The 72,089-nt window shown below is 44.9% G+C and overlaps 1 long non-coding RNA gene across 1 annotated transcript; it reads left to right on the plus strand.

Annotated features, from left to right (window-relative positions):
• The first annotated feature begins 26,387 nt into the window (after positions 1–26,387).
• On the plus strand, positions 26,388–26,979 carry LOC123057715 (uncharacterized). Its single transcript, XR_006426931.1, has 2 exons — positions 26,388–26,536; positions 26,647–26,979. It is a non-coding gene; the product is annotated as an uncharacterized lncRNA (long non-coding RNA).
• The last annotated feature ends 45,110 nt before the right edge of the window (positions 26,980–72,089 follow it).

Below are 72,089 nucleotides of genomic sequence, written 5' to 3' on the forward strand. Positions count from 1 at the left end.
TGTGATATTTATCTTTTATGCATCTTATCTTACTTTGATTGATGGTAGCATTATAAGATGATCTCCCTGAGTATGCACTGTTGCCAAAGTTTGTCGTGCCCAGACACCACGTGATGATCGGGTGTGATAAGCTCTACGTCCATCTACAACGGGTGCAAGCCAGTTTTTGCACACGCAGAATACTCAGGTTAAACTTGACGAGCCTAGCATAAGCAGATATGGCCTCGGAACACTGAGACCGAGAGGTTGAGCGTGCATCAAATAGTAGATATGATCAACATAGTGATGTTCACCATTGAAAACTACTCCATTTTCACGTGATGATCGGTCATGGTTTAGTTGATTTGGATGACGTGATCACTTAGAGGATTAGAGGGATGTCTTTCTAAGTGGGAGTTCTTAAGTAATATGATTAATTGAACTTAAATTTATCATGAACTCAGTACCTGATAGTATCTTGCTTGTTTATGTTTGATTGTAGATAGATGGCCCGTGCTGTTGTTTTGTTGAATTTTAATGCGTTCCTTGAGAAAGCAAAGTTGAAAGATGATGGTAGCAATTACACGGACTGGGTCCGGAACTTGAGGATTATCCTCATTGCTGCACAGAAGAATTACGTCCTGGAAGCACCGCTGGGTGCCAGGCCTGCTGCTGATGCAACTGATGGCGTTAAGAACGTGTGGCAGAGCAAAGCTGATGACTACTCGATAGTTCAATGTGCCATGCTTTACGGCTTAGAACTGGGACTTCAACGACGTTTTGAACGTCATGGAGCATATGAGATGTTCCAGGAGTTGAAGTTAATATTTCAAGCAAATGCCCGGATTGAGAGATATGAAGTCTCCAATAAGTTCTATAGCTGCAAGATGGAGGAGAACAGTTCTGTTAGTGAGCATATACACAAAATGTCTGGGTATAATAATCACTTGATTCAACTGGGAGTTAATCTTCCGGATGATTGCGTCATTGACAGAATTCTCCAATCACTTCCACCTAGCTACAAGAGCTTCGTGATGAACTATAATATGCAAGGGATGGATAAAACAATTCCCGAGCTCTTCGCATTGCTAAAAGCTGCGGAGGTAGAAATCAAAAAGGAGTATCAAGTGTTGATGGTCAACAAGACCACTAATTTCAAGAAAAGGGGCAAGGGGAAGAAGTAGGGGAATTTCAAGAAGAACAACAAGCAAGTTGCTGCTCAGGAGAAGAAACCCAAGTGTGGACCTAAGCCTGAAACTGAGTGCTTCTACTGCAAGCAGCCTGGTCACTGGAAGCGGAACTGCCCCAAGTATTTGGCGGATAAGAAGGATGTCAAGGTGAACAAAGGTATATGTGATATACATGTTATTGATGTGTACCTTAATAGAGCTCGCAGTAGCACCTGGGTATTTGATACTGGTTCTGTTGCTAATATTTGCAACTCGAAACAGGGACTACGGATTAAGAGAACACTAGCGAAGGACGAGGTGACGATGCGCGTGGGAAATGGTTCCAAAGTCGATGTGATCGCGGTCGGCACGCTACCTCTACATCTACCATCGGGATTAGTATTAGACCTAAATAATTGTTATTTGGTGCCAGCGTTAAGCATGAACATTATATCTAGATCTTGTTTGATGCGAGACGGTTATTCATTTAAATCAGAGAATAATGGTTGTTCTATTTATATGAGTAATATCTTTTATGGTCATGCACCCTTGAAGAGTGGTCTATTTTTTGATGAATCTCGATAGTAGTGATACACATATTCATAATGTTGAAGTCAAAAGATGCAAAGTTGATAATGATAATGCGCCTTATTGGTGGCACTGCCGTTTAGGTCATATCGGTTTAAAGCGCATGAAGAAACTCCATACTGATGGACTTTTGGAACCACTTGATTATGAATCACTTGGTACTTGCGAACCGTGCCTCATGGGCAAGATGACTAAAACACCTTTCTCCGGTACTATGGAGAGAGCAACAGATTTGTTGGAAATCATACATACAGATGTATGTGGTCCAATGAATGTTGAAGATCATGGCGGATATCGTTATTTCTTCACCTTCACAGATGATTTAAGAAGATATGGGTATATCTACTTAATGAAACATAAGTCTGAAACATTTGAAAAGTTCAACGAATTTCAGAGTGAAGTTGAAAATCATCGTAACAAGAAAATAAAGTTTCTACAATCTGATCATGGAGGAGAATATTTGAGTTACAAGTTTGGTCTACATTTGAAACAATGCGGAATAGTTTCGCAACTCACGCCACCCGGAACACCACAGCGTAATGGTGTGTCCGAACGCCGTAATCGTACTTTACTTGATATGGTGCGATCTATGATGTCTCTTACAGATTTACCGCTATCGTTTTGGGGTTATGCTTTAGATACGGCCGCATTCACGTTAAATAGGGCACCATCAAAATCCGTTGAGATGATGCCTTATGAACTATGGTTTGGCAAGAAATCAAAGTTGTCGTTTCAAAAAGTTTGGGGCTGCGATGCTTATGTGAAAAAACATCAACCTGATAAGCTCGAACCCAAATCAGAGAAATGTGCCTTCATAGGATACCCAAAGGAGACAGTTGGGTACACCTTCTATCACAGATCCGAAGGCAAGACATTTGTTGCTAAGTATGGATCCTTTCTAGAGAAGGAGTTTCTCTCGAAAGAAGTGAGTGGGAGGAAAGTAGAACTTGATGAGGTAACTGTACCTGCTCCCTTATTTGAAAGTAGTACATTACAGAAACCGGTTTCTGTGACACCTGCACCAATTAGTGAGGAAGCTAATGATGATGATCATGAAACTTCAGAACAAGTTACTACTGAACCTCGTAGATCAACCAGAGTAAGATCCGCACCAAAGTGGTACGGTAATCCTGTTCTGGAAGTCATGGTACTAGATCATGATGAACCTACGAACTATGAAGAAGCGATGGTGAGCCCAGATTCCGCAAAATGGCTTGAAGCCATGAAATCTGAGATGGGATCCATGTATGAGAACAAAGTGTGGACTTTGGTTGACTTGCCCAATGATCGGCAAGCAATTGAGAATAAATGGATCTTCAAGAAGAAGACTGACGCTGACGGTAATGTTACTGTCTACAAGCTCGACTTGTCGCAAAAGGTTTTCGACAAGTTCAAGGGATTGACTACGATGAGACCTTCTCACCCGTAGCGATGCTTAAGTCTGTCTGTATCATGTTAGCAATTGCCGCATTTTATGATAATGAAATTTGGTAGATGGATGTCAAAACTGCTTTCCTGAATGGGTTTCTGGAAGAAGAGTTGTATATGATGCAGCCGGAAGGTTTTGTCGATCCAAAGGGAGCTAACAAAGTGTGCAAGCTCCAGCGATCCATTTATGGACTGGTGCAAGCCTCTCGGAGTTGGAATAAACGCTTTGATAGTGTGATCAAAGCATTTGGTTTTGTACAGACTTTTGGAGAAGCCTGTATTTACAAGAAAGTGAGTGGGAGCTCTATAGCATTTCTGATATTATATGTGGATGACATATTGCTAATCGGAAATGATATAAAATTTCTGGATAGCATAAAGGGATACTTGAATAAGAGTTTTTCAATGAAAGACCTCGGTGAAGCTGCTTACATATTGGGCATTAAGATCTATAGATATAGATCAAAAAGCTTAATTGGACTTTCACAAAGCACATACCTTGACTAAGTTTTGAAGAAGTTCAAAATGGATCAAGCAAAGAAAGGATTCTTTCCTGTGTTACAAGGTGTGAAGTTGAGTAAGACTCAATGCCCGACCACTTCAGAAGATAGAGAGAAAATGAAGGATGTTCCCTATGCTTCAGCCATAGGCTCTATCATGTATGCAATGCTGTGTACCAGACCAGATGTGTGTCTTGCTATAAGTCTAGCAGGGAGGTACCAAAGTAATCCAGGGGTGGATCACTGGACGGCGGTCAAGAACATCCTGAAATACCTGAAAAGGACTAAGGATATGTTTCTCATATATGGAGGTGACAAAGAGCTCATCGTAAATGGTTACGTTGATGCAAGCTTTGACACTGATCCAGACGATTGTAAATCGCAAACCGGATACGTATTTACATTAAACGGTGGAGCTGTCAGTTGGTGCAGTTCTAAACAAAGCGTCGTGGCGGGATCTACATGTGAAGCGGAGTACATAGCTGCTTCGGAAGCAGCAAACGAAGGAGTCTGGATGAAGGAGTTCATATCCGATCTAGGTGTCATACCTAGTGTATCGGGTCCAATGAAAATCTTTTGTGACAATACTGGTGCAGTTGCCTTAGCAAAGGAATCCAGATTTCACAAGAGAACCAAGCACATCAAGAGACGCTTCAATTCCATCCGGGATCTAGTCCAGGTGGGAGACATAGAGATTTGCAAGTGCAAGTGGGAGACTGGAGGAAATATGCCCTAGAGGCAATAATAAAGTTATTATTTATTTCCTTATATCATGATAAATGTTTATTATTCATGCTAGAACTGTATTAAGCGGAAACATGATACTTGTGTGAATACATAGACAAACTAAACGTCACTAGTATGCCTCTACTTGACTAGCTCGTTAATCGAAGATGCTTATGTTTCCTAAACCATAGACGTGTCTTGTCATTTGATTAACAGGATCACATCATTAGGAGAATGATGTGATTGACATGACCCATTCCATTAGCTTAGCACCCGATCGTTTAGTATGTTGCTATTGCTTTCTTCATGACTTATACATGTTCCCGTGACTATGAGATTATGCAACTCCCGTTTACCGGAGGAACACTTTGTGTGCCACCAAATGTCACAACGTAACTGGGTGATTATAAAGGTGCTCTACAGGTGTCTCCAAAGGTACATGTTGGGTTGTTGGCGTATTTCGAGATTAGGATTTGTCACTCCGATTGTCGGAGAGGTATCTCTGGGCCCTCTCAGTAATGCACATCACTTAAGCCTTGCAAGCAATGCAACTAATGAGTTAGTTGCGACGTGATGTATTACGGAACGAGTAAAGAGACTTGCCGGTAATGAGATTGAACTAGGTATTGAGATACCGACGATCAAATCTCGGGCAAGTAACATACCGATGACAAAGGGAACAACGTATGTTGTTATGCGGTCTGACCGATAAAGATCTTCGTAGAATATGTAGGAGCCAATATGAGCATCCAGGTTCCACTATTGGTTATTGACCGGAGACGTGTCTCGGCCATGTCTACATTGTTCTCGAACCCGTAGGGTCCGCACGCTTAACGTTATGATGACAGTTTCATTATAAGTTTATATATTTTGATGTACCGAAGGTTGTTTGGAGTCCCGGATGTGATCACGGACATGATGAGGAGTCTCGAAATGGTCGAGACATAAAGGTCGATATATTGGACGGCTATATTCGGACACTGGAAGTGTTTCGGGTGATTTCGGAGAAAATCGAAGTGCCGGAAGGGTTACTGGAACCCCCCGGGGAAGTATTGGGCCTTAGTGGGCCTGAGGGGAGAGAGAGGGCAGCAGCCCAGGAGATGGCGCGCCCCCTCCCATGAGGAGTCTGAATTGGACTAGGGGAGGGGGGCGCGGCCCCTCTTTCCCTCTCCCTCTCCCTCTCTTTCCTTCCCCCTTCTCTCTTCCTAGTTGGACTAGGAAAGGGGAGTCCTACTCCTACTAGGAGGAGGACTCCCCCCTCCTTGGCGCGCCGCAAGGGCCGGCCGGCCTCCCCCTTGCTCCTTTATATACGGGGGCAGGGGGGCACCTCTAGACACACAAGTTGATCTTCATGATGGTTCTCTTTGCCGCGTGCGGTGCCCCCCTCCACCATAATCCTCGATAATATTGTAGCGGTGCTTAGGCGAAGCCCTGCGACGGTAGAACATCAAGATCGTCACCACGCCGTCGTGATGACGGAACTCTTCCCCGACACTTTGCTGGATCGGAGTCCGGGGATTGTTATCGAGCTGAATGTGTGCTACAACTCAGAGATGTCGTAGTTTCGGTGCTTGATCGGTCTGGCCGTGAAGACATACGACTACATCAACCGCGTTGTCATAACGCTTCCGCTTTCGGTCTATGAGGGTACGTGGACAACACTCTCCCCTCTCGTTGCTATGCATCACCTTGATCTTGCGTGTGCGTAGGAATTTTTTTGAAATTACTACATTCCCCAACACCTAGCTGCCACCACACAAAACAGAAACACAATTATACAGCAGGCCAAACAAAACCAAGTCTGCTAAAAATGCAGAGAGCCATGGGTTCCTGGCCATAGGCAAGTGTGCAAAATGAGCCAGAAAGCTCAAGTACAAGCACTGCAGGCAACAAAAGAGGAAAATACAGAAATTATTTATGTCACAAACTATGAGGATCCTGATTTAGGGCAAATGGTACCTCATTATGACAATGTTGTGTTACTAGTTTCTATGCATGTTGCCATGGGCATTGGGGCAATGAAGGACACTTTTATCTTAACTGTTAATGTGGGAAAAACAGTAGCTAAAGCACTTGTGGACAGTGGGAGCACTTCCACATTTGTATCCCCTGATGTGGCTGCAAAACTACCTGTTGCCCCAACCCCAAATCCCAAGATTAAAGTTCTAGTAGTAAGTGGAGGAGAACTGTGGAGTGAGTTCACTTCCAGGAACTGCTCCTATGAAATACAGGGCACAAAACTGCAGGACACCTTCAGAGTTCTGAAACTGAAGGGATATGATATGATCTTGGGAGTAGATTGGCTAAAGAAATATAGCCCTGTTCTGATGGAATTCATTAAAATGGAAATGAGGATTAATGTTACACCTCAGACTCAAGTGACATTTGTGGATGAAAGTGTACCCCTGTCCTCACCAATGGAAGCCACTGATAATGCAGAAAAGTTAATGGACCAGGCTTTATGTGGATTTTTTCTCTTATCTACCTGTCATACTATGACTTATGCTACTGCTCAGGAGATTCCAGAGGAACTCCAAGAGATAATTCAACAGTATGACAAGTTGTTCAACACCCCTAGTGAACTACCTCCAAGCAGACCCTGTGATCATAGAATTCCACTTATAGAAGGAGCAAAAGTAGTAAATCAGAGACCATACAGAGTACCACATCACCAGAAAGAAGCACTAGAAAAGATCATCTCTGAACTCCTGAAAGCTGGTATCATTAGACCTAGCGCTAGTCCTTTCTCTTCTCCTGTGCTTCTAGTAAAAAAGAAGGATGGAACTTGGAGACTCTGCATTGTACAGAAAACTTAATGCTATCACAAAATAAGTACCCCATTCCTGTGATAGAAGATCTCATAGACCAGTTGAAAGGAGCAACAGTCTTCTCTAAAATAGATTTCAGAAGTGGATATCACCAGATAAGGATGGCCGATGAGGATATACACAAAACAACATTTTCCACACTACAGGGCCACTTTGAATTTCTAGTTATGTCATTTGGGCTGACGAATGGCCCTCCCTCATTTCAATCTCTCATGAATTTCCTGTTTGGCCATTTTGAGTTTGTGGTAGTGTTCTTTGATGATATTCTGGTTTTTAGTTTGACCATGGAAGAGCACAAGGTACATCTCAGGAAAGTATTCGAAGTCCTACAAGACAATAAACTATATGCCAAGTTGGACAAGTGCTCTTTTGGTCAGTCTGAAATAGAATACTTGGGCCATGTGATTAACAAGGAAGGTGTGGGAATTGATCCAACTAAGATTGCTACTATAACGGAGTGGCCAAACCCCACAACAGTAACTGAACTTAGAAGTTTTCTGGGCTTGAGTGGTTACTACAGAAGGTTTATACAGGGATATGGAGTTATCTGCATGCCCCTCTTTGACTGTCTGAAAATGAACTCCTTCTCTTGGCAATCAGAACAGCAAGCAACATTTACAACTATTAAAGAAAAACTTACACAAGCCCCTGTCCTGGCCCTGCCAGACTTCTCTAAACCATTTGTGTTAGAAGCTAATGCTAGTGGTTGTCGCCTAGGTGCTGTTCTGATGCAGGATGGGAAACCATTGTCCTATTTCAGCAAGTCCATTAGGCCCAAAGCAGTAGCATGGTCTACCTATGACAAAGAACCTCTAGCAATAATAGAAGCTGTCAAAAAGTGGAAACACTACTTCCTAGCCACTTCCCTGATTATCAGAACTGATCAGGAGAGCTTGAAGTACATTGAGGAACAAAAATGACTGAAGGAATACAACACAAGTTATTACTTAAACTATTAGGCTACAATTTTACAGTTGAGTATAAAAAGGGCAAAGAAAACAAGGCTGTTGATGCTTTATCCAGGGTAAAGCACATGATATCTTTCCTATCTACCAGTTTCTCCACACCTAAATGGGTTTCTGAAGTGGTTAAAAGCTACAATTCAGATCAGAAAGTCAAAGATCTTATAGCTCAATGCGCAACTAACAAAGACAATGACACTGGATATACATTCAAAAATGGCATCTTGAGATTTAAAAACAAAATTGTCATTGGAACTGCCACCTCCTTGAGACAGGATATATTGCAAACATTCCATGCTTCAGAACTGGGAGGTCATTCTGGACAGAGAGCAACATACCACATAGTTCACTTGGTTTTCCACTGGCATGGCCTCAAACAGGATGTCATTGATTTTCTCAAGCAATGCCATGTCTGCCAGGTCAACAAAGTTGAACATACACCCTACCCTGGCTTGTTAGAGCCCCTGCCAGTCCCAGACTTTGCATGGGCACACATCAGCATGGACTTTGTGGAGGGGCTACCCACTTCTGGAAACAAGGATCTGATTCTGGTGGTGGTAGACAGATTTACCGAGTATTCCCATTTCATTGCCATGAAACACCCCATAACTGTTCAGTCTGTAGCAAGGGCATTTTCTGACATAGTGTTTAAACTCCATGGAATGCCATTGGTTATAGTAACTGACAGGGACAGAATATTTACAAGCAACTTGTGGCAGCAGCTGTTCATGTCACTAAAGATCAAGTTACACATGAGCACAAGCTATCATCCTCAAACTGATGGACAGACAGAAAGGGTGAACCAGTGTTTGGAGAACTACTTAAGATGCATGTGTTTTCAACAACCTAGGAAGTGGCATGCATAGTTAGCACTAGCTGAGTGGTGGTACAACACAAGTTTCCACACTTCCTTGCAAATGACTCCCTTCCAGGCCCTATATGGTTTTGCCCCTCCTATGATAGCCGAGTCTGCATTGCCTGACTCTATTTCGGAGGACAGTGACAACTTGTTGCAGAACAAGGAACTGGCCCTGGAAGTGATCAAACTGAATCTCTCTAAGGCACAACAACGTATGAAGCACTTTGCTGACAGAAACAGGCAGGAACGATCGTTTGATGAAGGAGACATGGTTTACTTGAAACTGCAGCCCTACATGCACACTTCCCTCAGTCTACATCGGCACCTCAAGTTGCATTCCAAGTTCTATGGCCCATTCAGGATTATACAACAAGTTGGCCGAGCCGCTTATCAACTCCTCCTCCCTGAAGGCTACCAGCTGCACAACACCTTCCATGTGAGTCAACTCAAGAAGCACATTGGCCTCCGAGTGGTTCCTTCAATGAATTTGCCCCTCATTGGTGCTGATGGAATCATTAAAATGGAGCCAGAAGCAATCTTAGATAGGAAGTTAATCCCCAGACCCCAGGGAAACATCAATATTCCAGTAGTTCACTATTTGATCAAGTGGGTCAACATGCCCGAAGAAGCAGCCACCTAGGAGGATTCAGCCTTTATACAGAAAGTTTTCACTTCCTTTCAAGCTTGAGGGCAAGCTTGGTCTCAACGGGGAGGAATTGTCAGGCCAGCTAAATACATCTCTAAAGAATTGCTCTGTTCTAGCCTGTCGGAAGCAGCATGGACCATCGATTTGCCTCCAGTGGCTCCCGTAAGAAGATAACGGTTCTCTACTAGAATGTCATCTCCACCCTGGATCTCCCATCCAACGGTTGTCATCGCTCCGAAGGTTGCTATTGGTCATCCGACAACGCATGTGCTCTGCTTTTGCTTTCTGCTTTGCTTTTCACCTGTAATGGCTATATAGCCAACACTCCTTCTCCATTTTGGACACGATTATTGTAACTGGGTACAAACCCTAGCCGCCGGTGGCGTGCTTTCTACTTTCCCTTTTTGCTGCAATACAAACCCCAGCGCAAATTCTCTCAAATTCACCTCTGAATTCACATCGTTGAGTGTCTAGTTCGACCGATTCCCTGTCAGGTTCCTGACACCTAGGCACCTACGGGTAGAAGACAAGAGGCCGCACTTTGCATGACCTCCTCTTCACCATTCCACGGCCCCCAATCATGATGTTGCTCCAATGCTGCTAATTTGCCCATTGCAGGCGTACGAGGAGCAGCGCAGGGTGGAGAAGGTGACCACCTCGGTGACGGGAGCTTGAGGGACAGGGCGGATCGAACATGGATGAAAACGGCAGCGGCGGGCAAGTAGAAGCGATGTTGTCTTTGGAGATGACGCAAATGGATGCAAGTGAGTGGGTGACGGTGGCGCGCGGGAGAGGGAGGAGGTGGGCTTTGGTGGTGGGGAGGTGGGTACGCGGTGGAGTGAGAGCTGGAGTTCTGGCGAGAGCTTGTGGTCGTCGCGCTTGTCGGCGATGAGTTCTGTCCGTGGACGACGGGGACGAAAGAATTGGAAAAGCATATCGATAGTGATTTTTCCTTCTTTTTTTCTTTGGGAAGGAGTGCTCTTAAGGAATATTCCCTCCGGTGCGGGGCTCAAATGAGCCGGTGAACATTAAAATCACTAAAAATATAAAAAGTTCCAAATGTCCAAAAAAATTTGCAGGAAAAATGATCATGTGGGTGATGTTTGTGTAAAATTTGGTGAAGTTTGGACATTCGAGGAGCGCGCGACAAGAAAAAAATCGGCATGAACAAATGTTTCTCACATACCCGAAATTTGATTTTTTTTCTTTTTCGCCACGACCTTCTCGGATGGCCAAACTTCACCAAATCTTGCATGAACATCACACATTTGAGCTCCTCGAATGGCCAAACTTCACCAAATCTTTCTTGATTTTTTTCTCTCACCGACTAATATGTGGGCCATGCAAATTTGCCATGCCACGCAAGCTGGGTGGATGTAAAAAGCACCGTATTTGCACCAAACAATAAGTTAGATGACTATAAATCTATATTTTTGAAGTTTTAGTACTAAACTGAACATCTAGGGCAAGTTGTATGATTGCCGGTGATATTGCCTCAATAAGTAAATACACCAGCGATGTAGCTGATACCAACACTTGCAAAATACTGATTTCTGATCAGTGAACTTGCCCGGTTGTGCAAATATAGTGCATTCTGCCGGCGTATGCTCTGTCCGCATGGTGGTGGCCCACATTTCAGTGGCCGGAGGTAAGCGAGGCGTGAGTGAGCAACCAATGATGCTTTTTAAACTGAATTTCTTAATGTGCAAATATTGTCATGGCAAATTTGATATGTATAATATTTATTTTTGCCAATTAGTATTGTCACATCCCTGCTTTCCTGTTATGCATTAGGGTTGGTTGAACTTGTGCATCATGTTTAAATTTCTTTTAAACTTGAAATGGGGGCTAATCAACCCCAACACCCCCCTGAAAATGCTAAATTCCAACAATTGGAATTTCAATGAACCAAAATGCCCTTCATAAAAGCCCACCATTTTTGGTTCTGCTTTAAACCTCTACCAAAAATGGTTCTACAATTTATGGGGCCATTCTGGATTTTTGAACCAAGTCATAAGTATTTGAATTTGGGCATTTTAAATCTTATAAATATTTTAAAGTGCTCAAATAATCTTGGAAGCATTTTTAGGCAGTTGAGAATATTCTCAAATGTGCCTCTTAATATTTCTAGAGTTTTTGGAAATGAAATAGTATTTATTCTATTTCAATACACAGAACAGAGCAAATAAAAAAGAGAAAACAGAAAGGAACACATGACTTACCTGGAAGCCCACCTAGCAGGCCCACCTACTGGCCCAGCCCACCTCCTGTGCCAGCGAGCTGCTTGCACTCGCCAGCACAGGCAAGCCGCTGCTCGACGGCGAGCACAGCATGTGTGCCACGCAGCTGCCTGCCGCCTCGCCGCTCCCCTCGTCGAGCTGTCGCCCTGGGACGCACCCCCACCTCTCTCCCGAGCCGCGCCACCGTGTGTAGCAGCATCGCCGTCGTCGACTACGTCGACTAGCCAAGCCACACGACGCCGGAGCCCCTGCAACGTCACCGTCGCCGTCGTCTTCAACCTCGGGCCGCCCGAGATCGCCATCGCTGTTCCGACCGCACCGAGCCCTCCCCGAGCTCGCTAACCCTCTCTGCGGCTTCCCAGTGAGCTGCTGCTCCTCCTCCTTCTCTCCGTTTCGTCGCTAGAGCTCTGTAGCCGCCGCGCCTCTTTCGTCCGAACGCGCCGCCGCCTGACCTCGTCGCCGACGTAGCTCCGGCCGCTTAGCGGTCCCGCTGGCATGTCCAGCGTGCTCACCACATCGCGTAGATGATGTAGGTGCTAGCACCACGCCGCCTAGGCCACTGCAGCCACGCGCACGAGCTGACCCGAGCTTCGGCCTCTGCCAAGCTCGTCGCCGGCAATGGTCCGGCCACTTCCCGGCCACGCCATCACCACGGCTGGATGCGGGCGAGCACCAGCTGCCCGTAGCTGCTCTCCGCGCATCAAATGGTGCCCTGTGGGCGATTCCCGCAGCGCACCGCCACGTCTGGCCTCGCCGGCAGGCTTTGACCCGCTGACCGGCGAGGTTGACTCTGCTGACACGGGTTGACCTCCCCCTCTCTCTCACTGACATGCGGGCCCCACCCGACTAATTACTCTGTTAGTGCTAACTAACTAGGTTAGTTTAATTAGTATAGTCACTGACTAGTGGGCCCTGCCAAGTTAATTAGGCTAACTAAACGTAGTTAGTGCACAGAGTCACTGACCAGTGGGCCCCACTGGTCAGGTTTGACTAGCCCCTGGCGCCTTTGACTCGTTGACGTCACAGTGACGCAGTGCTGACGCAATTAATTAATTTCTGGATTTATTTTCATATAGGAAATTCCAGAAAATAGCCTAACCTTCTAAAAATCATAGAAAATCAATGATAGCTCCAAATCAAACAAATTATATATGAAAAATGATCAGAAAAATTCAATCTATCCATTTGTAATGGTTTCATGCATGAAAAAACAATTTAACCTTGCTGTCTAGGTGAAACAAGCTAATACACTTATTATGCATAAGAGCTTAAGCTTTCATTTGAATCTTTGATTCAAATGGAACCTTTTCAACTTGTTTCACATTGCATTAGACAGGACACATCTTTTTACCATATCATAGCATGCATCATATTGTTGCATATTGTCATGTGTTGATTATGTTCTGTGTGTCTCTCGAGGTAGGTTCTGCCTCCGAGGATATCTCCGAGTATCCAACTGAAGGGCGGTACCCTACACTACTCCATCAGGCAATCACCCCCATTGATCATATTGATACAATCCCATGTTCTCACCTCTGCTCTCATTTACTGCATTAAGACAACAACGTTTCAAACTGCTGTGTGTTGCGGTAGTTGAACCCTTATCCTCTACATGACCTGTCATTGCCACAGTAACTAGATGAAACCCACTAGCATCTGTAGGAGTTGATTGAGGCATGTATGTGTTTCCTACCTTGCTATGCCTGCTGTGCTTAGAGTTGTGTCAGGTCTGCTTCATCTGGGCGATGGGCTAGAGTGAAACGATTATGTCGGTAATGTGATGAATGTGTTGAACATGATTTGGTAAAGGTATCGATGAGAGGCCATGTAGGAGTACATGGTGGGTTGTTTTATTGAGGTCGTCCCTAAGAACTGAGATCTGGATGTGTGATTTAAGAATCAGCTACTACCATACATTGGGCCCGAAACAAATGGACCCTCTTGGCTTCTTAATCACCCTAGTACTCTGTCCAGGAGTTGCAGTTATTTTCTGGTGTTTGTAGGTTATGTGTTGGCGGTCGTACGTAGCGCTGACCCTAGGAGTGGGCTATGTTGCGGTAGATACACCGTGGCACGGTGTACCGAGTCACCCGTTTGGTGTCTCGGGAATCCTGTTCACATCGTTTGGGGCCGTATGTGGAATCCTCGGCCGGACTCCCTGCGGATGGAACCTGGATAGGCGATAAATCTGGACTAGAGACTTGAGTGTTTAGGTAGGCCGTGGCCGACACCCTCGTTGGGCTTCTGCTTGAAGGGTTCCGAGTACATGTCGTGTAAACGACGGTAAGTGGTGAGAGCGTGTATGAAGAAGTACACCCCTGCAGGGTTAACATCATCTATTCGAATAATCGCGTCCGCGGTAAAGGACTACTTGGTAGCTTATACAGTTCGTAGACAAGTTAATGGTTACTACTAAAAGACTCAAGATAAGTGTGAGTACCGAGGATGGCTCTCTCGTAGGATGACGAGGGAGGATCTCCAGTGGAGTATTGTGTTAGTGATTAGTGGACTCGTGTGCGAAAACTATTTTACTACTGGTGTCTCGTAGGATAGCTTAGCCAAGAGTCAAAACTGGCTTGCTGCAATAACTCCACCACCTTCTTGAGAATGAGCATGTATAGTAGGTTCTGATGTAAGACTTGCTGAGTACCTTTGTACTCATGTTTGCTTAATTACTGTTTTCAGACGACAACACCGCCCCTCCGATGGGTTTTATGTAGATCTCGACGTCGATGAGTGACATGCCGCCCAGGTGGTGATCCAGGCCATGGAGGGCCCTATGTAGATAGACAGGCTTCGAGAAGCCTTCTTTCTTTCTAGTGTCTGTACTCAGACTATTTGCTTCCGCATGTGCTTCTATGCTTGTATGACTTGAGTGTCGGGTCATGTGACCCCTACCTGAATGAACATGTTATGTATGGCTCTCTGGAGCCTTTAAATAAAAGTACTTGAGTTGTAGAGTTTTGTTATGATGCCATGTTGTATTTGCACATATCGAGCATATTGTGTGTATGATTGAAATGCTTGGTATGTGTGGGATCTGACAATCTAGTTGTTTATCCTTGTCAGCCTCTCTTATGGGGAAATGTAGTCTAGTGCTCCTCGAGCCATAGTAGTCCGCTACAGCCCGGTTCACCGGAGTCCTGCTAGCCCAGCACTACTGCTGAGGACACTTGACTGGCCGGCATGTGTTTCACTTCGTTCATATGTCTGTCCCTTCGGGGAAATTTCATGCGGTGACTTCCGGAGTCCTGCCTAGCCTACTACAGCCCGGGTTCCCCGGAGTCCTGTTAGCCCAGTGCTACAACCCGGATTCACACGCTGATGACCGACATGCTTGATGTGATTCATGTATGCCTGTCTCCATAGGTCTGTGCCGCTTTGGGTTCATGACTAGCCATGTCGGCCCGGGTTCTCTGTCATATGGATGCTAGCGACACTATAATATACGTGAGCCAAAAGGCACAAACGGTCCCGGGCCATGGTAAGGCGACACTCGTGGGGATACCGTGCGTGAGGCCGCAATGTGATATGAGGTGTTACCGGCTAGATCGATGTGACTTGAAATCGGGGTCCTGACAGCGTTGGCATCATAGCCGGGCTTCCTGTAGGTTCGTTGAGCCAAACTGGTCGATGTCGAGTCTAGAAATGCTTTAGTTATATGTAGGGGAATTGATAGTGGGAGGGAACGTAAGGCTCTTTTACTCCTTTACCTTATGCCCTCTGATCTGAGTCATTCTCTTCTCATTCAACATGGGTTAAGGACAAGGCTCTCTTCTTCTATCTGGTTCACGTGTTACTAATCCGTAGTAGCTTATAGGATTGTTGTTACAAGCCTCAGTACAGTTTCTACTACTTTTTGTATGTTGCCGGTTGAATCAGAACCTTGATATGATGTTGTTGAGTGGTATTGCAAACTTTTGTGGATGTCTCAATTATTTTTCTGAGCATTTACAGCCGTTATGCTGTCCGATTTCCCCTAGAAAATTTTAATGCCTTTGCATTTATTCTGTGCTTTCAGATGGCCACCCGTTCACAGAACCAAGTGGTTCGTCTGACCTGGTGCCTTCATGTGCCCGGCTACACGGCCATGTTGGTTCGAGTGATGGTTGAGTCAGGCTATCAGTGGTATCCGGAATATACCATCGAGGAGCAGTTCAGAGACTTCAACCAGAGCAAGTACCTCTGTACCGTCAGGATATATCCCTCTTATCCTGGAGCCACTGAGCCCCTTCACTGTTCCTATGGACTTGGGGTCACTATTGAGATGTCTGTGCAGGATGCAGCCTATTCAATGATGACTATCATTCGAGCCAGGACTGCCTTGCTTCAGAATACCGACTTCTGTTACATGCCAGCCTCACTTCCTGGAGCACAGGGGTAATATCAGGCTTTGTACTATGACTCTTCACATGAGGAGTCACGACTCTGCACCACTACCGAGATGCTCGAGGATAAGGACCATGAAAATCGGGCCTTGTGTATGGAGCTTTTCCACACTCATTCTGATCATTGGGCCACTTTGACTCGGTTTGCACCTGCGGTGCAGGCAGGATACATGGACACGAGGGACTTGTACCCTGTACGGTCTGGATTGCCAGATTGTATGGAGCGGCGTGATGTAGGAGGCATCACCCCTCCTCGTGGTCCCCGTCTGCCACCACCTATGGGACCGAGGCCACATCCGAGTCCCTATGGTCCACAGGCTCCACAGGACCGTCTGTTCCCAGATGATCATGTTCCACTTCCAGGCTTTGGTGGCGACTTCTATGAGGATTACTACGGAGCCGTCTGAGCTAGTAGTAGTATCACTAGTACTATAATAGTTGTATTCTCCACAGTCCTGCGTGACCGTGGGATACGACTTGGTGTGTATCACGCTCTGGAGGTGTAGAAAAATAATGTATAGGAGCTTGGAATGCCTCCGATGAGATGTAATGTCTTTCACCGTAGTTGTACTCTAGCCTGGGCTTGTACTAAACTATGTACGGTGTGTATGACCAATGGTATATATATGGCAGTTTCTATATTACCATGTCGTGCAATGAACATCTTAGCATTCCATGTTATCCATTACATTCTGCACTTCCTTGCTAAGTTTGTGCCATCCTTATCTAAACCGTTGTCTTGTTTCCTCCTAGGATGGTCAACACCCGCAGCAACCCTGTTGCCCCGGAGCAGGGGGAAGCCAGTGCAGTTAGGGGTGAAAATCTTCCTCACCCGAATTCTTTGGCTGAAGTGATGCTGGAGGCGGAAAGAAACAACCGTGAGACTAACCGCTTGCTGGAGCGGATTGAGCAGAACACTGCACGCCATCAGCAAAATGACTTGGTGTCAATCAATGACTTCATCAAGTTGTATCCACCAAAGTTCAATCATTCCGTCGAGCCCCTCGACGGGGATGACTAGCTCCGCAACATCACACACAAGCTGCGTTCTGCTAACATAGTCGAAGCTGATAAGGTTACCTATGCTGCCTATCACCTCGAAGGCCCTACTAGCCTTTGGTGGGAAAACTTTGAAGCTATGTGCCCGGTCGGCCAAATCACTACTTGGGCTGAATTCAGTGAGGCTTTCCGTGAGCATCACATCCCGGAAGGTCTCATAGATCGCAAGAGGGAAGAGTTCTGCAGTTTCACCCAAGGAAGACTGACTGTGGATGCATATAGTCGTGAATTTGGGAATCTGGCACGATATGCTACCGAAGAGGTATCCACCGACGCTAAGAAGCAGGCAAGGTTCGGCAAGGGACTTAGCCCTGAGCTTCGCTGCGATCTTCGTCTGCACGAATGCACCTCCTTTCAGAAGTTGGTCAATAAAGCCATCAGTGCTGAGACAAGCCAGTCTGACTATGATGCTTCACGCAAGCACTCTCGTGATTTTGGCTCTTCATCCGGCTCTGGATCTCAGAAGCGCCGGGTGTGGATTCCAAGCACGGCACTGCCACCCAGGTTCATTCCGAGGCCATCCTTTGAGGCACCTCATCCCAACCAGCAGTTTGCACCGCCCAAGACCTATGGTGGGCCCGCTGCTAATGCTACTCCACGGCCCAATGTTGTGACATGTTTCAAGTGTGGAGAGCCGGGTCACTATAGTCGAGAGTGTCCCCAGAACAACAACCCCAACCAGTCTGGAAAGTCCGTTGGTCGTGGTAAGCCAGCGGGAAAGACATTCTACGCCAAGCCGGTCACCACTACACGTGGCCATGTCAACTATGTCTCAGCTGGGAAGGCTCATGAGGATCCTAACGTCGTCCTTGGTACGCTCCTTGTTAATTGCCATCCGGCATCTGTTCTTTTTGATACTGGAGCATCTCATTGATTCATATCTGAGAACTATGCTCGATTGCATAACACGGCATTCTGTGACATGCCCACTTCCATGGTAATTCAAACTCATGGTTCCAAATGGCAAACTTCTACAGTAAGCCATGGGAACGAAATTCTTGTCGGTAGACTTGTCTTCCTTGCATCTTTAATAGCTCTTAAGTCCTCGGCCACAAACATCATCTTGGGTACGGACTGGGTGTCAGCTCATTATGCTAAGATTGATTGTGCCACCAGAACCGTTCAACTTACTCACCCATCGGGCAAGACAGTCAATGTCTTAACTCGAGTGGCCAAGCGCCAGCTTTAATCCCTAAATGCCTACCCCCTTCCAGACTTTGAAGATATTCCGGTAGTCCGAGACTTCCCGGATGTCTTCCCAGAAGAACTGCCAGGTGTTCCACCTGACAGGGATGTTGAGTTTGTGATAGACCTTGTTCCAGGAACCGTTCCAATTTCTAGAAGACCCTATAAGATGGCACCCTTAGAACTAGCCGAGCTTAAGAACCAACTCGATGAGTCGTTGAAAAAGGGTTTCATCCGTCCTAGTTCCTCTCCTTGGGCTTGCCCCGTCCTCTTCGTCAAGAAGAAGGATGGAACGGATCAGATGGTTGTAGATTACCGACCTGTCAACTTGGTCACTATCAAGAACAAGTATCCGCTTCCCAGGATCAATGATCTGTATGATCATCTCGCTGGATCCTCAGTCTTTTCCAAGATGGATTTGAGGTTGGGCTACCATCAAATCAAAATCAGAAACGGGGACATTCCCAAAATGGCCTTTGTTACTCGCTATGGCCAATACGAGTACACCGTCATGTCCTTCAGTTTAACCAATGCCCCATCCACTTTCTCTCGGTTAATGAACTCAGTCTTCATGGAGTATTTGGATAAATTCGTCATGGTATACCTCGATGATATACTCATCTACTCGAAGAATGAAAAGGAACATGCCGAACATCTAAGGCTGGTATTGATGAAACTTCGAGAGCATCGCCTTTATGCCAAATTCTCCAAGTGTGAATTTTGGTTGCCAGAAGTGACCTATCTAGGCCATGTAATCTTCGGTAAGGGTATTGCTGTCAATCCCGAGCGACTTCAAGCCGTCCTTGATTGGACTCCACCTGATACGGTCAAGCAAGTTCGGAGCTTCCTTGGCTTAGCGAGCTATTGCCGCCGCTTCATCGAGAATTTCTCCAAGGTTGCTAAACCTCTAACTGAACTTCTCAAGAAAGATAAAAAGTTCGAGTGGACCCCATAGTGCGAGTTCAGCTTTCAGGAACTGAAAAGACGCCTGACATCTGCTCCTGTACTGGCACCACCAGATTTCTCCAAGGACTTTATTATCTATTGCGATGCCTTGCGACAAGTACTAGGTTGCATACTTATGCAAGATCATCAAGTAATTGCCTATGCCTCACGGCAATTACACCCCCATGAGGAAAATTATCCCACACATGATCTAGATCTTGCAGCTGTAGTCCACACACTCAAAACTTGGCGACATTACCTTCTGGGTAATCGTTGCGAGATCTTCACCGATCACCAAAGTTTCAAATATATCCTCACCCAACAGGATTTGAATCTCAGGCAAAGACGTTGGGTCGAGTTGATCTCAGATTATGACCTAGGAATAACTGACACCCCGGGCAAAGCCAATGTCATGGCTGATGCGCTAAGTCGTAAATCTTATTGTAACAACCTGATGTTACAACAGAGTCAACCACTTGTCCATGAGGAATTTCGTAAGCTTAATCTTCACATTGTTCCTCAGGGATTCCTATCCACCCTGGTGGTAAAACCTACTCTTACGGATCAGATCATCAAGGCACAGAAGGTCGATCCGGGAATCTCCCGTATTAAGAGAAACATTAAGAAAGGAGTCGCGAATTGTTTCTCCGTTGATGATCAAGGTGTCATATACTCTGGAAACCGCTTAGTGGTTCCCAAGGCACGAAACCTAAGGCGGCTAATCCTTTAGGAAGCTCATGAATCCCCTCTCACCATTCATCTCGGTAGTACTAAGATGTATCATGACCTACGCTAGAGGTTTTGGTGGACTAGGATGAAGAGAGAAATTGCTCAATATATTGCTAGTTGGGACGTCTGTCGTCGTGTTAAAGCAGAGCATCAACGGCCTGCTGGCACCCTTCAACCTTTGGCAATTCCTGAGTGGAAATGGGATAAGATCAGTATGGATTTCATTACTGGGTTTCCGAGGACCAAGAGAGGGAATAATGCTATCCTCGTCGTGATCGATCGTCTTTCCAAAGTAGCCCATTTCCTACCTATACATCTCCCGAATAGTGTCTCTTCATGGTGTCCCATTGGAAATTAACTCAGACCGTGGGAGTCTCTTCACCTCTCGATTTTGGGAAAGTTTCCAAAATGCTATGGGAACTCGTCTCTCTTTTAGCACCGCCTTCCACCCTCAATCCAGTGGTCAAGTAGAGTGAGTCCATCAAATTCTGGAAGATATGCTCCGAGCTTCTGTCATCTCATTCGGAATGGGTTGGGAGAAATGCCCTCCATTCGCGGAGTTTGCTTATAACAATAGTTATCAAGCTAGCTTGGGCGAAGCTCCTTTTGAAGTTCTCTATGGACGAAAATGTTGAACGCCTCTTAACTGGTCACAAACCGGGGAAAGACAACTCTTTTGCCCGAAATGATTCAGGAAGCAGAAGATCAGGTTCGCGTTATTCGTGAGAAATTGAAAACAACCCAATCTCGTTAAAAGAGCCAATATGATCATAAACATAAGCTCATGTCTTACGAAGTCGGCGAGAAGGCTTACCTTCGGGTTACTCCGTTAAAGGGAACCCATCGCTTTGGTATCAAAGGCAAATTGGCTCCTCGCTACATTGGACCCTTTCGCATTCTTGCCAAACGAGGAGAAGCTGCCTACCAATTGGAACTACCTCTGCATCTTTCCAGAGTTCACGATGTCTTCCATGTTTCTCAACTCAGGCGTTGCTTCGCGGATCCTATCCGTGGAGTGGACCACGAAACGCTTGATCTACAAGATAACCTCTCATATCGGGAATATCCTGTTCATATCCTTGATCAAGCCGAGCGCACCACTCGACTCCATAACATCAAGTTTCTCAAGGTTCAATGGTCACACCATCCCGAGAAAGACGCTACTTGGGAAAGGGAGGATCGTCTTCGACTTGAGTACCCCTCCTTCTTCCCGATGAGTCCTGAATCTCGGGACGCGATTCTTTTGAGTGGGGGTGAGTTGTCACATCCCTGCTTTCGTGTTATGCATTAGGGTTGGTTGAACTTGTGCATCATGTTTAAATTTCTTTTAAACTTGAAATGGGGGCTAATCAACCCCAACACCCCCCTAAAAATGCTAAATTCCAACAATTGGAATTTCAATGAACCCAAAATGCCCTTCATAAAAGCCCACCATTTTTGGTTCTGCTTTAAACCTCTGCCAAAAATGGTTCTACAATTTATGGGGCCATTCTGGATTGTTGAACCAAGTCATAAGTATTTGAATTTGGGCATTTTAAATCTTATAAATATTTTAAAGTGCTCAAATAATCTTGGAAGCATTTTTAGGCAGTTGAGAATATTCTCAAATGTGCCTCTGAATATTTCCATAGTTTTTGGAAATGAAATGGTATTTATTCTATTTCAATACACAGAGTAGAGCAAATAAAAAAGAGAAAACAGAAAGGAACACAGGACTTACCTGGAAGCCCACCTAGCAGGCCCACCTACTGGCCCAGCCCACCTCCTGTGCCAGCGAGGTGCACTCGCCAGCACTCGCCAGCACAGCACAGGCAAGCCGCTGCTCGACGGCGAACACAGCATGCGTGCCACGCAGCTGCCTGCCGCCTCGCCGCTCCCCTCGTCGAGTTGTCGCCCTGGGATGCACCCCCACCTCTCTCCCGAGCTCCCAGACACACTCGCTCTCCTCCCCTGACCCTCTCTCTCGCCCTCCCCGACGACGCCCGAGCCGTCACCGTCGCTGCCGCTCGTCGCAGCCGCGTCCAACGCCGTCCCCGAGCCGCGCCATAGTGTCTAGCAGCGTCGCCGTCGTCGACTACGTCTACTAGCCAAGCCGCACGACGTCGGAGCCCCTGCAACATCGCCGTCGTCATCGTCTTCAACCTCGGGCCGCCCGAGATCGCTGTTGCCGTTCCGACCGCATCGAGCCCTTCTCGAGCTTGTTGACCCTCTCTGCGGCTTCCCAGTGAGCTGTTGGTCCTCCCCCTTCTCTCCGTTTCGTCGCTAGAGCTCTGTAGCCGCCGCGCCTCTTTTGTCCGAACGTGCCGCCGCCTGAGCTCGTCGCCGACGTAGCTCCGGCCGCTTAGCGGTCCTACTGGCATGTCCAGTGTGCTCACCGCATCGCGTAGATGCTGTAGGTGCTAGCGCCACGCCGCCCAGGACACTTCAGCCACGCGCACGAGCTAACCCGACCTTCGGCCTCCGCCAAGCTCGTCGTCGGCGATGCTCCGGCCACTTCCCGGCCACGCCATTACCACGGCTGGATGCGGGCGAGCACCAACTGCCCGTAGCTGCTCTCCGCGTATCAAATGGTGCCGTGTGGGTGATTCCCGCAGCACACCGCCGCGTCTGGCCTCGCCGGCGGCTAAACGCCGACAAGCTTTGACCCGCTGACCGGCGAAGTTGACTCTGCTGACACAGGTTGACCTCCCCCTCTCTCTCACTGACATGCGGGCCCCACCCGACTAATTACTCTGTTAGTGCTAACTAACTAGGTTAGTTTAATTAGCATAGTCACTGACTAGTGGGCCCTGCCGAGTTAATTAGGCTAACTAAACATAGTTAGTGCACAGAGTCACTGACCAGTGGGCCCCACTGGTCAGGTTTGACTGGCCCATGGCGCCTTTGACTTGTTGACGTCACAATGATGCAGTGCTGATGCAATTATTTAATTTCTGGATTTATTTTCATATAGGAAATTCCAGAAAATAGCCTAAACTTCTAAAAATCATAGAAAATCAACCATAGCTCCAAATCAAACAAATTATGTATGAAAAATGATCAGATTCAATCTATCCATCTGTAATGGTTTCATGCATGACAAAACACTTTAACCTTGCTGTTTATGTGAAACAAGCTAATACACTTATTATGCATAAAAGCTTAAGCTTTCATTTGAATCATTGTTTCAAATGGAACCTTTTCAACTTGTTTCACATTGCATTAGGCAGGACACATCTTTTTGCCATATCATAGCATGCATCATATTGTTGCATATTGTCATGTGTTGATTATGTTATGTGTGTCTCTCGTGGTAGGTTCTGCCTCCGAGGATATCTCCGAGTATCCAACTGAAGGGCAGTACCCTACTACTACTCCATCAGGCAATCACCCCCATTGATCATATTGATACAATCCCATGTTCTCGCCTCTGCTCTCATTTACTGCATTAAGACAACAATGTTTCAAACTGATGTGTGTTGCGGTACTTGAACCCTTATCCTCTACATGACCTGTCATTGCCACAGTAACTAGATGAAACCCACTAGCATGTGTAGGAGTTGATTGAGGCATGTATGTGTTTCCTACCTTGCTATGCCTGCTGTGCTTAGAGTTGTGTCAGGTCTGGTTCATCTGGGTGATGGGCTAGAGTGAAATGATTATGTCGGTAATGTGATGAATGTGTTGAACATGATTTGGTAAAGGTATCGATGAGAGGCCATGTAGGAGTACATGGTGGGTTGTTTTATTGAGGTCGTCCCTAAGAACTGAGATCTGGATGTGTGATTTAAGAATCAGCTACTACCATACATTGGGCCCGAAACAAATGGACCCTCTTGGCTTCTTAATCACCCTAGTACTCTGTCCAGGAGTTGCAATTATTTTCTGGTGTTTGTAGGTTATGTGTTGGCGGTCGTACGTAGCGCTGACCCTAGGAGTGGGCTATGTTGCGGTAGATACACCGTGGCACGGTGTACCGAGTCACCCGTTTGGTGTCTCGAGAATCCTGTTCACATCGTTTGGGGCCGTATGTGGAATCCTCGGCCGGACTCCCTGCGGATGGAACCTGGATAGGCGATAAATCTGGACTAGAGACTTGAGTGTTTAGGTAGGCCGTGGCCGACACCCTCGTTGGGCTTCCGCTTGAAGGGTTCCGAGTACATGTCGTGTAAATGACGGTAAGTGGTGAGAGCGTGTATGAAGAAGTACACCCCTGCAGGGTTAACATCATCTATTCGAATAGCCGCGTCCGCGGTAAAGGACTACTTGGTTGCCTATACTGTTCATAGACAAGTTAATGGTTACTACTAAAAGACTCAAGATAAGTGTGAGTACCGAGGATGGCTCTCTCGTAGGATGACGAGGGAGGATCTCCGGTGGAGTATTGTGTTGGTGATTAGTGGACTCGTGTGCGAAAACTATTTTCCTAGTGGTGTCTCATAGGATAGCTTAGCCAAGAGTCAAAACTGGCTTGCTGCAATAACTCCACCACCTTCTTGAGAATGAGCATGTATAGTAGGTTCTGATGTAAGACTTGTTGAGTACCTTTGTAGTCATGTTTGCTTAATTACTGTTTTCAGACGACAACACCGCCCCCTCCGATGGGTTTTATGTAGATCTCGACGTCAATGAGTGACTTGCCACCCAGGTGGTGATCCTGGCCATGGAGGGCCCTATGTAGATAGACAGGCTTCGAGAAGCCTTCTTTCTTTCTAGTGTCTGTACTCAGACTATTTGCTTCCGCATGTGCTTGTATGCTTGTATGACTTGAGTGTCGGGTCATGTGACCCCTACCTGTATGAACATGTTATGTATGGCTCTCTGGAGCCTTTAAATAAAAGTACTTGAGTTGTAGAGTTTTGTTGTGATGCCATGTTGTATTTGCACATATCGAACATATTGTGTGTATGATTGAAATGCTTGGTATGTGTGGGATCCGACAATCTAGTTGTTTATCCTTGTTAGCCTCTCTTATGGGGAAATATAGTCTAGTGCTCCTCGAGCCATAGTAGTCCGCTACAACCCGGTTCACCGGAGTCCTGCTAGCCCAGCACTACTGCTCAGGACATTTGACTGGCCGGCATGTGTTTCACTTCGTTCCTATGTCTGTCCCTTCGGAGAAATGGCACACGGTGACTTCCAGAGTCCTGCCTAGCCTGCTACAGCCCGGGTTCCCCGGAGTCCTGTTAGCCCACTGCTACAGCCCGGATTCACACGCTGATGACCGACATGCTCAATGTGATTCATGTATGCCTGTCTCCATAGGTCTGTGCCGCTTTGGGTTCACGACTAGCCATGTCGGCCCGGGTTCTCTGTCATATGGATGCTGGCGACACTATCATATACGTGAGCCAAAAAGCGCAAATGGTCCCGGAACATGGTAAGGCGACACCCGTGGGGATACTGTGCGTGAGGCCGCAATGTGATATGTGGTGTTACCGGCTAGATCGATGTGACTTGAAATCGGGGTCCTGACAAGTATCCAGAGTTATAAAAGATATTCGTAAGAAATCATGTATTTATCAAGAGGGTAGTATAGAAGCTTACAAGAAGATATTCAGGATCTTGAGTTGGGATTGGATTGATCCTGTAAAATTGCAAAGCGTTGGCTCATAACTAGTAGGATCGTGACCACGTGACATATGTGGTATTCAAAAAGAGTAGGATCGCGAAAATATGGATATATAATCGATTTAGATCATAACATCGTTGAATCACAATAAAATCATGATTCTCACTACCTTGCCAAAAAACAACCTCCTTATATATTTTTCCAGAATAAAGTAATTTGCACATCTTTGGAAAGATTTATATTAACTGTGCATATATTCTTTTTTAGCGGCCAGTCAATATGCCATAAATAGATCCTTGGTTTTTCCTTCAAGGCAATCAATTCACGAATAAATGCACAATTAATACTGCCATCAGTAGATGAGCTGTAGGTTTTGGGTGTAAATATACTATATAAATATTCCTCGCAAAAAATATACTATAAATATTTTTTACTATATATATGAGCTGTATGTTTTGGGTGTATATCAACATACGCATTTATAGGGTACAGATCCATGATTAAATTAATGTATTTAAACGTTAATATTATGTTAATAAATCGAAAACTTGTAGCATGCACCTATGTCCATTATAAAAAGCCATCTAAGACCCTAATCACAGAGCAGGAACCCAGGCATATCTGAAAAGATTGGCTTGACATCCCAGTAAACACGCTATCTCTCTCTCTCTCTGTCTCCACCATCAAGCCAGGATGAGGTCGTTGTACAAGATGCTACTACTTTCGCTTGCCCTTGTAGCGCTGCTATCCTCAGGTATGTACGTTTGGAGCATGTTTTGTGATCAATTTTGTATGGCGACCTTTCCACTATCGTTTTCTCATAATAAATCTCTGCAATCTTTATATGCTGGTACAAACATATAGATCTGACGATCCAGGCGACGGCTAATGGTGGCGGCTCGCTAATCCCTGAAGACTGCCGGCAGACCCTTGTCATCCGTGGGCCCTGTAACCCCAAGGCTTGTCAACGCAACTGTCAAACCAACGTCGGCCCCGGTGCCGTTGGCGACTGTGATGCCGGTGGATGCCGGTGCACATACTGTACTCCATCTCAGTGGAATTAAGCAGTGATTGTTGCTTAATTGCTCCCCGTTCCGATAATATGCAAAATCTTAGTTTTTTCTTCTGTCTGGCTACCTGTCAAATACTCCTACTTGGAAACTCAAATCAGGAATGTCAGAAATTTGATCGATTCTAGGGGCGGTTGCCTTATTAGCATGTTTGCTTGTGATTACCACATCTAAAAATAAAGGTGTGGTCCTCTAGCCTCCCCTCTCCCTTTGCTAGAGGTGTGCTGCACTAGTCTGCTTGATTTATCTTCCTTTGCTAGCGTAGTAAATTGATGGAGATCATGAAATCATGAGCGGTGTGCAAGTTATAATGCACATATATAGGCAGCGTTTGTCCTTTCAAGCAGACAATTCGTTTAGTATTCACGTTAGTAATGAAGAAATTGTAGCCATTTTCATGCACGGTGGGCAGCAAGAACTGCGTCGTCATTGATCAAACGTATGCAAGTGGGTTTTGTCCTTCCCGCTACAATGAATTCACACATCTTCAATCTTTAAAGAGCATCCCTTTCCTCGCTTGTTCTTCACTCGTCTCTCTGAACCTCACACACACACTATCCAAAACCCAAAACTCATACCGCGATGCAGTCAAATCTTTATCTGCTCTAAATGTTCAACAAAAATTGGTAGTCAATGTCGTCCACAGCGCAATAGTAGGAGGGATCAGAAAGTTATAAAGAAAAGCTGGCCCTGCTCGGAATTTCAAGAAGGCTGGGCAGGATGCTTTCCGGATTTGCGATCCATGAAACATTGTGTTTCTCATCTAGTTTTGCCACCGAGGCACGCCACTTCTTGGGAAGTACTGTGCTCGACACCAACCCAGCCGTTCTTCAGGAATCATTGGGGCTTGCTACGTCCAGTGCAGTTGCGGTTTGCGCGTAAGGGACACATTGCTGACATGATGGAGATCCGCGTTGATGGCTGTGCATCCTAAGCGCTTACTGGGCACCAGCGATGTGCAGTTACACATGGACATGGCCATAGCAAACGAACAAGGTGCGGGCACGCAGACTGAAAGAAACCCATGGGGGCGTGAGACTCTGGCAGGCGCGGACCACACTGGGCCATGGGCTCGTGCATGGATTCTTGGGGTTTGGATCAGAAATATCCATCTGTACAATTTCGTTAAGTGTTAGGTCAAATATGTACATAGGAAGGATAAATGAAGGAAATAAAAATGAAAATAAAAAAATTAGGGTCAGTCATGATATATGCATTCATCTTTATTAATTACGTACACCAGAGCCTGGCAAAATAAATATAAGGATCAACCCAAGCCACCTTCTAAGCGAACAAAGTCACCACACCTATAGGTATATAGATGTGCTCTGGACGCATAACAGACACTATCTAATCCGATGGCCTAAAGCCCGGCCAGTCTAGGCGTCCCATAACATGCACAACATGTGCACGCTCTAGGATCTGCCACCGTCATCTTCCGCAATCCCGTCTTACTATGAGTGATGCAAGTTTCTTTACACATGTAGCTTAGCCGACAAGACTAGATCCCCGCGTCGCTCGTAGTGGCAGCTCGGGGGGACCCTAGCCCCGCCAGCCGTTAGCCCTCTCCTCTAGCACCTCTGGCTCGCCGCCGCCAAGGGTCTCTGTCGGGCGAAGCCCGGGTAGTGCTGGCGGCGGGGCCTTCCATGGGCGCGACTCCTATCCCTCCCTAGCGGCGGCGCGTCTCCAATCTAGTGGCGGCGAGTCTCCGATTTGGCGGCGGCGGCGCTGCTCGGTGTTGGGTGTGGCGGGGTGCTTCGCCTAGTGGTGTGCCCTGGCTTGCAGCGATAGCTTCAGATGTCGATCCCTCTGATCTGAACTGAGTTGGTTGGTGAAACTCGACCCAAAGCTATGGTCAGCCATGTGCCTCGTCGGCTGATGCGGCATGGGACTCTAGTCGGCAGGCTTCAGGCCATGAATGTTGGCACGCAGGCGGCGACAGACACGATCGGGGCAGCGTTGGGGGACTGCTGCCGTGAAAATAATGGTGGCTGACCTCATGCTCTTTTCTCATCATGGCAATGTCCTGCATGATCGGTCTTCCTCGCATCATGCCAGCAGACCCCTGTCATTCCTGGCCAGACCCCTGTCATCCCTGGGCCCTGTAACCCCAAGGCTTGTCTCCGCAATTACCAAACCAACGTCGGCACTGGTGCAGTTGGCGATTATGATGCTGGTGGATGCCAGTGCACACACTGTACTGCATCTCAGCGGAATTAAGCAGTGATTTTTGCTTAATTTTTTCCCTATCCATAATAAGTGAAAACTTAGTTTTTTTGTCTGGCTACCTGTTAAATATATGGAAACTCAAAACAGGAATGTCAGACATTTCATCGAGTTGAGGGGCCGTTGCCTTAGTAGGGCATCTTCAAGGCTGATCCCTAAACCTCCCGGAACCGTCTGAACCAAGCTGTAGGTATTGCGGAAGCCATCCAGCGTGGGTCTATATCGGTCTGCGGGGTGGTCCGGACGCGATTTCTCTCACAAAACGGAGAAAAAAGTGGGGGAGGTTTGCGGGAGTCCGGACCGATCCCAAGCCCGTTTCTGACTACCCTAGCCCACCAAAACCACTTCCACATCCGCGCACGCGCCCGCCCTGCGCCAGTTGCCCGCATTCATGCCACTGTACAGCACGCCGCTCCGCATTTAAGATGGCTCAGGGCAGAAGCGACCTCTCACCGCCTCCGCCATTGAAGCGGTGCGTCGGCCGAGGGTGCCACTCACTGCACACCCGGCTGAACACGCCCGCGTGGAAGCCGAGAAACCTACTCCAACCACACGTCTGCTCATGAGCGGGCCGACATTAAACGCAATGCCGATCGAGCTCTTCCCGTTCGCACTGTATTTATATGAGGCCAGATGTCGGGCAAGAATCTCAACCCTTCGCCGCTCCCATCTCCTCCTTCACCATTTTCTTCACTCTCCTGATGGCTTCCAAAGAACAGTTCTCCGGCATACAAGTCGGCTGGGTGGCCCGCCGACCCTGCCGGATACGAGTGAGGCAACTTGCTGCTCCACCTCCCGTGCCTGACCCTACAGAGCAAGTTGCCGCCCCAAACCGCTGTGTGGTTCAGCAACTCGCCACTCCAAGCCAACTCGATGAGGAGTGGCGAGTTGCTCTACACCGGCATGGGGATCCGCGCATCCCGTGCCTGCGACCGTGCCATGCACATAGAGAAAGAAGCCAGTAGCGCGGATGTGGACGAGGTGGCCGCATCATGTTTGTGCCCGCCGCCATCATTGAGGGGAAGTAGAACACAAGAGGTCGCCACCGCATGGGTCCCAGGAAGGCCACTGCCGGCGCATCGCCAACTTGTACAACCTGTGACCTGTCCGGTTCTTCTTTATATTAGACCATCCTGGGCACCCGCCTGGGCTTCACGGAAGCACCATTTCCCTCCGACTGCACCCTCTTCGGCATTTCCGATGAGCGGTGCATCTGGTCATAAGGAAGATACGGGGAAAGAATATGCCTCCGGGACTCATGGCAGTCCGGTGAGTGGGTTGAGGGACATATTGAAGCCAAAGGGATCCGTTGCTGTCGGTCGTAGACTAGTGTAGTGTATCTGTGTCGTGGGAGTGGAGCTCTGTGCGACCGTACGTGCACATAATTTTACTTTTTTAGTTAAAATATGTCCAAAATGTAATTGTTTTCGTCTTGTTTGTATGAAGTCCATCATGTCTGTACGAAATTTGACCGTGTTTGTATGAATTTCATCAGTTTGCTGAAAAGAGTTTGAAAAGTATGCGACTAGCATTGGATAGTGTCCTCCGCATCTGTGTCCGCGGACTATTACCTCCCTGTCCGGGGACGAATGCGGAAGAGAATTTGCGGGTTGTCATTGGAGATGCCCTTAGCATGTTTGCTTGTGATTACCATATCTGAAAATAAAGGTGTGGTCCTCTAGCCTCCTCTCTCCTTTAGCTAGAGGTGTGCTGCTCTAGTCTCCTTGATTTATCTTCCTTTGCCAGAGTATTAAATTAATTATCCTTTTGAGCAGACAATTCGTTTAACATGCACGTTAGTAATGAAGAAATTGAAGCAATTTCCATGCACCGCAGGCAGAAAGCAACACACATCAGTGACGTGTCAAACTGCCCTAAACTCGTCCAACCAGGATTGCTATTTCGGCATTTTTTTGCTCATGGTAACGTGGTGGTGTTTGAACATTTTGGTTTTGTTTTGACCAAGGCCTAACTCTACTGTAAATAACTGGCATGCTCACTTTATTTTATAGAAACTGTTGGCGGCTTAATTCACACATCTTCAATCTTTAAAAAGCACCCCCTTGGTAAACAGGCAGGATTTGAAACGCGGGATTGTTCAAATCCAAGTCTCAAGATATCAGCCCCCTGTGACCTCCTGCCCCCATGCGGCGGTGCTGTGCCGCACCGGAGCCTCCTTCTCCTCCCCCCCCCCCCCCCCCCCCCCCCCAAGCGAACGACCCTCCCGCCGCCGCCGCCGAGGGCATCGCAGGCTAAGCCTGCGGGCCGCAGCGGCGGCGGTGGCAAACTTCCTCGGCCGGCGATCGGATCTGGGTGGCGGCGACCCACTCCAGCCGATTCAAGGGCGGTGGCGCAGGCCGGTGGCGACCCGGGTTGTCGTGCTGGCGGCGGCGACGAAGAGATCACCTCGGCAGCTAGGGTGCCTGATCTGGATCCCATTCGGATCTGGATGGTGGTTCCTTGAGGCGTCGTGCGCATCCTGCTTTGTTCCGGCGTGGCAAGCGACCTCTGGACTAGGCCCGCCACACGAGGACGTCGGGGGCTCCGGCCCTGGGCATGGAGGTGGTGGCCATCTTCTTCACTGGAGGTGGTCGGCTAGATGGTTGTGAATTCTCGCATCCAGTCCCGGCGTCGAGTGGGGAGACGAGGCTGCCGGTGAAAACCGTGCTATGACTCGGGTCATGGCGGGCGATGGCAGCGTTTTCGCATCGTTATCTTGTTGAAGACATCGCCTCTGTAGCTTCCGTCGACTTGCTTGCGCTGCTCTGGGTGAAAACCTAGACCCGGAGTTTCCAGATCGGACGATGGCAGTGCTTTTGGCGCCGTTTTCCCTCATGGAGGCATCATTTTTTGAGCAGCCGCTGGATGCAGGACCAGAGGATGGATTCTTTGGTGGAGCGGTGCAGCATCTCACTCATTGATGGCGGCGGGTCTCGGCGGCATGGCGTTGTGGTGACTATGTGCCCGATGCGGAGATGGACTCGCACAGGAGGGCGACGTGGTTTGGCGTCGTGGTGGCGTCGACGGCAGCTAGACCGGGCGAGGTAGATGCAGCAGTACAGCTCTGAAGATGGATTGCTGGCAAGTGGCCGCGACGGCCTCAGACCCGGCAGGCGTCCTGATTAAGGAGTGCCCCGGACTGGTAGGTGACCCATACCCGGCAGACGTCCTATTTGGGAGCTCAGGTCTTAGATGTTAGGTTTGGCTGCGAGGTCTATTTGATAGTAGGCCCAGACTATCAGCATCCTTTCATCACTTGGATTGGAGTAGCGACCCTTTTGTTCCGTAGAAGGTGGCTTCAGTCTTACTGTTGTATGACTTTGTAAGGTCTTGTGTGAATAATTAATAAAAAAACTGCATGCATCATCCAGATATAGAGGCCTAGGGTCCTCCTCTATTTCTTAAAAAAAGCACCTCTTTCCCCGCTGGTTCTCCACTCTTCACTTGTCTCTGAGACCCTCAGAAACGCACTCGTACACTATCCCAAAACCCAAAACTCATACCGTGATGCAGTCAAATTTTTATCTGCTGTACATATTCAAAACAAATCGTTGTCAATGTCATCCACGGCGTGATAGGAGTAGGAGGGATCAGAAAGTTAGGAAGATATGCTGGCCCTGCTCAGAATTTCGGGAAAACTAGGCAGGATGTTTTCCGTGTATGCGATCCCAATGAAACATTTCGTTGTTCATCTAGGGCTGCCACCTAAGAGCATCTCCAGCCGTTCGTCCCCTCAGGACGCATAAAAATCGTCCCCTGAAGACGAGTCGGCGATACAATCGGCGCTGGGGCGGTATCGTGCCCAGTCGTCGCCCCAGGCGTCGATATTGGCCCACTTTTCAGCTCCATTTCGGCTAATAAAGGACCCATATAGGCGACAATAGGTCCATATTCGGCGTGGTTCGCCGTTATTCGAAGTTCGATTACGCACATAATTTTTTTATTACATATTTCATCACAGAAATATTAAATACTTCAACAAAATAGTACAACAACAAATAGTTCAATACAAATTATATAGTTTAACAAATAAAAACTCATATTTCATCACACGTCGCGCCCGGCGTCGCCCTTGAGCCTCCATAGATGCTCTATCAAATCTCGTTGTAGTTGATGATCCACCTGTGGGTCTCGGATCCCCTGACGCATACTGAGATAGGCAGTCCAGGTTGCCGGTAGCTGGTGATTAACTTGGGCTAGAGGACCCTGCGTGTAGTACGGTTCAGTGTCAAACACTGGGTCTTCTTGCTCGCTCTCGATGATCATGTTGTGCAAGATGACACAACAAGTTATAATCTCCCACATTTGATCTTTCGACCAGGTCTGAGCGGGGTACCGGACAACAGTAAATCGAGATTGGAGCACATCAAATGCCCGCTCGCCATCCTTCCTGCAAGCCTCCTGAACCTTCGCAAACCGTGCGTTCTTGCCTCCTGGCACAGGGTTTGAGATTGTCTTCACAAATGTCGACCATCTCGGATAGATGCCATCAGCTAGATAGTACCCCTTGTTGTACTGCCGCCCATTGATCTCAAAGTTCACCGGAGGAGAGTGACCTTCAACAAGCTTGGCAAAGACAGGAGAGCACTGCAGCACGTTGATGTCATTGTGAGTTCCTGGCATACCAAAGAAGGAGTGCGAAATCCAGAGGCCCTGTGTGGCCACCGCCTCAAGTACCACACTGCAACCGCCATTGACACCTTTGTACATCCCCTGCCAAGCAAATGGGCAATTCTTCCATTTCCAATGCATGTAGTCGATGCTTCCAAGCATCCCAGGAAATCCTCTTGTTGCATTCTGTGCTAGGATCCGAGAAGTGTCTTCCGCATTGGGTGTTCTCAAGTATTGCGGTCCAAACACGGCCACCACTGCCCGACAGAACTTGTAGAAACACTCTATGCTGGTGGACTCGGCCATCCGCCCATAGTCGTTGAGTGAATCATCGGGAGCTCCGTATGCAAGCATCCTCATCGCTGTCGTGCACTTCTGGATGGAGGTGAATCCAAGGGCGCCGGTGCAATTCATCTTGCACTTGAAGTAGTTGTCGAACTCCCGAATGGAATTCACAATCCCGAGGAAGAGCTTTCGGCTCATCCGATAATGGCGCTGAAATATTTTCTTGCCGTGAAGTGGAGTATCGGCGAAGTAGTCGGAGTAGAGCATGCAGTAGCCTTCGAGACGATGCCGGTTTTTTGCTTTCAGCCGCTCCGGCGCCAAGCCACCTCGCCACGGCTTTTCATTGCTCGGCAGCAGCTGGGCGAGGGCGGCGAGCACCATGAGATGCTCTTCTTCCTGGACATCGGCCTCGGCTTCCTCCTCCAACAACGCAGCGAGCGCTTCCTCGTCATCCGAGTCCATCGCCGAGGCAGGCAAATCGCCGAACACCTTGCGCCCGGTAGGCGTGTACCCGCTGCTAAACTGCCCCTCTGCGGCCGGAAACGCCCAGCTACTGTTGGAGGGGCTACCGCGGCGAAGCTCTGCTATTTTTCCGGCGGGGAATGGCTATCTAGCAGTGAAGGGCGGCGGGCGGCGCCGGGATATAGCTAGTGGCGGCCGAGGGCGCGGGGGGTGGGAGGCGAGTCGGGGAAGAAAACCTTGACTTTTCCTCTGCCGGTGTGGGTCAGCCGCGCTTTTTCCTTGCGCCGGAGCCCCCAATTGCCCCTCAATGCATCGGGTTCGTCCTGTGACCGCCGGGTGGAAAAAAGGACCGAACCGGCGATTTTCGACATCCTCGGAACGCGACTGGGGCGTTTTTTGTCGCCGGCGCCAAAAAATAGTCCGAGAAGGCCTGTTGAGGGCGCGGCTGGAGATGCTCTAACCACGCCGGGTCGTAGACAAGTACTGTGGGAGACACCAGGCCAACCGTTCTGCAAGAATCTTTGACGCTTGCTTCGTTTGGTACGGTGCAGTTGCGGTTTGCGCCATGGAACACACTGTCGATCTGATGGAGACCCGGACCAATGTTCAAGGCTGCGCATCCTAAGCGCTTTGAGCATCTCTAATAGATGGTCCAAATGTAAAAATAACTAACTTTTGGATCGTCTGGGACAAAAAATGCTGCTTCTACAAATGGTCTATATGGAAAAAAAATTGGACCGTGGCCTCCTCGTGATGTAAAATGCAACATTTCGCGATGTAAATATACATCACGAGATGCATCTGGTCCAAAACTAGCCGCCGCCCGCGAACGCCCAACCTCCACTTCATTTCCATTCTCGCCCGCGCCCGTCCGCCTGCCCGCGACACAGCCGGCCGGAATCCGCCGCCGCGACCGCCCAAATCCTCGCCGTCAGCGCCGCCACCACTCCACATCCCCTCCACCGCTCTCCGCCTCCGCTGCCCTCCGCCCCTGTCGCCCCCGTCGCCTCCCTGCCGCCGAATTGAGTGGTAGCCGGCGCGGGATTCGGCCCCTCCGGCGGTCCGGCTGCCGAGGTAGGCCTCCGCCGGGTCTTTTAGGCTGCCGTCGACCTCCTCTCGTCGGCCGTGAGCCTGTCCACGGCCGTTGCGCCGGCCGCACGACTGCCTCCCTGCCGCCCTCCGCCCGGCTGCCGAACTAGTCTTCGCCGCCCGCCGAGCTCCTCTTGGCTGGCCTCCAACCTCATTTCTTATCACCGCCGCCGTCCGCAGCCAACCGCAGCCGTCCGCAGCAGCCAATCCAACCAGCGGCCATCTTCTTCCACCGCGCGCACAAGGTGGACATGATTTTTTATGTTATTTTCAAATATTTGCGGATGTATAGTGGCTGGACAGTGGCTGAACAGCAGCCGGGCGGCTGCTGGCCGGTTTTGGACCATGAATTTGGATCATCTATTGGAGTTGCTCTTTTGAACCATAAATTTGGACCATCAGTTGGAGTTGACCTTTTTTCAAAGCTCCAAAACGCATTTTTTGACGGTTCAAAATTTACATCTCCGATTTTGGACCGTCAAAATTTGGACTATCTATTGGCGATGCTCTTACTGGGTGCGAGCGATAAGCAATTAGGCATCAACGTGGCAATAGCAAACAAACAAAATGCGGGCAAGCAGTCTGCAAGGAACCTACGAGAGGTAGCCAGGACAGTCAAGCTTTGTGTGTTGGCGTGGACCATGGTAGGCCATGGCTTCACATCACTAACACTCCTGCATGGATTCTTGGGTTCCGATCAACAAATAATTCCTTCAATCTCCCGATCTTCCACGTACTTTGTTTCTGACGCACAAATGATAGGACATGTCCGGTAAAATATGTTCATTAAAAGGATAAATGAATGAACTAAAAATTAAAGAAGAGGACTAAGATTAGTGAATCTACCCAAGTTCTAATGTAGTCCCAATTTTTGCATTTCACCCCGTGGCCACCCAAAATTAGCTCATGCTTCAAATTGAATCACCAAGAGTTAATCCCTGTAGTTCCATTTCTGAAAATTTTGACATCGGGTTGCATCCAAATGTCCCAGCAGCTCATCATTAGAATACCATTAGCAATCTTGTTCGGTAGCTTTTGACTTGCCAGCATAATTTAAATAAAGAATGAAATGCCTCTCAATTTGTTGTGGAGAATAGACTGCCAGCATTATTGCGCAGAAGTGCAGTAATGAATTGAACTAGTAATTGTGTGTGTGTGTGTGCGCGCGCGCGCACGCGCGTGCGTGCACAGGGGCGGACCCAGGATGAAAATGTCCCGTGTCCACGCCTAAAGTACACATATGTGGACACCAAGCTATGTTATGCATAAAACTAACATACTCAACCATTGTAGATATCCAGTAGTAAAAATGCTTGTAAAAATATTGGTCTACTTGTAATCGTAGTTGATTATATGATTTTTTGTGCCCAATTTGAACAATAACGCATAAAAACTTTGAAGACAAATTTAATCAGTAACAACCAACCTGCAATGAGAAGGAAGGCATAGTGATGTAATCAGTAGCCCGATATTGAATACTAATAATAATATCAATAAAAGAATGTTCTCAATTTTTTAAGGCCCGTGGCAACACACGGGCACTCTACTAATAATCCATATAAATGAGAACCAGTTGGACTTGATTCTTACTTACCAACACGAGCAAATGGTAGTAATTCAATTCCTAACTGTGGCATCCTTGAAACTAAAAGCCTTAGACCTACAAAAAAAGATGTATAGGTACACACTTGGAATTGATTGTGCTCCCTTCGTAAAGAAATTTAACAGCGTTTAGATCACTAAGGCTCTTATATTTCTTTACAAAGGGAATAGCGACTTGTGGTACTTCTTTTATCAACTGTCCAGCGATTAGGCGAATAGGCCATGGAAGCACGGACGCTTCGATGGCGATTGGGCGGGTGGATGAGGCGGTACCATGACGAATCTTTGCAGGGGGAAGCAAGAAGCCATGAGAAGGCGCAGGTTTTTTAGGGTTGCATGCCTAAATAAAAGCGATCAAATTAGTTAGAATCTTATCCTTCCTTATCTCTTCGATACAGTATTATTGCAACGTTGTTGCCGCTAACAGCACTTCCTGAATCATAGGCACGCATGCCCTGGAGAGTGCGCCAGATCTTAAAGACTAGGACTTTCTATAAAAGACGTTTACATAACGCGCACAAGACTATACAAATGTTACAGTACAGTTTAACCCTGGGGTGTGGCTAGCTGGGTGCCTCAATCGCCAGTAGATGGGCCAGGCCTGTGCACCCACTCGCTTCAACCCGTTCAGCCGGTGTCCACGTACGAATTTTACCGGTGTCCCACACAATATATCAGCGACCGCATAAGGTAATCGGAGTACTTACCCGGTGTCCTGTGAGTGTGTCTACATGGGTCCACCCCTGTGCGTGCGTGCGTGCGTGTGTGTGTGAACTGAGACTTGCTCAGATGGTTGGGTTCTCTGTGGTGCAACCAACCACCAGGGTTCGAGTCCTAGATTTGACACTGATGCTCGCATTTTTCTGGATTTATTTCAGGCTTTCCGGCAATGTTTGTTCAGTGGGAAGAAACATTTCCGTCGACTAGGGAGGCACCTGTGGTGACTTTTCAATCCTAAGATGATGTCGGCCCAGTCTCTCGGGGGTAGATAGGATATAGTTACTTGCTTAATGTTAACATTAGTATTAGGCATGACACTATTAATTAATGGACGGTGCTAAATATATTTAACTCACATCGGAGGGACATAGACCATTGCATAGATGTTGTTAAACGTGTGAGATTTGTTGGATCTCCGCAACTCCTAAAGATTGCCAGCAGACTCCTGTCATCCCTAGGCTGTGTGGCCCTAAGGCTTGCCTCCACAACTGTCAAACCAACATCGGCCCCGGTGCCGTTGGCGATTGTGATGCCGTTGCACATACTGTACTCCATCTATGGGTAATTATGCAGAGAATGTTGCTCAATTTTCCCCCATATTGATAATAGGTGAAATATTAGTTTTTTCTGTCTAGCTACTTGTCAAATGCATGGAAACTCAAAACGGGAATGTCAGAAATTTCATCGACTCGGGGGGGGGGGGGGGGGGGGGGGCAATTGCCTTATTAGCAAATTTGCTTGTGATTACCACATCCGAAAATAAAGGTGTGGCCGTCTAGCCTCTTCTCCACCTTTGCTAGAGGTGTGCTGCTCTAGTCTCCTTGATTTATCTTCCTTTGCTAGAGTAGTAAATTGATGGAGGTCGTGAAATCGTGAATGATGTGCAACTTATAACACACATATATAGCTAGCGTTTGTCCTTTTGAGCAGACAATTCGTTTAGTATGCTTGTTAGTAATGAAGAAATTGAAGCCATTTTCATGCACGGTAGGCATCAAGAACTGCGTCGGCATTGATCAAACGTATGCAAGTGGGTTTTGTCCTTTCTGCTACAATGAATTCACACATCTACAATCTTTAAAGAGCATCCCTTTCCCCGCTGGTTCTCCACTCGTCTCTCGGATCATCACACACGCACTCCTAACACTATCCCAAAACCCATAACTCACACTGTGATGCAGTCAAATCTTTATCTGCTCTAAACTATAGTGCCAAGTGTTTCTTTTTGAAGACTTGGCGATACAGTTTGACAGCAGAACCATTTCTAATCAGGGATAAGCCAGAACCATTTCTGCTTGTGTCGTTCTTTGAGTAATTTGGAAATGCTGGAACGAGTGTATTTTTAATAGATCATTTATTCTGAAAATTTTGCAGGTTATTTTCCAAGCTAAGACATCAATCCATGTGTTGCCATAACTGCAGTCATGTGGATGCATTGGTCACCTATGGCCTTTGGTTGTATTCATCTAGAAACGGTTATTACGGCGTCAGAGGTTTGTGCAGCAGCGACCACATTCTTATGAACAAGTGTTTCTCCCTCTTTTTTCCAGAAGACTACAAGGAAAGAACACCAAATTTCAAATTATTGTTCAGATCTTCTTCATGAATTTTTTTATTCGTTTACCGGGTTACACATTATTTGTAAGCATGTGGCTCAACAACATATCCAATTCAAGTCTTGTTCACTAAACAAGATGTTCACTAAACAAAATATAGGTCAAACTTATGTCCAATTCAGCTTGCTCTTCCTTATGATTGCAGAATTTCCCTGATTAGTCCAACACACATTCTCTTTCGACCCATAATGACACATTTTACCTACTGTTGCATCTTCACGTAGCTCTACCTTAATTATGTCTTTGTTTGGTTGATGAGCCAATAGTAGATTATCTGGATGAGCTACATAATGTTGCTTTCGACTAGTGTGGTCCTATTTTACTTTAACTCTATTGATACTTTGGTTGATGAGTCAATAGTAGATTATCTGGATGAGCTACATAATGTTGCTTTCGACTAGTGCGGTCCTATTTTATTTAACTCTATTGAGACTTGACGACTTGTTCCTGTTTCATGATTAATAAAATGGTTGTGTGCATGCCATGATGTAGAGGCCAATATTTTCCTCTTGTTGAAAAGAAACCCACAAGCCTAGTGAAAAGACCCGTGTCTCTCTCAGCCTCCACCCAACAGGCATCAAACACCGACGACAATAGTAGGTGCTTGACAACTTTATATTATGTGGACGTGTTCCCAGGTGTTACCTCCACACGTATTTACACATGTAGGTAGGTTTGTCCTTTTGTATTACAACAATAAAGTCCTTTGTTTTCCTATCTACTCATGGCAGCAATAAAACATAGCATGCAATAAAGTCCTTTGTTTTCCTATCTACTCACCAGGACCAGAGCATAACCTATTTGAGAGTTAATATCCTACGCCAACTTCTACCTCTGCCATCTTTTTTTAGCAGTGGTACCTTTGCAATCATTTAAAGAGTCACGATTCACTCTCTTTCCCTCTCAAATTTCAGCCCCAGTTGCTCAAATATTGGGGAAAAAATTGTTCGCACCACTCACACTACGAGTTGGAGGCACCGGGAAGTTGGAAAGATTTATTTAGCTAAGATGACAGGCGTGAAGCTTCCTCTTCTGGTCGTCACTGTTGACGTATAATGTGCTGCCTAGTCTCTTTCATCAGATCGGTCTTTTGGTTGCATTGGCTAGAGCATGCACTTCTACATGGTATCAGAGCCAAGAGGTCTTGAGTTCAAGACCTGGCTGACGCAATTAAATTGCAGCCCACTTTCGGTCCACGTTTAGGCCCGAGGGAGCCACACATGAGGGGAAGTGTTGACGTATAATGTGCTGCCTAGTCTCTTCCATCAGATCGGTCTTTTGGTTGCATTGGCTAGAGCATGCACTTCTACAGTCACCATGGGACATGTCTTCATATAGATTTTCATGAAACTGACAGAGATGGAGAAAGACATGGCGACTGCGATCGGAGGTTTGTTTTTTGGTAAAGAGAGTGTTGGTTGTGTTGAAGATGATGCGGCAGAGGTTCTTACCGTGTGTCGGGCATTCGACGACTTGCAACAGCAGCCTTGGCAAGCGGGGGTGGCACCATAGGTGGACTGCATTTTCGGTGCTCTTCGAGTACCGAGCCATGATTTTCACGGTGAAAAACTAAGGTCTGGACTTCATTGGTTGTACATGGCAATGGCCATTCTCAAATTACTGTTTTGGAAACTCAGACTTTTTTTTTTGCAAAGAGGAAACTCAGACTTTCTCCGGGGGAAAACACAAGATATTCGATCAGGCGACAACAATGCTTATGCATTGTTTCCTTCTTGATGGCGTTGATTTTGGAAAGCCTAGTATGTAGTACATGTGTTGTATTTGGTGGTGGTTAGAGTGCTTCTGTTGCGAGTAGTGGTACACCATGACGTTTTTTTTTCTCTCTTTTTTATTTTGTTCTTGGTTGTGTGCATTCTGGATGTCTTCTGGCATCTTGTTGGCGCAAAGGCTGGGTGTATCTCGTATCCTTGCGATATTAATATATTCTCTTTGTTGAAAAAAGATGTCAATCAAGATGTGCAAAACAACGAATCATGCAGATACCTGTACTTAGTAAATCAACAAGCCGATTTGTGCCTCTTGAACAGGTGTTGCTACCAGACCAAGGCCTCATGTCACCTATCAATGTGTGCCCCAGGATTGGCATTGTCTAGCATAGCAAGCTAGTCACGTAATAGGCTATCTATGATTTTGTTTGCCTATTCCATGAGAAGTTGAGCATAGCGCTTGCGATAGCCCCTTGGTTTCCATCGACAACGGTTAAGCAACTACGGTGGAGGACACACTGGTCGGACATGGATAACGTGATACACTGCACCATGCAGTTAGCGTGTTATCACACGTTTGGTTACCTTCTCTATTTTTAGGAACTTTTTTGTACTTGTCCTAATTGAGTCTGTTTGAGTTTTCTTTTTACGATAAAGGGCGCTTTTATTAACTCAAAATGTAGCATCAAACGGATACAAAGCATAAAGAGCGACACCCGGCCTCTGCATAGTTAAGATGCACACAACCATCAAACAAACAATATGACAAAAAAATATAAAAACGTCAAAGTGGCAACAGTAAAGTCATATGGGGCCGAAACTATGCCTATGTCGACGAAGATGGTGGACCGATTCAGAGATTATGCTGCCACCTATGTTGGGCAAAAACCACCCTGACCACCCGCTCCTACCGCATACACACTGCCTTGAACAGCGATTGGTACTCCGTTTGGTGCAGAGTAGACCACATATGAAGCTAGTGCGTACAACGATAAATAACCTGCCTGGGAGAAGAGATTTTGCAATTGAAAACACAATCATTTCTACATAGCCAAAGCGACCATAGTAAGGCAGACGCCCCCACCCGTATTAGCATACTAAAAGTATTTGGTATTCCATCAAGCCAGTGACCATATATATTGGTAACACTTGTTGGTGGATACATATTTGACGCTATTTGAATAACTGACCATGTAGAACGCGCAAACTTGCATTGAAAGAAGAGATGTTTGATTGTCTTGTCATGAGTATAAAAACTACATTTCTTGCTTCCTTTCCAGTTGCGTCGATCGAGGTTGTCTTTAGTTAGCACAACTCCTATCCGAAGATACCACATGAAAATCTTAACTTTTAGTGGCATCTTTGATTTCCAGATTTGTTTATTATTGGCCACTGGAATCTTTGTGTGCGATAGTGCACGATACATAGAGTCAACTGTGAAGGACCCAGATGCAGTAAGATTCTAGCGAAACACATCCCGCCCTTGTGTCAAGTTAATCGAATCCAAACGGGATAGAAGATGTTGCCATGACACAAGATGGGGCCCAACCAAATCCCTCCAAAATGATATATCTGGTGGGGAAGTGGTCATCACATGCGCAAGAGTATCATTCTTACCGCGTACAATGCGATACAAGGCTGGGTACTGTTGTCGGAGACTGGTATTTCCTAGCCACTTTTCCTCCCAAAAACGTATCTCCGAGCCATCCTTTATCGAGAAGGATCCGAAACGGAAAAGCTCTTTATTTACCGCCATCAGACCAGCCCAAAAATGCGAGTCACCGGGCTTCCAATATGCCTGCGATAACGCTTTTTGGCCTAAATACTTGTTGCGTAGCATAGTTTGCCAAACACCATCCATAGTTAGTAACTTGAACAACCATTTACTGAGTAAGGCATCATTCTTAACCTGGAGGTCCTGAACACCTAAGCCTCCTTGGTCTTTCGATCGGCAAATGACACTCCATTTAGTTAGTCTATACCTTTTCCTTTCACTGTCTCCTTGCCAAAAAATTCTGGATCTAAAGTAATCCGGTCTTTGCAGAACCCCTTTGGGTAGTTGGAAAAATGAGAAACTCGATCGGGTACTCATGGATACCGAATGGAAACTAAAATTCCCTCTGGTAATAGTGCGTGCCCTAGAGCGTATTGATACACTTTCAGACCATGCACCCATCATTCTTGAGTACTCTGCTAGTCCTCCCATTGCTCGCCGCCCATTCAAATTTGAATTGGGATGGTTACAACATGATGGCTTTGCAAATATGGTTAGGAATGTATGGGAGAGGCCCGCCGTTGGTCGCACACCAACTTAGAGATGGAACTTCAAAATTCGATCCGCAAGGCAGTTCCTAACTGGATGGGCGAAATACACCAGTGGCATCTATAAAAAAGAAAAGCTGCGTCTTTCCACTATTATTGCTGACCTCGACAAAATCGCAGAGACTCGCACTTTGTCTCGACATGAGATTGACATAAAAAATCAATCCATTGAGCAAATGGCACGTCTATTGTGAGAAGAGGAACTCAAGTGGAATCGAAGATCCGACGCCCAATTCATTTTTGAGGGAGATAGCAATACACGTTATTTCCAGTTGATTGCCAATGGGCGACACCGAAAGAAGTGTATTTTTAGCCTCGAACTGGATGAGGGATGGATCGAAGGCCAGGAAGAGCTTAAGTGTTATATAACAAAATAATACAAGTCTCTATTTGGGGCTCTAGATGAAGGGAACTTCAGTTTCGATGAGACCCGGATAGATGATATTCCACAAGTCACGACTGAAGTGAATGATATCCTGATGGCACCTTTCTCTGAAGAGGAGGTGACAGCTGCGATGTTTCAAATGGAACACAATAAAGCTCCAGGACCTGATGGCTTCCCCGCAGAGTTCTATCAGAACTTCTGGGATGTCATCAAGACTGACCTAATGGAGTTGTTCAATTATCTTCATGCCGGCCAACTTCACCTATCCAGGATAAATTTTGGAGAGATTGTTTTGTGGCCCAATACAAAGAAGGTTGTACGGATCCAACAATACAGACCGATATGCCTCCTTCATGTCAGCTTTAAAATATTCACCAAAGTAGCGACTAATATGCTCAATGTGGTTGCTGACCATGTTGTTCGGCCATCCCAAACGACTTTCATGCAAAGAAGAAATATACTCGATGGAGTATTTACCCTTCACGAGACCATTCACGAGATGCACCGGAAGAACATGAGTGGGGTAGTATTGAAAATTGACTTTGAAAAGGCATATGATAAAGTCAAATGGTCATTTCTATAGCAGACCCTGAGAATGAAAGGTTTCTCTAATAAATGGCGTGAGTGGATCCAAAATTTCATTACTGGAGGCAGTGTGGCTATCAAAGTCAATGATGATGTAGGCCATTACTTCCAGATGAAAAAAGGATTATGTCAAGGTGACTCACTATGTCCAGTGTTATTTAACATTGTCGCTGACATGCTGGCTACTTGATTGATCGCGCCAAACGGGATGGTCAAATTGCAGGAGTAGTGCCACATCTTGTCGATGGAGGACTCTCTATCTTGCAATATGTTGATGATATGATTATTTTTATGGAACATGACCTTGATAAGGCAAGAAATCTGAAACTTCTACTTTGAGCTTTTGAGCAAATGTCAGGCTTGAAAATCAACTTCCATAAAAGTGAATTGTTCTGTTTTGGAGAAGCCAAGGAGACGGCTGCACAATATGCTGACTTGTTTGGATGTGCATAAGGCCAATTCCTGATTAAATATTTGGGAATTCTGATTTATTATCGGCGTCTCTCTAATACAGAATGGAAACCTGTTGAAGAGCAATTGGAGAAATGGTTGAGCAGTTGGAAAGCAAAATTGCTCTCCATTGGAGCACGACTAGTTTTGATCAATTCTGTCCTCACCAACATGGTTCTCTACATGGTCGGTTTGAGTTAATGCGGGCCAAAACCCAACAACAAGATGTAGCTTGGTTGCCTGCATTTAGGCTAGCCGCATCGCATGACGGAATCAACTTTTAGCAGGGTGTTTGGTTGTCTAAGTCGCACTTGTTAGACGAACTGCACATTGCATGGTTGCGAATGACATAAGGTGTGATCACCACTTCTCCCTAGTGGTGAATTTAGCACACATGGTTTCAACGTCATCTCGGTCGTAGCTAGGAAACAAATGACAGTTCATCCTAACTAGTAACAAATGGCAGTAGAAATTAAGAGCCATGTGGTTGAATGGGGGAAAGTTCATCGATGCTAACTAGGTTGAAGTCCATCCTCGTTCTCTTCTTGTTGTTGTATCTTTTGTCATTTTTTTCTTTATTTTGTCTGTTATATTCTTCAGTCGTTGCTTTTATATATAAAGCCCCCTTTTGGTTATGTTGGAAAGTGGGATCGATGTTAGGAAGGAACATATAAAGATCAAAGCTATAAATATCAATGCTATGCGCTGCAACGAACTAACGGACAACCAGCTCACACTACCAAATCAATATCAATAGATCTTAAAAAAAGTGTTTTTCATACTAAAAATATGTTTCATCATGCATTTGCAAGGCAATGTATATGTTGATAATTTCCTATAAATTTGATAAAACTTAAAAACAAGACTACTTAACATTGTTTGCTTAGAACAATGTAGTATTATTTGCCTATATATCGACCTTTCAAATACATCAAAACTCAAAACTAAATTTCCGAAACTTCATTGACTCTGTAAATTTGGTTTAGCATGTTTGCTTGTTACTACCACATCTTAAAAATAATGTTCCATTCAGTGATGGCCTCCATTCGTCATAGCTTCACATACGGCGATGGTCGGATCCCATGAGGGTTGGAAACGTGTCTGGGGTAGCGGCCCACGATGAGCGTGATAAGGAAATTGAGAGGCGCGTCTTCGCATCTGCCGGGGCAACGACATATTTGCAGATACGGTGGTCGCATGTGGTGCTAATCAAATCGGTGTGGATGTTGCAAAGTGACTCAAATCGGTGTGGATGCTGCAAAGTGACTCAAATTGGTGTGGAGTGGTTACGATCTATTCCAAACCGAGACATGGGTGGCACACTGGTGGCCATGGCGGTCACATAAGGTGGGAAGTCGTCCCACCAATCTGCTATTGCTCTTGTGGCCTAGTATTAAGTATTGGTCGATGTGAATATCGAATGTTCCGCCTTCATGCTTTTGACAAATATACCACTTCATGTCAGGGTGAAAATTATTGTCGTATCTATATTGGTTGGGCCCAACAATGATGAAATTGTGTGTGACCTTGTTGAAGATGTCGTCTATTTGTTGCTGGCCTAGTCCCTATTGGCTGGTCTTAGCAAACAGGATGAAAATCCCTGCCCAAGTCGTCATTGGCCAGACGTGACAACAATGAGCACGGATAATTATCCATTCTTGAAGATGTTGCTGTGAAAGATGTCGACTTAGTTGTAGGTGTTCATTATATATTTTGTAATGGTTCGGTCGTGATTGCATTTGTTATCTATTATGTTTAATATTAATTAAAAATGACTATATGCTGAAAGTTAACCTTCTTTTCGGAAAAAAGTGCATCCAGCTCGCTGGTGTACAGCACTCAAAGAAGAATAAAATTGGAAGAGGAAAACAAACAAAGAGAATGCGGGGAGGTGAGATTTTACTTCGAGGAGACCGCCTCTGCCATACTGGGACCGCACTTATAACTAGTGAGTCACATGTGACCTGGCACTACAGCTACTGCCACGTCAGCAAGGCAGCAAGCTGCTCAAGAGCATGTACGTGTAAATTGATTGGTTATACTTCCTCGTCGCGTCTTTAAAAGCAAGGCGACCCCTTTCCCTTCCCATTTCTCCAGTCCCTACTATTCTCACTCTCACGCACACGCACTGCTCCAATAATACACATTTCAGCGAGGCATTTGAAATCCACACCACATGGAAATCTTTTTGCTCCATCAATTCCAAAATACTTATTAGGTTAATGTATATTCCCTGGTCATCACGTCTAGGAGTAGGATGCATCGGTAGATCTGAAACCTCGTTTGGCAACCGCCATAGCTTGCAACGGTTGCTGCTTGCCGACGCCGTGTCTCCGTCATCGGCCAAAGATTGTGTCACTGTGCGCCGCCGATATCGTATGCTTCCAGGTCAGTGGTATCGAACTCGTGATACACAGCCGCGACAATAGCATTTGTGCTACGCGCTACGACGAGAAAAAGGAGAGGTGGTAGGCAGCATGTCACAGGCTCGTGAGCCAACCACAGGCCGTAGACAACAACTATCTCCGCACGTGAGCAAGCTTGGCGAGAAAGAACAGCAAGCAAGCGCGTCGCTGCCATGAGCAAAGGGGAAGCACCACGGTATGTACGTATTTCTGACTCTTCACTAATGACAAGGAGAGGGGCTGGAGCTTGCATGTCTGCAATAATATGTCGAGGTAGTCTCAGCTGAGGTGAGGAGGCGTGCAAGGCCGACTCTATGTTTTGGAAGGCTCTAAAGGAAACTCAACAACATTCGTGATCCAATTGAAAAAGACCCCTGCCCCCTCCACCGAGGTTGTGCTTGTGGGCCCCACTCAAAAATTATAAATACATTTAAGACGTATCACATGATAAAATTAGAGTTAGGTTTTAAAAGTTATGAATATTAAACAAACATTTGAATCTGCCCCAAATAACAATGCTGTTTTGATAGAGGGACCACAAGTTTATTAAATGAAATATTAGGGGAGTTTATGCAAAAAGTGAAAGGTTTTCTGGATTCACGTAAAACAGGTCAACGGGTTGATTAACCGTAAGATTAGGGGGTTTATGCAAAAAACAAAACATTTGTCATATTCACTTAAAATAGAACCGTGAATTGATTTCAGGATAGAATAGTGGGGGTTTCTATAAAATTATTGACGGATGGTGCAGAAGCAGTAATCCCGTTATTTGTAGGGATAGAATCAGCTAATATGCCTTGCATATTCAAAGATTTGGGTAACAAATGGACTCCAATTCACATCAAATTTGACATGTGTCCTTGATATAATGTAATAAAACCACACACAAACTTCCGAGTGAATTCGAGAACATTTATTTCCCTCTTATAAAATAAATTGCAAGTGGTCCCCTGGTCATGGCAAGTGTCCACTTGGTCTTCGAGTAGAGATAGAAGGACAAATGAGAGGGAAAGTATCATTTTGAGCTCGAGCTCATTTGAGCTTGGATGAAGGTAAATTTGAAAGATTTTTTCTGATATACTTTGACAAATGTTCTAAGTGTTTGCAAATTTTGATCATGAGATCACATTCGAGGAAGGCGTGGCAAAAAAACAAAGTTAGTGCTCCAAAAGCATTTTCAGAGCATTTTTTTGTCACGCCTTCCTCGAATGTGATCTCAAGATGAAATTTGCAAGCACTTATCATTGACTTGGAGAAGGCCTATGATAAGATACCGTGGAATGTCATGTGGTGGGCCTTATAGAAACACAAAGTCCAAGCAAAGTACATTACCCTCATTATGGATATGTTCAATAATGTTGTAAAAAGTGTTCGAACAAGTGATGAAGACACTAATGACTTCACAATTACGATAGGACTGCATCAGGGGTCGGGTTTGAGCCCTTATCTTTTTGCCTTGGTGATGAATGAGGTCACAAGGGATGTACAAAGAGATATCCCATGGTCTATACTCTTTGCAGATGATGTTGGTGCTAGTTGACGATAGTCGGATGGTGCTAAATAGGAAGTTAGAGTTATGAAGACAAACCTTGGAATCGAAATGGTTTATGCTTAGTAGAACTAAAACCGAATACATGATGTGCGGTTTCAGTACTACTAGGAACAAGGAGGAGGAGCTTAATTAGCCTTGATGGGCATCTATTGCCTCATAAGGACGACACCTTTTTATATTTTGGGTCAATGATGCAGAAGGATGGGGGTATTGATGAAGATGTGAACCATGAAATCAAAGCCAGATGGGTGAAGTGGCGCCAAGCTTCTGGAATTCTCGGTGACAAGAGAGTCCACAAAAACTAAAAGGCAAGTTCTACTAGAGGACGGTTCGACCCGTAATGTTGTATGACACACAGTGTTGGCCGATTAAAAGACGATATGTTCAACAGTTAGGTGTGGCGGAGATGCATATGTTAAGATGGATGTGTGGCCATACTAGGAAGAACCGAGTCCGGAATGACAACATGTGAGCTAGAGTTGGGGTAGCACCAATTGACGAGAAGCTTATTCAACACCGTCTAAGATGGTTTGGGCATATTCAACGCATGCCTTCAGAAGCTCCAGCGTATAGCGGACGGCCAAAGCATGCGAAGAATGTCAAGAGAGGTCGGGTAGACCGAATTTGAGATGGGAGTAGTCCATAAAGAGATATCAGAAGGATTGGAGTATCACCGAAGAACTATCTATGGACATGGACAGGGGTGCGTAGAAGATTGCCATCCATGTGCCCGTAACATGAGTTGTTCGAAATATCTTATGGGTTTTACCTCTAGCCTACCCCAACTTGTTTGGGACTAAAGGCTTTGTTGTTGTTTTTGTTGTTGTTGTTGTTGTTGTTGTTATTGTTGTTGTTGTTGTCTTCCTCGAATGTGACCCCACGATGAAAATTTGCAAGCACTTAAACTTTTGTCAAAGTTAATCACAAAGAAATCAGATTTTTCTGAGTTTTTTTTCTATTTAACTGTTCATGCAGGCTCATTTGAGCTACATCTCAAATAGTCCACGTCCAAATGATAGGGCATACTACTCACCATCCGAAGAACAGTGAAAATATAATTAATACTTGTGGTTTAATAAAGAGAACTGGATAATCCGATACAAAGGCAACATACTGCCGATGCAATGCAGGTGATACACAAACCATAATAATAATAGGCAAATATAATAATTAGAGTTTACTCTGGGCTTTTACAGTTAATGAGATGATGATGGATCATGCACTACTAGGAAAAGGCCTACTAATGGCGCACCAGTTTTGCCTGCTAATGGCGCATCACTGGTGCGCCATTAGTAGCACGCCACTAGTAATGGTGCACCATCCAATACGCCATTAGTATATAACACCATGCGCCATTAGTGTGCCTCCCAGGGGCCATATTTAACCATGTGCTTTGGCACACTAATGGCGTACTGCGGATAGATGCGCCATTAGTATACTTGGCATACTAATGGCGCACTCTGTAGTGATGCCCCATTAGTATGAATATTAGGTTTTTTTTTACTTTTCTGATTTTTGCACATGTTACAAAATATATTATTTGACAGAATATAGACAGTAGCACACAGCAACAGCAGATTCATCGAGTACAATAGAAGATTAGTCTCCAAATACAATTCATCATATTGAATTCAAAAGACCGGACAAAGATAAAACATTACAAGTCTCGAGACCGCGAGTATCGAGTTTGTCGGAAGTAATACTAATCCTAACAAGTCCTACTAATCATCATCATACAACTTCTACTCGTTATTCATAACAAGTCATACGATCATCATCTTGATAGTCATCGAACCAACCCTACTTAATTGTTTTTAGCACATGATCATCAGTATTAGGCAGGACCTAAATACCCTATTTAAGCTAAAATAGCATAAAACAATATAGACCCTGACTCTCCATTATGGAGAATGGAGAACATCCCGTCTTCAATTCTTGCGCTTTGCTTGCTTTTGCTTCCAAGAAGCTCCTTACGACTGTCCATACATTTTTTCCATCCTTTGATTTTCATGTCTCCACTTCTTTTAGAAATCTCGTATGGACAGTTGAGATTCGTAGGACGACATGGCTGTATGTTCAAAACATTAACACTACCTTTCTGATACATCATATGAGGCACACAATTCTCTGGGATTATCTGTTGAAAAACATAGTAATAACTTCATAGTTAGCAATGATGTACTAGTTTTAAAAGTATGCAAAAGATGCACAGATGTTGTAATAGTAAAAATCTTACCAGGGTATCTCCATGGTAGTTACCGTAGTTGAACACATGCACTAGTGGCACGTATTTACCATAATGTTGAGGAGTTTGTTTGTGGATAATGTAATTCTCAATGTCAGTACAAAATCCGACCAGATGATTTTTCTCCTTGTAAGTTGTTAATTCGGAGCCATCGGTGTAGTGGGTTTTGTCTACCATCTCCCGCACATTCTTTGAACAATAAAAATAAGCTGTCAATGGAAATAAGTTGTCAACTATTTTGAAATAAACAATATAAATTAGCTAATAACTATGTTTGAGAAACTCACATAGCGGTAGAACTGGAGGCGTATCAACAAGGACCCAAATGTCCATATTGTCTTGGTTGATGTCAGGATTACCAAGATCCATGGTGATAAGCATACCCTCATCAAAAACATACATCTTGCAAAATGCTTCCCAATTTTTGCAACCAAAATGGGTTACGCTCTCAAAATTATATAGATTTACTTCAAAGTCCACATCGTGATGAGTCCTTAGGTGAATTTTCTTTGTTTCAGAAATTTCATGGTCTTCAAAATCCATCCTCTCCAAGACATAGCGTCTTGCATGGCATGGGATAAGCTATACTCGAATTGTAAAAGATTAAAATTACACGTTGAAATAGTTGAAGTCATGCTTAATTATGAAAATAACACTTGTCGTCGTTGTGTACCGTTTCAACTTCGAAGGTCTCCTCGAGCTTAATGCTAAAGCGCTGATCATCGTCCAGGTGAGGCATGTCGCACAGACCTTGATCGTCATGGCACCAGTCGCACTCCGCCGGGAGACTTTCGTCGTCCGATGATGATGACGACATATCCTACCTTCATAATTCAAAACGACATCATTTAGGGTTTGTCGACACCGAGGCATCCTAAAAGCTAAGCTTTTATTATTTAGGGTTTGTCGACGCTGAGGCACCCTAAAAGCCTAAGCTTCATCATTTAGGTTCTGATCGACACCGAGGCACCCTAAAAGCTAAGTTTTATCATTTAGGGTTTGTCGACGTCGAGGCACCCTAAAAGCCTAAGCTTTCATCATTTAGGTTTTGTCGACGCCGAGGCACCCTAAAAGTCTAAGCGTACATCATTTAGGTTCTCATCGACACCGAGGCACCCTATAGAAGCGAAGTTAAGTTTTCATCATTTAGGGTTTATCAATGCCGAGGCACCCTAGGTTGGGCGTAATCACTTGGCACTAATCACTTGGCTCTATTGCCACCTATTTTGGGTTTATCATCTAGGGTTTATCGATGCTAACGAGAATTCTAAGTTGGGCCTAATCACTTGGCTCTATTGCCACCTATCGTTTAATGCAGCAAGAATGGCGGGGCAGTTGATCCTACTTAACTAAGTACTAAGATACCCCGGCCCATGCATTAGTCGCAAGTACCCCATATGTCCTATTTTTAGCAAAGTCATGCTAAAATTCACGGAAAATTTCAGCATGACCTTTGCTGAAAATAGGACATATGGAGTACCCGAATTTGCCGGAACGGAAGTTAATGGACATTCCGGCAAACTCAAGGGCCTCTCGGGGTACCTGCAAATTCATTACCCCACCCCCACCCAGCTGCAACCCCACAACACCCCACAATATCATCACGACACGATGGTCGGAGACAAAACCCCCCAATATCATCAAAATACTCCAGTTATGAAGTAAAATTCCTGAAGTGTTCCAGGAGTAGAACCTGAAGTGTAGTCAGTGGCTTCACCTATGTGCATAAAAATCATAAAAATTCAAAATCATTTGAAACCTGATCACTAGTCATAAAAAATCAAAATCATTCAAAAATCTACTAATTAGTTCGTGTGCTCATCCAGTAGCAACATCTTTCATACATGATCAGTAGTCACGTACCAAATTTTTATTTAAACTAAATTTGCAAATCAACAAGAGCTCTACTAGTTTCAGACTAGATTTACACTAAATACACTAGAGTATTTGACCAGTAGTCATGTGAACTCTTTGAATTTGTAAACACTTCCAGACTTGAGCATTGAGAGTTCACAATTGCAAAAAATGTCCCTTGTTCCTGAACTTGTATTGTACTCCATTCATTCAAGCAGAAAGAAACAATTATTGTTGATACTCATGTGCTTCTTTCCAAATAATTTTATTTATTCAGAGTTTGAGAAATTTTGAACAAAAACAGAACACAAGATACAGACTGAATTTGATGTTCAAAAATAACTGATAGTAGCATGCTATGGTACAGATAAAGTTGGGTCATAGTAACACACAGTAACATTTCTGAAATCCAAATTGAAACAATAAATCACAGCTAGCTAGCAACTGAAAATGAAATTGACACTTTCTCCAAACTCATACATGTCTTCTCTTTTTGTAGCATCAGTGCTCACCTCGATGGATTAACTGAATTTTCTACAAACACCAAGTACTAGGGCACACAAAAGTTCTGAAATTTGTGTGCCTAACTGAATTAACTGAATTTTCAGTAACCGAATAAACTAAATTTTCAAAACTGACAAATATTAATAGGTTGACTATAGAAAATCCAATTTGCATGCTTCACTACATATAATTTACAATAATCCGAGGGGACAAATACAGCACTGGAAAAGTCAATTCAGGTTTATCTGAATTGGCAGCTATAGTGATGCCATTTAAAGCTAGCTAGAGGGAAAAGCCATTTAAAAAAAATCCTCTCATCTCATATGAGGAGTGTTAATCCTAAGACTAATAGTTTGTTGTGCAGTACAGCTACAGTGATGCCCTGTCCATTTTGTCCCTCCCCGACTAGATACTAGAGTAGCACTGTTGATGCCCTGTTCTTGCTGAACTTTATGACAGTATATACAACAACTTATCCTCTTAAGCCAAAACAACTTTCTAAAAGCCAGATGCAACTTGTTGAGCTAATTTTGAGCAGAACTCCTTGAGGAACTAGCAGCAAAAGGTACTGAACTAGCAGCAAGCTTGTGTTATTGCTTACTAAGGTACTGAACTGATCAGAACTTCAGAACAGTGAGATTTACATACTAATTTCAGAGGGATTTGATCCTAATTTGACCTAAATTCGAGAGGGATTTGACCTTATTTTGCATCTACACTAGCCCCTAATCCATGGCTAGAGCTAGTAGTAGGAACACATGGTAGAGTAATTAGGCAGCCTTGAGGAACCCAAATCCATGGCTGCTAGATCGAATGAAACAAGGAGGGGAGTTGGGGGCACCTTCACCTTGGGTGGCTGAATGACGGCGCCGTGGATTTAGAGCTCTAGGTGGAATAAGCCCTTGATTGCGGCGACTGTGGTGGCTGGGTGCGCCCCTCCTGCTCCTCCTCCTCGAGCAGGACAAGGTCGGCGGCTACGCAGTGAGGAGAAGGCCCTCCTCTCCTCTCCGGGCGGTGTCCTGGTCGCTTGCCGGCGCGGTCTACCTATAGAGACGAGACAAGAAGGGGTCAGGGGTTTGGAATGGAGGGGGGCTTACGGGCGGAGGAGGACGGGCGGAGAAGGACGGGCGGCGACGCAGTAGGGGCGGCGGAGGGAGGCGCTGCTAGGCTCCTGTGCCGGCTACGGGGCAGCGGAGGCTTCGGACGGCTGGGTGCGCCGCGGCATCGGGCTGGCAGTCGTGGCGGCAGGGGGGAGCCGGAGCGGGTGTGGAGCGGGCGCGGGGGTCGTTGGAGCGGGCCGGGGGAAGTCGGAGCGGGCACGGTGGGGGAGGGAAGGGGGATCTGGCGAGGGAGAGGGAAGGGGGGATGGGGCGAAGGGGTATCCAGCTAGACACTATAGCAATGGCGCACCACCCTCTGGTGCGCCATTAGTAGTTTTTTTTTCTGATAGCAATGGCGCACCCTCCTCTGGGGCGCCATTAGTAACTTTTTTTTTCTGACAGCAATGGCGCACTCTCCTCTGGTGCGCCATTAGTAACATTTTTTTCATTATTTCTTGTTGCATCTAATAATTTGTTTTTTATCAAATTTGTTACTTTCATGAGGACTAGAACAGAAGATATCATCAAATATCATCAATTTTTTTTTGAAAATATCATCAAATTTGTTTTTTTTATTTTTAATTGAAAATATCATCAAATTTGTTATTTGAAGATATCATCAAATTTCTTATTTGAAAATATCATCAAATTTGTTATTTAAAAATATCTTCAAAAAGTGGGGGAGGGTGCGGGTGTCGGCGGCGGCGGTGGAGCGGGCCGGGGGAAGGTGCGGGGTGTCAGCGGCGGCGGTGGAGCGGGGGAGGGTGCGGTGGGTCGGCGGCGGCTGTGGAGCGGGGGAGGGTGCGGTGGGTCGTCGGCGGCGGTGGAGCCGGGGAGGGTGCGGTGGGTCGGCGGCGATGGTGGAGCGGTGAACTTTTTTATTATTATTTTTTAAAAATGAAGAGGGGAAGGCGCGGATGGGATCGAGATCGAGATGGAGGGGGAATCAAGATCGAGATGGAGGGGATCGAGATCGAGTGTCCTCATGAATATTCAATATTTTATCAGATTGAATACGAAAAACTATCATCAAATTTGAAAAAATATTCATGAATTCAAAAAATGCCCATGAAATTTAAAAATATTCATGATATCAAAAAGTGCCCATGAAATTTAAAAATATTCATGATATCAAAATATATACTAATGGCGCACTTCTACGGGCTGCGCCATTAGTAGTTTAAACTAGTAATGGCGCATTGTGAGGTGGTGCGTCGTTAGTAGTTTTGAAAAAAAAAATTCAGTACTGACGCACTCCATGTCTGGTGCGCCATTACTAGTTTGAACTAGTAATGGCGCCCTTCGGTAGGATGTGCCATTAGTATGTATGTAAAAATAATAAAAAAAAATTATAACTAGTGGCGCACCTATTTTCTGGTGCGCTATTAATGTCTTCCACATTAATAACACATCATCAACTGATGCGCCATTAATATATACTAATGACGCACTATTTTCCTAATGCGCCATTAGTGTCAATCCTATTTATAGTCTTTTTCCTACTAGTGATGGACGTACGTATGAGAGGAGTGGCCCATGAGGGTGGCGCGATCATGCCTCACAGCCAAGTCACCACGCCCGCAAAACAGTTTGTGATAACAGAAAAGGCGCGACCTACTTGAAGCAAGACGTGTTGGTTTTCTCTTTTTTATTTTTTTCATTTTATTTGCTTCTCCATTTTTTTCCTTTTTTCTTCATTATTTTATATACATGTATTTTGTTCTTGTCCTGTTTTTTTCCTTTGTTTCTTACTTTTTTTCATTTTCCTTTTTCTTTGGTTTATTTAGTTTCCTTTTCGGTTTTCATTTTTTGTTTTTTGTTTTGTTTCTTTTTGTTCTCTATTCTATATTTTATATACATGATCAGCATTTTTTAAATACTTATTTAACATTTTTAAAATACTTGTTTGACATTTTTTATGCATGATCAATGTTCTTTTAAATAGTTGTAAAACATTTTTACATACATGATCAACATTTTTTAAATACTTGTTCAACAATTTTTCCAATACTTGTTCAACATTTTCCAAAAAATGAAGAATGTTTGTTGTAATATACAATTTTAGAACATTTTACAGTGTAAACAAAACAACAAAAATAAAAATAAAAAAGCTAACAGAAAACATAAAAAAAACAGTAAAAGAGGCTGAAGGCGAGATATAGGCGCCCCCCATGGCTGTGGTCTAAAATTTACAATATCACAGAGCCTGGTGTCGGGCCCATGGGCTGGCCCATGTCGACAAGTATAAGTAGGTTGTGTCCAGGCCGGGGGCAGATGCCTCTGTAACCAAGAGAGAGCGTTAGCTTCCTGAGGACGAATAAGTGTACTGTGGCTGAACCATTTTCCCCTACCTCTGCTCTATCTTCCTCTTGAATCCCGTCTCTGAAAACTGCTACTCTTGTATCCCAAATTCCTCCTTTGATGGTATTGTGAATAAGATCGTGGCATTTGGTATCTGAGCCACCGATCTACCGGTCAAAATCCCAGAAAAATTCCCCATGTTTTTACCACGACGAAGAATTAGCAAGCTCCGATGCTCACGACCTGGATGGTTGGCATCAAGCAGTGGGTGGACATGGTAGAGACCACCATCATAGACATCGATAAAACGTATTGCAAACCTGCTCAAGCTTACCGATGGAACAACCTCGGCATCAACGACCTCCTGAAGATGATGGTGGCTGCGGAAGCAATGATAGCATCCAAGAAGGTGACGGGTCTCTGCTCAAAACTGAAGACCCAAACCACAAAGATCTTGTAGACGGAAGATCGCATGATCAAGGCGCTTAATGAGCTACAAACATGGCAGCCGTCAGTGGACACACAACTCAAGTTGCTCAGTCCTCACTTCAAGGGCTTGGGTCGGCGCCTCTCCTTCCTCTGCTGTGGTCCCACTGATCCCTGGCCCCGATGGGCATCTTCATGAGTGGACTACACAGGGTAATGCACATGGAGAATCCATCACTCTGGAGCATACCTTGGTAGATGGTGATTCCTATTTGTTTTTCACTACATATGAGAAGGGGCCTCCTTCACATAGAGGTCATAGAGAAGCTATGTCCCACCATGATCATCATACTAGGGTAACCGTCCTGATTTTCGCATGCCTAAAACATCTTTTCCAAAGTTTGATGACCAGCAAGCAAAATTTTGGAAAGAACGATGTGAAAAATATTTCCGCATGTTCCATATTCCCTATGATTACAAAGCACCATATGCCACACTTCATTTCACTGGCGATGCAACCCACTTGTTACATTCATAGGAAGCTCAACATGATATTCATAGTTGGGTCGCCCTATGTGTTGTTGTCCACCAGAAATTTGGCAAAGATCGATATTATCAGCATACAATGTAAAGAACATACTTGCACACCAAACATGTCAATGTCCGGATAAGTACAAAAATAATTCGTTTGACACTTGCCACAAATTACCAGACATTTAACAGTAGCTAGGCAACAAACTCCAAAATTAAAATCCACAAAAGAGAGTGCACATGATATCCTAAACAAGATTTCTATTGCTCATTGCACATCGACCACTTTTTTGGCTCGAATGTGAGCACATAACCACAAGACACGATAGAACTGAAGGAAATATGCCCTAAAGTCAATAATAAAGTTGTTATTTATATTTCCTTATATCATGATAAATGTTTATTATTCATGCTAGAATTGTATTAACCGAAAACTTAGTACATGTGAATACATAGACAAACAGAGTGTCACTAGTATGCCTCTACTTGACTAACTCGTTGACCAAAGATGGTTAAGTTTTCTAGCCATGGACAAAGAGTTGTCATTTGATAAACGGGATCACATCATTAGAGAATGATGTGATTTGACTTGACCCATCCGTTAGCTTAGCACGATGATCGTTTAGTTTACTGCTATGGCTTTCTCCATAACTTATACATGTTCCTATGACTATGAGATCATGCAACTTCCAAATACCGGAGGAACACTTAGTGTGCTATCAAACGTCACAACGTAACTAGGTGACTATAAATATGCTCTACAGGTGTCTCCGATGGTGTTTGTTGAGTTGGCATAGATCGAGATTAGGATTTGTCACTCCGAGTATCGGAGAGGTATCTCTGGGCCCTCTCGGTAATGCACATCACTATAAGCCGTGCAAGCAATGTGACTAATGAGTTAGTTGCGGGATGATGCATTACGGAACGAGTAAAGAGACTTGCCGGTAACGATATTGAACTAGGTATTGAGATACCGACGATCGAATCTCGGGCAAGTAACATATCGATGACAAAGGGAACAACGTATGTTGTTATGCGGTTTGACCGATAAATATCTTCGCAGAATATGTGGGAGCCAATATGAACATCAAGGTTCCGCTATTGGTTATTGACCGGAGATGTGTCTCGGTCATGTCTACATAATTCTCAAACCCTAGGGTCCACACGCTTAACGTTCGGTGACGAGTTTATGTGTTTTGATATACCGAAGGTAGTTCGGAGTCCCGGATATGATCACGTACATGACGAGGAGTCTCGAAATGGCCGAGACATAAAGATTGATATATTGGACGATTATACTCCGAGACCGGAAGTGTTCTGGTGATTTCGAAGAAAACCGGAGTGCGTAGGGTTACCGGAACCCCCCCCCCCCCGGGGGGGAAAGATTGGGGCTACATGGGCCATACGGAAGAGGGAAGGCAGCCCACAAGGGGCAGCCGCGCCCCCTCCCTATAGGGAGTCCGAATTTGACTAGGGAGGGGGCACGCCCCCCCTTCTTCTCCTCTTCCTCTCCTTTCCCTCTTTCCCCTTCTTCTCCTAGTAGGACTAGGAAAGGAGGAATCCTACTCCTACTAGGAGGAGGATTCCTCCTCCCTTGGCGCGCCCCTAGGGCCGGCCGGACTCCCCCCTTGCTCCTTTAAATACGGGAGCAGTGGGCACCCTAGGACACACAAGTTGATTGCTTTTAGCCGTGTGTGGTGCCCCCTCCACCGTAATCCACCTTGGTCATATCATCGTAGTGCTTAGGCGAAGCCCTGCGCCGGTAGATTCATCATCACCGTCATCATGTTGTACTTCCGTGGGACGTCACCGAGCTGAACATGTGCAGATCGCGGAGGTGCCGTACTTTCGGTGCTAGGATCGGTTGGATCGCGAAGACGTTCGACTACATCAACCGCTTTGTCATAACGCTTCCGCTTACGGTCTACGAGGTACGTGGACAACACTCTTCCCTCTCGTTGCTATGCATCACCTAGATAGATATTGCGTGTACGTAGGAATTTTTTTGAAATGACTGCGTTCCTCAACAGTGCATCCGAGCCAGGCCTATGCGTAGATGTTATATGCACGATTAGAACACAAAGGAGTTGTGGGCGTGGGTATATACATATTGCTTGCCGTCACTTGATGATTCTTGATCCATCGACATTGTTGGATGAAGCGGCTCAGACCGACATTACGCGTACGCTTACGCGATACTGGTTCTACCGACGTGCTTCGCACATAGGTGGCTAGTGGGTGTCAATTTCTCCAACTGTAGTTGAATCGGATTCAATGAACGGTGTTCTTTCTGAAGATCAAAAAGCAATCACTATACCGCGTTGTGATTTTTGATGAGTAGGTAAGAACGGTTCTTGCTCAGCCCGTAGCAGCCACGTAAAACTTGCAACAACAAAGTAGAGGACGTCTAGCTTCTTTTTGCAAGGCATGTTGTGATATGATATGGTCAAGACATGATGCTAAATTTTATTATATGTGATGATCATGTTTTGTAACTGAGTTATCGGCAACTGGCAGGAGCCATATGGTCATCGCTTTATTGTATGAAATGCAAACACCAAGTAATTGCTTTACTTTACCACTAAGCGGTAGCGATAGTAGTAGAAGCAATAATTGGCGAGACGACAACGATGCTTCGATGGAGATCAAGGTGTCAAGCCGGTGACGATGGTGATCATGACGGTGCTTTGGAGATGGAGATCAAAGGCACAAGATGATGATGGCCATATCATATCACTTATACTGACTGCACGTGATGTTTATCCTTTATGCATCTTATTTTGCTTAGTTCGGCAGTAGCATTATAAGATGATCTCTGACTAAATTTCAAGGTATAAGTGTTCTTCCTGAGTATGCACCGTTGCTACAGTTCGTCATGCCGAGACACCACGTGATGATCGGGTGTGATAAGCTCTACGTTCACATACAACGGGTGCAAGCTAGTTTTGCACATGCGGAATACTCGGGTTAAACTTGATGAGCCTAGCATATGCAGATATGGCCTCGGAACACTGAGACCAATAGGTCGAGCGTGAATCATATAGCAGATATGATCAACATAGTGATGTTCACCATTGAAAACAACTCCATCTCACGTGATGACTGAACATGGTTTAGTTCATATGGATCACGTAATCATTTAGATAATTAGAGGGATGTCTATCTAAGTGGGAGTTCTTAAGTAATTTGATTAATTGAACTTTAATTTATCATGAACTTAGTACCTGATAGTATTTTGCATGTCTATGTTGTTGTAGATAGATGGCCCGTGTTGTTGTTCCATTGAATTTTAGTGCGTTCCTAGAGAAAGCTAAGTTGAAAGATGATGGTAGCAACTACACGGACTGGGTCCGTAACTTAAGGATTATCCTCATTGCTGCACAAAAGAATTACATTCTGGAAGCACCGCTAGGTGACAAACCCGCTGAAGGAGCAATGCCGGATGTTATGAACATCTGGCAGAGCAAAGCTGATGACTACTTGATAGTTCAGTGTGCCATGCTTTACGGCTTAGAACCGGGACTTCAACGACGTTTTGAACGTCATGGAGCATATGAGATCTTCCTGGAGTTGAAGTTAATATTTCAAGCAAATGCCCGGATTGATTGATATGAAGTCTCCAATAAGTTCTACAACTACAAAATGGAGGAGAATAGTTCTGTCAGTGAATATATACTCAGAATGTCTGGGTACCACAACCACTTGACTCAGCTGGGAGTTAATCTTCTTGATGATAGTGTCATTTACAGAGTTCTTCAATCACTGCCACCATGCTACAAGAGCTTCGCGATGAACTATAATATGCAAGGGATGGATAAGACTATTCCCGAGCTCTTCGCAATGCTAAAGGTTGTGGAGGTAGAAATCAAGAAGGAGCATCAAGTGTTGATGGTCAATAAGACCACTAGTTTCAAGAAAATGGGTAAAGGGAAGAAGGGGAACTTCAAGAAGAATAGCAAACCAGGTGCTGCTCAAGTGAAGAAACCCAAGTCTAGACCTAAACCTGAAATTGAGTGTTTCTACTTCAAAGAGACTGGTCACTCGAAGCGGAACTGCCCCAAGTATTTGGCGGAGAAGAAGGATGGCAAAGTGAAAGGTATATTTGATATACATGTTATTGATGTGTACCTTACTAATGCTCGCAGTAGTGCCTGGGTATTTGATACTGGTTCAGTTGCTAACATTTGTAACTCGAAATAGGGGCTACGGATTAAGCGAAGATTGGCTAAGGACAAGGTGACGATGCGCATGGGAAATTGTTCCAAAGTCGATATGATCGCCGTCGGCACACTACCTCTATATCTACATTCGGAATTAGTTTTAGACCTAAATAATTGTTATTTGGTGCCAGCGTTGAGCATTAACATTATATCTGGATCTTGTTAGATGCGAGACGGTTATTCATTTAAATCAGAGAATAATGGTTGTCCTATTTATATGAGTAATATCTTTTATGGTCATGCACCCTTGATGAGTGGTCTATTTTTACTAAATCTTGATAATAGTGATACACATGTTCATAGTATTGAAGCCAAAAGATGCACAATTGATAATGATAGTGCAACTTATTTGTGGCACTACCATTTGAGTCATATTGATGTAAAGCACATGAAGAAACTCCATTCTGATGGACTTCTGGAATCACTTGGTACTTGCGAACCATGCCTCATGGGCAAAATGACTAAAACTCCGTTGTCCGGAATAATGGAGCGAACAAGAGAGTTATTAGAAATCATACATACTGATGTATGTGGTCCAATGAACATTGAGGCTCGCGGCGGATATCGTTATTTTCTTAGCTTCACAGATGATTTGAGCAGATATGGGTATATCTACTTGATGACACATAAGTCTGAAATATTTGAGAAGTTCAAAGAATTTCAGAGTGAAGTGGAAAATCATCGTAATAATGAAATTAAGTTTCTACGATCTGATCATGGAGGTGAATATTTGAGTTATGAGTTTGGTCTTCATTTGAAACAATGCGGAATAGTTTCGCAACTCACGCCACCTGGAACACCACAATGTAATGGTGTGTTCGAACGTCGTAACCGCACTTTGATAGATATGTTGCGATCTATGATGTCTCTCACTGATTTACCGCTATCGCTTTGGGGATATGCTTTAGAGACGGCTGCATTCACGTTAAATAGGGCATCATCAAAATCCATTGAGACGACACCTTATGAACTGTGATTTGGCAAGAAACCCAAGTTGTTGTTTCTTAAAGTTTGGGGCTGGGATGCTTATGTTAAAAAGCTTCAACCTGATAAGCTCAAACCCAAATCGGAGAAATGTGTCTTCATAAGATACCCAAAGGAGACAGTTGGGTACACCTTCTATCATAGATCCGAAGGTAAGATATTCGTTGCTAAGAATGGATCCTTTCTAGAGAAGGAGTTTCTCTCGAAAGAAGTGAGTGGGAGGAAAGTAGAACTTGATGAGGTAATTGTACCTTCTCCCTTATTGGAAAGTAGTTCATTACAGAAATCGGTTCCAGTGATTCCTACACTAGTAAGTGAGGAAAAAAATGATGATGATCATGAAGCTTCTAATCAAGTTACTACCGAACCTCGTAGATCAACCAAAGTAAGATCCGCACTAGAGTGGAACGGTAAGCCTGTTCTGGAGGTCATGTTACTTGACCATGACGAACCTATGAACTATGAGGAAGCGATGATGATCCCAGATTCTGCAAAATGGCTTGAGGCCATGAAATCTGAGATGGGATCCATGTATGAGAACAAAGTGTGGACTTTGGTTAACTTGCCCAATGATCGGCAGGCCATAAAGAATAAATGGATCTTCAAGAACAAGACCGGCACTGACGGTAATGTTATTGTCTACAAAGCTCGACTTGTTGCGAAAGGTTTTCGACAAGTTCAAGGAGTTGACTACGATGAGACCTTCTCACCCGTAGCGATGCTTAAGTCCGTTCGAATCATGTTAGCAATTGCCGCATTTTATGATTATGCAATTTGGCAAATGGATGTCAAAACTATATTTCTTAATGGATATCTTAATGAAGAGTTGTATATGATGCAACCAGAAGGTTTTGTCGATCCAAAAGGTGCTAACAAAGTGTGCAAGCTCCAGCGATCCATTTATGGACTGGTGCAAGCCTCTTGGAGTTGAAATATACGCTTTGATAGTGTGATCAAAGCATATGGTTTTATACAGACTTTTGGAGAAGGCTATATTTACAAGAAAGTGAGTGGGAGCTCTGTAGCATTTCTGATATTATATATGGATGACATATTGTTGATCGGAAATGATAATGAATTTCTGAATAGCATAAAAGGATACGTGAATAAGAATTTTTCAATGAAAGACATCGGTGAAGCGGCTTATATATTGGTCATCTAGATCTATAGAGATAGATCAAGACGCTTAATTGGACTTTCACAAAGCACATACCTTGATAAAGTTTTGAATAAGGTCAAAATGGATCAAGCAAAGAAAGGGTTCTTGCCTGTGTTACAAGGTGCAAAATTGAGTCAGACTGAATGCCCGACCACTTCAGAAGATAGAGAGAAAATGAAAGTCATTCCCTATGCTTCAATCATAGGTTCTATCATGTATGCAATGCTGTGTACCAGACCTGATGTGTGCATTGCTATTAGTTTAGCAGAGATGTACTAAAGTAATCCAGGAGTGGATCACTGGACAATGGTCGAGAACATCTTGAAATACCTGAAAAAGACGAAGGATATGTTTCTCGTTTATGGAGGTGACAAAGAGATCGTCGTAAATGGTTACGTTGATGCAAGCTTTGACACTGATCCGGATGACTCTAAGTCACAAACCGGATACGTATTTTTATTAAATGGTGGAGCTGTCAGTTGGTGCAGTTCCAAGCAGAGCGTCGTGGCGGGATCTACATGTGAAGAGGAGTACATAGCTGCTTCGGAAGCAGCAAATGAAGGAGTCTGGATGAAGGAGTTCATATCCAATCTAGGTGTAATACCTAGTGCATCGGGTCCAAAGAAAATATTTTCTGACAATACTAGCGCAATTGCCTTTGCAAAGGAATCTAGATTTCACAAAAAAAACCAAGCACATCAAGAGACGCTTCAATTCCATCCACGATCAAGTCAAGGAGGTAGACATAGAGATTTGCAAGATACATACGAATCTGAATGTTGTAGACCCATTGACTAAGCCTCTCCCACGAGCAAAGCATGATTAGCACCAAGACTCCATGGGTGTTAGAATCATTACAATGTAATCTAGATTATTGACTCTAGTGCAAGTGGGAGACTAAAGGAAATATGCCCTAGAGGCAATAATAAAATTGTTATTTATATTTCCTTATATCATGATAAATGTTTGTTGTTCATGCTAGAATTGTATTAACCAGAAATGTAGTACATGTGTGAATACATAGACAAACAGAGTGACACTAGTATGTCTCTACTTGACTAGCTCGTTGATCAAAGATGGTTAAATTTCCTAGCCATGGACAAAGAGTTGTCATTTGATAAACGGGATCATATCATTAGAGAATGATGTGATTGACTTGACCCATCCGTTAGCTTAGCACGATGATCGTTTAGTTTACTGCTATTGCTTTCTCCATAACTTATATATGTTCCTGTGACTATGAGATCATGCAACTCTCGAATACCGGAGGAACACTTAGTGTGCTATCAAACGTCACAACATAACTGGGTGACTATAAAGATGCTCTACAGGTGTCTCCGATGATGTTTGTTTAGTTGGCATAGATCGAGATTATGATTTGTCACTCCGAGTATTGGAGAGGTATCTCTGGGTCCTCTCGGTAATGCACATCACTATAAGCCTTGCAAGCAATGTGACTAATGAGTTAGTTGCGAGATGATGCATTATGGAACGAGTAAAGAGACTTGCCGGTAACGAGATTGAACTAGGTATTGAGATACCAACGATCGAATCTCGGAAAAGTAACATACCGATGACAAAGGGAACAACGTATGTTGTTATGTGGTTTGACCGATAAAGATCTTCGTAGAATATGTGGGAGCCAATATGAACATCCAGGTTCCGCTATTGTTTATTGACCGGAGATGTGTCTCAGTCATGTCTACATAGTTCTCGAACCCGTAGGGTCCGCACGCTTAACGTTCGGTGACAATCGGTATTGTGAGTTTATGTGTTTTGATATACCGAAGTTAGCTTGGAGTCCCTGATATGATCACGGACATGACAAGGAGTCTCGAAATAGTCGAGACATAAAGATTGATATATTAGACGACTATATTCGGACACCGGAAGTGTTCCGGATGATTTCACAGAAAAGCGGAGTGTCGGAGGGTTACCGGACCCCCCCCCCCCCCAAAGATTTAGCCTACATGGGCCATAGGGAAGAGGGGAGGCAGCCCACAAGGGGTAGCCGTGCCCCCTTCCTATAGGGAGTCGGAATTGGATTAGGGACCCCCCCTCCCCCCCTTTCCTTCTCCTCTTCCTCTCCTTTCCCTCTTTCCCCTTCTCCTCCTAGTAGAACTAGGAAAGGAGGAATCCTATTCCTACTAGGAGGAGGATTCATCCTGCCTTGGCGCGTCCCTAGGGCCGGCCTGGCTCCCCCCTTTCTCATTTATATACGGGGGCAGGGGGCACCCTAGGACACACAAGTTGATTGCTTTTAGCCGTGTGTGGTGCCCCTCTGCATCATAATCCACCTCGGTCATATCCTCGTAGTGCTTACGCGAAGCCCTACGCGGGTAGCTTCATCTTAGCGTCATTACGCCGTCGTGCTGACAATGCTCTTCCTCGACACTTAGCTGGATCAATAGTTCGTGGGACGTCACCGAGTTGAACTTGTGCAGACCGTGGAGGTGCCGTGGTTTCGGTGCTAGGATCGGTCGGATCGTGAAAACGTTCGACTACATCAACCGCGTTGTCATGACGCTTCCGCTTACGGTCTACAAGGATACGTGGACAACACTCTTCCCTCTCGTTGCTATGCATTACCTAGATAGATCTTGCATGTGCGTAGGATTTTTTTTGAAATTATTGTGTCCTCAAGAAGAACCACCCAAGTGCTTCGCAGTAGACGGCACCACAAGAAACAATCAAGCTTTAACTTTTCCGACTGACAAAGCATATCAATAATGTGTTAACTAGCGCAATGTGATTATGGCCAAATTAATGTAGCACAACAGATTTTTTTATGCTTCAGAAATGGGGTGAATTAAGTGCTCGAGGACATCTGGAAGTAAAGATGAAGTAGAGAATCGAGATGTAAGAAGTATGGGGGGAGGAGGGCGCAGTTCAGGAAGCAAAGTCCGGCCCAGATCGTCGAACCTCGTCCTATACTCCTCACTGCTCTTGCCTGGTCAGATTGTGTGTTCAAGCGCCATGCCATGTACGGCAGGAAGTCGCGAGATTGGGTGTGTGCGAGCCGTAATTTTATTTGATTGGCTTGATGCAAGATGAGAAAAACAGAAGGGATTAATAGGATGAGGCTTCTGTACTTAGGTCAGCCAAATTTATATGATGGGGATAGCAGAATTTGTCCTTTTGAATTATACTAAATTGTTTTGCCATATCAGTGATACATCGAAGAGCGGTGTCTCAGTGATCAATCTTTAGTTTTTGCAACACCTCTAGCTAACTTTTTTCAAATCACCAGATTCCTAATCTCGTAATTTGTATAGTACTGCATGATCAAGCATAATTGTGTTTGCCAATGCTATAACAAGCATAATTTTATTTGGCAATGATATGAGCTGCTAACTCTTTTTTAAGTTTTTACTGTGAATGTTGTTTTGGTAGATATATGAAGCTCACAGGGCCGGTCCTGAGAGTTTGGGGGCCCGGGGCGAAACTAAATCTTGGGGCCCCTCAATATAAAGATCGTAACAATACTAATTAATACTTAGAGCCAAGGAAGTCAAGGTACACAACCTAATTATAGTCTCTGACTCAAAGCAAGTGGTGTGACAGATTAACCAAGGAAGTCAAGGTAGAGATGGAGCAATTATCATCGAGATCAGAACCAGAGCCGTTGCAGTTTTGTTTAATTGTATATTTACTTTTTAAGGTCGAGCAGCCAATATTGGCGCGCATAGTTTAGCTAGATTTTCCTTTTCCTTAGCTCCGGATCAAGTTTTGGTTTGGCAAACCACATGATCCAGATTGTGTCCAAGTAGCTGTTGAGATTGATTATAAAAGTTTGGCCTTACCTCTTAAAAGAAAAACTTAGAGCCACTTACATTGTTCTCAATGATGTTTCTTTCCTTCAAATTCAGAATTTATATTAGTTGGACCTCTTACTGACGGAACGATCACCAACTATTTATTGGGTTTCACCAATGCACCAATAGTACTTAAAAAAACAATATCACTTCTATGTGGTTTTATCAAATCAATCACACCCTGTTTTCTTCACTTTTCTCGTTCTTATGGGCACACTTTCTGGACAATGCAACATGATAACGCAGGGTGCTGACTACTGAGAATTTTAAAAACAAGTCAAAGATTGAAGAGTGCAAGCTATGCACCATGTAGGGAAATGCAAATTATTTAAATAGCAATATACAGCAGGGAATAGTAATATGAGACGTATATACCTCGGTCAGATCGGCGTGTTGTGTTTTGGCAACGGGATGATGTGGGTTCGCGCATGGCAGGAGGCCCTCGGCTCGGCGATATGCGCGAGTGCAAGTTCGTCCTAGAGGATGGAGACCGCAGCCAAGGCCTCACCGGCGAGCAGAGTTCGTCGGTGTGGAAACTCGATCGGAGCCTGGGGGCTGGGGAATAGGGTTCGTCGCTAGGTCTCGCAATCGGAAGGAAGATCGCGATGCGCGATGCGCGATGCATGATGCGTGTACGTACGAGTCATTTGATTACCTGGGTCCTGCGGGCCAAGCCTAGTAGGTAACCTCCGTGGAGCCTGACTGCCTCCATGGGCCATGGCCGAGAGCCTACGTGTGTGTACATACCTGCTGCCGAGGGGGCCCCTGGATGTTGGGGGCCCGGGGCGGCCGCCCCCCCTGCCCCCCCTCAGGGCCGGCCCTGGAAGCTCATCGAATCGGTAGCTAACATGTGTGTGGACCAATGAGCCATGATTTAGCCCTAGAACTGCAAATGCGGACACTGCAATATGATGATGTGGCCGGTATTTATCATCTGTTTGCGAACTTCTACCGGCTCGGTCTTTAAAAGGTGCCCCTCCTTGTCTGCTCTCATTTCACACATGTCCTCACACACTTTATATCCGACACGGTGTTCATCATCTAGATAGGTTTTCTAATCCTCAAAATTCTAGTGTGAGGTTTTAAAAGTGAATACTTGGGACACGATTTCATCTCGTTCTCAGTCGATAGGAGTAGGAGGCATGCGGAACTTTGTAAAATCGAGTTTGACTGATAGTTGTGCAAGTTCGGCTGAATGATAAATTTCCAATAGGTATATAAGCTTACCAGAACAACCTCGAGCTAACAGCCCTGCACAATGTCACGATCTTTTTCTGGGTGAGACTACTCATGTCCCAACTCCATTTCAAAAATACCATGTCTGGTGAGTGGTGACGAAGCGATGTCGGAAAAGCAAGACGAGAGAAAGTCAAAGAGCGCAAGAGGCACCAGCGTGATCACCATGTCAGTTCGCTAATTTCCTTGTGCCAATTGGCCAAGTGTGTGTAATTTTATATCACACACGGAGAGTTTATCTCGTGACAGCTGTAACACATGAGCATGACAGAACCAAATGACACACTTTTTTTTAGCACACTTTGTTTCTGATATTCGCACGAATGCAAGCCACGTGTTGACCACTCCATTATCCTCACCAATTTTTTCCTTTTGGCGGCACACGTTGCAGTGCACATATGGCAGTGGTGACCGTAGCAAGAATGCTGCAGCTCACGTTTCGAGATCGTAGTAGCCAGCCCGAAAAGAAAAAGAATAACAGATAAAAGGAAAAAAAGTAAAAAAAAAGAACAAACACGGCATTGTCAATGCGCGTATGAGGGAGCTAAGTCAGCTAAAACTACAATTGTTAGCTATCAAGCTGATCCAGGTGACAGTGACGGGCCGTAGCCATTACTTGGTTCATTCACTCTTGGTCCTTTTTACACTATACCAAGAATTAAATAGCCAGCAATAGGTCAAGAAAGAAAAAGGTCTACAGGTAGTGGTGCTCGTCGACAGAGTTGGAACTCTCTGGTCGACCCCACTTGCCTTGGCTGTTTGGCTGTGGTCTGCCCAGGACTTGCCACTTGCTTGCAGTTCTGGCTACCTTGGCGTTGTTAATGGTGAAGTCGGAGTCGCTGGCTCGCGGAAGAGTGATAACGATGACATTGAATGGCAACCTAGACGGTGATTTTCTCCTTGACGGTGTGTGGGTTCTTGTGTGGGTAGTCAGTACGCCCGAAGTGTCTTGTATTTGCAGGCGTGTGATGACAATTTTCGCTCGATTTTCTGCTAATTAGCAGGCCAATTCTCTTCTTTCTTTTTAAATGAATTGAGATCCTTCGAACAGACTTAAAAGAAACTCAAGACTACAAAAAGTTCATCGACTCGGTCTGGTTGTGTTCAGCCCACGAAGAAATGGAAATATTGGAACGGGAAAACAAACAAGGTGATACTGGGACGTGATATTTTTTTCGCCACTTCTTCTTCGGTACAACCCCCCTAAACACATCAACGACAGAGATCTATTTATACCTCTTTATAATAAAAGGTAGGATGGTCTTTTCAGTTTTTTTAGGGGATTTTAGTTTTTTTTAGTTGACGATGATCTTTTTTTGTCTGTCGTATATGACAACCAACCCCCGCCGGACTGGGCCGGGCCCAATGGTGATGGCTGTAGTAAGCGTGCCCCTTCACATGTAAAAATTGAAAAGATATCCAAAACAAGTGGAGCTATCAGGATTCGATTGACAGACCTCTTGCCTCAAGTGTGAGTGGCTCACCAATTAACCTAGCTAATGACTATGCAAAGAAATGACTGTGAAATCTTAAAAACTAACACCAGGGAGCGTGCCTTTTGGGGGCTGTTAAAAATCACAAAAGAAATGAACCAGCTAGGAATCTAACCACAGATCTCTTGCAACAACCGTGAGTGGCATACCATAAGCTGACTAATGTTTGTGCAAAAAGAGGAGAACACATACTTAAGAACTAACACCAATGCAAACATTTGTTGGAAATTCTGAATAAATTTTTACAAATCAAATAATGTTTCAAAAATCAACAGTGTTCGAAAATTTCATTTTTTAGAAGCATGACATATTTCGAAAATTTTGAACGACATTTTTTAAAAGCATGAACAATTCATTTTTTTTAAAAGAGATATGTTAGTTCAAAATGTTAAGAATATTTTTTTGAACAACATTTTCAATAATTTTAACCAGATATGAGGAGCGTGCAAACTGAAGAAGTAACATTCTGAACAATTTTATGAACACAACTTGAACACTTGCTTTCTTTCTGGCTTATTATGTGGCAAATGTAACTTCGTGAAGTTTTTGGCCAGTTTTTCATGTTTTTTAAAACCGGGCTTTATTCTGGTTTGTTTTCCTCTTTTTTTTTCTTTTTTTTCTTTTTTTCCTATTATTTCAAATGTGTGAACCTTTTAAAATAAAACAAATCATAAATTTGTCAACCCAATACAACAAATCAATATTTCGTTAACCAACTGACTCGGTTTGGTTTTCAGTTTATAATGAAAATCTTTTTGTAGCGCACACGTAAAAGCTAGGACACAACTACTAGCGCTTCCCTTGTGTCGTCCCCTAATATCCATGGCCACCTTTATCCTTTGAGCATACCCATGCGATGTGGTACTAAACAAATAGGACCGTTGCCGCTGCATGCTCTGCTTGCCCACAGAAATACTAGTAGTTGCCCTTGAGCCTTGCTCTTATGCTTCTTTTACAAAAATTGTTTGCAATTACAAAAATGTTTGTTGTTTTTCCCTTTCTTTTCTGGAGTTGCAAAAAACATTCACGTTCCAACAATTGTTTATGTTTCCATAACAAATTGGAATTATAAAAATGTTCCGGTTTTAAAAAATATTCGCGTTTCAAAGCTGTTCATGGTTTTAAAAAAATGTTTGAGTTTATTATGTATTTGTTCAAAAAATCTGAAAAGTGATTGGGATTCACAAAAAAAATCACGTTTTGTTTAAAAAAAAATATTTTGCGTTGGAAGTTTTTAAAAATATTCTGCATTTTTCTTATCCTTAAAGCTTCGCGCTGCAATTAATGCAAAAACGCTGGCTAGGCGAGCTAGTTGTACCACGTTTGTTGAAG

This window comes from Triticum aestivum, chromosome 3A (assembly GCF_018294505.1).
Source record: "Triticum aestivum cultivar Chinese Spring chromosome 3A, IWGSC CS RefSeq v2.1, whole genome shotgun sequence".
NCBI lineage: Eukaryota > Viridiplantae > Streptophyta > Magnoliopsida > Poales > Poaceae > Triticum > Triticum aestivum.